Source organism: Gymnodraco acuticeps, unplaced genomic scaffold (assembly GCF_902827175.1).
Source record: "Gymnodraco acuticeps unplaced genomic scaffold, fGymAcu1.1, whole genome shotgun sequence".
Lineage (NCBI taxonomy): Eukaryota > Metazoa > Chordata > Actinopteri > Perciformes > Bathydraconidae > Gymnodraco > Gymnodraco acuticeps.
The window spans coordinates 571,576-643,664 of record NW_022992284.1 but is presented as its reverse complement, the minus strand read 5'-3'; the positions used below and the strand labels follow the sequence as shown (position 1 = coordinate 643,664).

At 40.3% G+C, this 72,089-nt stretch overlaps 3 protein-coding genes across 5 annotated transcripts; all 3 read right to left on the bottom strand.

Moving 5' to 3' along the window:
• Positions 1-19,843: 19,843 nt before the first annotated feature.
• LOC117540696 (deoxynucleoside triphosphate triphosphohydrolase SAMHD1-like) lies at positions 19,844-28,348 on the bottom strand. Of its 3 annotated transcripts, XM_034207479.1 has the most exons (17): positions 28,131-28,348; positions 27,888-27,948; positions 27,646-27,709; positions 27,391-27,551; positions 27,082-27,197; positions 26,749-26,843; positions 25,271-25,417; positions 25,075-25,169; positions 24,789-24,876; positions 24,738-24,758; positions 24,552-24,643; positions 24,329-24,444; positions 23,287-23,420; positions 21,836-21,937; positions 21,606-21,710; positions 21,348-21,462; positions 19,844-20,578 (listed from the first exon to the last, which is right to left on the bottom strand). In XM_034207479.1, exons 1-17 carry the CDS (start codon positions 28,222-28,224, stop codon positions 20,547-20,549), a joined length of 1,638 nt encoding a protein of 545 aa, XP_034063370.1. In that variant the 5' UTR covers positions 28,225-28,348; the 3' UTR covers positions 19,844-20,546. The 3 variants fall into 3 exon arrangements, 2 of the variants coding, with proteins under 2 accessions (XP_034063370.1, XP_034063369.1); XR_004568200.1 differs by having other exon boundaries at positions 21,563-21,710; positions 24,738-24,876; XM_034207478.1 differs by having other exon boundaries at positions 24,738-24,876.
• Positions 28,349-49,156: 20,808 nt separating this feature from the next.
• Positions 49,157-64,046, bottom strand: LOC117540675 (NUAK family SNF1-like kinase 1). Its single transcript, XM_034207447.1, has 7 exons — positions 63,492-64,046; positions 59,916-60,036; positions 59,435-59,586; positions 58,107-58,172; positions 52,476-52,595; positions 51,940-52,072; positions 49,157-51,790 (listed from the first exon to the last, which is right to left on the bottom strand). The coding sequence occupies exons 1-7, from the start codon at positions 63,822-63,824 to the stop codon at positions 50,640-50,642; spliced, it is 2,076 nt and encodes a 691-aa protein (XP_034063338.1). The 5' UTR covers positions 63,825-64,046; the 3' UTR covers positions 49,157-50,639.
• A 328-nt stretch (positions 64,047-64,374) lies between these two features.
• LOC117540718 (kelch repeat and BTB domain-containing protein 12-like) lies at positions 64,375-69,723 on the bottom strand. Its single transcript, XM_034207512.1, has 10 exons — positions 69,617-69,723; positions 68,982-69,204; positions 68,668-68,849; positions 67,408-67,540; positions 66,959-67,192; positions 66,481-66,839; positions 66,128-66,401; positions 65,321-65,468; positions 65,037-65,234; positions 64,375-64,837 (listed from the first exon to the last, which is right to left on the bottom strand). Exons 2-10 carry the CDS (start codon positions 69,150-69,152, stop codon positions 64,689-64,691), a joined length of 1,848 nt encoding a protein of 615 aa, XP_034063403.1. The 5' UTR covers positions 69,153-69,204; positions 69,617-69,723; the 3' UTR covers positions 64,375-64,688.
• Between the last annotated feature and the right edge of the window lie 2,366 nt (positions 69,724-72,089).

Genomic DNA, 72,089 nt, shown 5'->3' with positions numbered 1-72,089 from the left:
GGACATCTTTGAGGGCACAGCGGCGGCGTGCGGGTGGCCGGAGGAGGAGTGGGCAGCGCGGCTATTGCCTCTGCTATCTGGGGGTGCGCAGCTATCCGCCCCCAGCCTGCCAGCAGCCTCTCGGCATGTGTACCGGCATCTGAGGAAGGCCATACTGGACCGGCTTGGCAGCACGCCAGAGGGACATCGCCGCCGGTTCCGGGCCCTCCCCTTCGAGGACGCTGACCGGCCCTTCTCCTACGCGCAGCGGTTCCTGCATATTCATACACACTGTTCATACTGCTCACAGGCTGATATCTAGTGTATTCCTACCCCTCACTGTTTATTCATCATTCAATTCATTCTATATTTTATTCTGTCTATTGTGTACATTACTTTTCACTTTACTGCTTGTTGCACCTGGTGAGAAGCTAAACTGCATTTCGTTGTCTCAGTACCTGTAATATGTACAATAAGAATAAAGTTGAATCTAATCTTGAGCAGGAACAAATGTGTTTACATAGTACATATCTGACATTAACGATTAAACACATTTGTGCATTCTTTATAAATGCAAACCGAGTCAAGCCGACTCCGGAGGTGGCGGTATGCACCTTAAAGTTGTTTGCAATCCGCCAAAAAACCGAGAGAAGAAGAAGAAGAAGACGAAGCCGACTCCGAGGTTGCGTTCCAATAGTCCATTTAGCTTAGGAACCTTCCTAACCAAGTGAAATGACCCGGAAGTCCCTCAGTGGCAGCCATGATAAGTGCCGTTCCAATTCTCTAAATGAAAGGAAAGGAGGCTTCAAACTTCCTTTATAACCTCCTTTAGCTTAGGAACCACTAGACCTCCCTTACCGAAAGGAGAGGAGAAAATGCTGCCCCACAATGCATTGTAGCCGCAGCATTTCGCGTCACTCAACAGTCGGCCGTTCACGGAAACAACCGATTATGACCGAGAAATTATATCATGAAAGTTACGGTGCTTATTAAGCATTTTAAAACGTATTTGGTAAGTTGCCAAAGTGCTTTGTTTTGAACGTTCATCAGTATTATAGTCAAAAAGAGAAATATGAACGTTAGTTTTTACTGAAATGATCAAATAAAGTCAACATTTCACAGTCTTTACTGAGCTATGTGGAGTTTGTTCAACTTTTAAAAGATGTTTGAATGGTGATGTACATAGTGATAGATGTTAAGGACTAACGTTTATAATAAATACATTTGTATTGATTTTAAGATATTTTCATAGTTCATACAATCATACGTATTGGGATCATTTGTATTAATGTGGACCGGAGGGAGAGGGTGACGAGCATAAGTTTCACTTTCCTTTTTTATTTCAATTCCAACTTTGGTCATGAAGAATATGTTTCTCTGTTGTCCACGTTCATAAAGCATAAAACAACAGCATCAGAGCACGGTGCAGAGTCTCTAGATGAGTCCGTCGTTCTTATTAAACATCCATGTTGTAGTCCGCTGTATAGAAAACTGTAGTTTCCATAGTTTCCCCACAGCAGCAGACGCACATTCATGACGTCCGCTGGCGCATCATAAACACGTCGGATAGTGAAAGTGCATTCGGATTCTCTAAAGTACCGCAGTCTCTTCTCCTAAGTCCTTTTGAATTCTCCTATCTGTAGAGGAAACTTCTGTGTAGCAATGCTGTGGGAGTCACCGACTCAGGAAGGAGACTCGGTAGGAGCAGTTGCTTTGATGTCAAACACTGATGGTTTATTTGGAGTTAACGGCCGGAGGATTCACATCACAAGTCCAAGAGCCAGAGGTTCTGACTTCACGGTAGAGTTGCCACGTCAATTCTCAAGAACAGTTTCTTCCTTTTTATCAATTTTGATAATCTAAAGTTTCTTTCTTTTTATCAAGTTTGATAATCTAAAACCCTTAGTCTAATAATATTTAGTTCAATACTTAAATCAATGGGAATCTTCAGATTTGAGTGTGGACTTACACAACATCAATTACATCAATAACAATCACATTAAGATTGAAACATTCAATCACAATGATTGATACAGCCAATCATAATAGAAAAATCATCTCTCATCAGTGTTTGATCATCCTTTGTCAAAAGCCTAATAATGAACACACATAAAACACAGGTGCACAATAGCAAAAATATTTGTTTTAAACTTATATATTTTATCATTTACCATTAGTTAATTTCATTCATCAAACTATAAAATCAAAACCAGCTTGCCGCTTTTCAAGGCAATCACTAGTCAAAAGCATTTTAAAACTCAGGATCGTAAGAGATCCAGCTAAAAATTCACAGTTAGAGTATATAATTCACACTGGTGATTTGATCAATCTGTAATCTGCAAAAGTGCAGTGTCCTCAATTTTAGGATTACTTTTACGTTTACTTAAATACGCTTTAGTCAAGAGTAAGGCACTTAGTGAAATCAATACATTCATTTTAGTCAAGTACATTGTTCAAAATCTGAAAAGGAAAAGTTAGGCAAATATTCAAAGACTTTTGTAAAAACCTGGAAAGGAAGGATTAAACATTCTTAAAACTTGAATTATTACATTTGTAAATGCTACCACTGATCTGTACCAAATTAAGTCTATCAATTATTCCTATTAGCCATACTTACCTGAGCATCTACTTATGGTACTTGGAAAGGATTCTTCTGTGTTTATCTAATGTTGAATGTATAATATTAATTTCTTTAAATTATACTTCTCTAATTTGAGGATCAAATATGCTACATAATTGTTATATGAAATATTATAAATATTAGTTTTGAGCCAAAACTGAAATTAATCCAGTACTTGAAACATCATTGTAGGTCTTTCCGTGCATGGATAACACATTAAAGAGTAGTGTTGTTAAGCCTGATTGCTGGACGATTAAGGATATTAACATTATCTGTGATAATAGTAGAAATATCTTATGATTCAATACCTTATAATCTGAATTAATTTTGTTTAGTGCGAAAGTGTAATCTGATCCGGCAAAAAATATATTAATCACCACTATTCAACACATGTCTGGTCATTGGAAATATAAAGACAGTCATTAATTGTACATATGTAACCATCCAAGATATAAAATCAATTCAAAGTTCATCTTTGTACGAGAGCTGGAAAAACGTGTCCTTCAGTCTTTCTGACTCGTTCTCCTCCTCTCTTTATGACAAAGAGTGTCTGGTGTGTAAAGGCATCCTGATACTGTAGATTAGCACTGAGGTGCTGATTGGCTCAAACTCTTCTTCATCAGAGCGCCATATTTAAACCCCCCAATTGCTCTGCTTTTGTGTGGCTCATTCAGTGAGCACTGTAGTTGATCCCCCAGTGAAACGGAGGCTCATCCGCCTGCATTCCTTCTGCTATCTGCTTGAGAGCAGTGCCAGACAAAACTGCGTATTCCAAGTGGCGCATCCAGGTCTCCCCCCATGATGGGAGAGGTTAGGAAGATATCTGCCCCCCCCAAGAAACAAGGAACCTTGTATGAAGCCTCTGAAGTCCTCGCTCGTCCCGCAGGGTTGTCTGCCTGAGCCCACCGAGCAGAATGGTGAAGACGCATCCCATCTCCTCAGATAGTTGAAGATTAGAATCCTCTCATCTCGAACGACCTCGTGCCTCCTTGCCCGTGGCTGGGGGTGCCCTCTGCAGCCGGAGAGTGTGACCCTCTCCCTCTGACCCTTGGCCTTCAGAGCTGTCCTAGTTATTGGGTTCACACTTGATAGGGATGTTTTCCTGAGTGCAGACAACTCAAAGTAATGGATTAGCACATTATCATTTAAATACAAAAATAGGATAGGCCCCTCAGAATTATTTGGGAGCCTTCCTGACCCATGCACATGCATACATGTAAGGTTTGTGTTAGTCATTTAACATGCAAGAATCATATACTCATCAGTCCAAAGCAGAGAAATGTTATTGTAATTTAAAGGTGAGCTAGTCCCTGTGCATATCACCCCTTCTCAATGATTCTAAATGTTATATTAATTCACCATTTACCATTTGATAAAAGATTAGTTTATCAGAAATATTTTCCTCTTCCATAAAACAGGTTTGAGAAATAAATGTTCCAATATAAAATCAATTACTCAATATAATTGACTCTTCCCTCCCCTTTCTTACATATGTCTCATATGAAATAATAACTTAGGAGTCTATTTAAGCATGGTGTAATCTATTACTCGAGAAAACTCAGTATCACCTGTGTGCAGCTTACAAAAAAAAAACAATTGTGAGAAACATATATTATGCAGGAACTGTATACCTTTGTTGAAAAACAAAGCATATCTGATTTGGGAGGAAAAGCTTCATCCCCCTTAACATCTGAGTTACCACTGAAGGCATAGCATGAATGATAGTGGGTGTCTGAGGGTGTTATTACTGATAAATGTCAAACACATTCAAAACCTTACATTTGAAAACAGGTTTGCATTCCTTCTCTTAAAATGACGTTATCATTGGAAACAATAAAAGCTAATTGTTTTGATGTAGAATCTATCAATTGAATTGTTAGAGCAGAACAGAATGGTCGTATTGTAGCCTGAGTACCGTGCAGCCTTTAGTTTCACCAGGTGGAAACATTGTCCATATAATGTGAATACATGTAGAACTAGACATTAAGAGGGCCCTGACATTAGGCCTATTTTTAAAAATAGTAGGGGCTTTTAACAGCTTGCCAACCTACAGGCATCCTCTGCATAGCAGTATGAATAGCCTTAAAAAAACAACCCACTCTGCGGTAACAAGAGTCATATTTCTGAACCAAATGCCCTAAGTTAAGCCGTTAGTCCCATCTGACTGACCCAAGGGTTGGTGCTGGTGTGACCGGGAGGCTTCCAGGTGTTCAAAGCTTTCAGTTCATGGCTTGGTGGGGGGAGTGGCCCACGTGAGACAGTATTGTTCAGTTTGAGGAGCGTCATTGTCTCTGGGAATGTCATTTCATGTAGAGCAGCCATAGCATCTCTGTGACTGCACTCAGCCAGACTGTCAGAACTGGGTGACTCTTAGTGAAATCGTCCAAGGCCATAGATAGAATGGAACCACGTACCAACAAAAGGGACACAAGGTCATCAATGTCTCTCTTTACCATTGGCCTAATTGCACAACAAATTAGTGGGAAAAATGTGGAGCACTAATCCATCATGTGAAATGTTGAGTTAATCTAAATAATTACTTATGGGTTGAAATCAAATTAACATTAGAACTAAAGTCAGTAAAAATTGGACTTGCACGGATCAGAATCTAATCAATACACCATTTTCCCAGCTCTGTAATGAAAAGGATAACAAGATTAGGTACATTACAGAAGTGTTAAAATACCCAAACATGCACACTTATCTTATTCTAGTAGAGATTAGAGGACAAGGTCTAATGTTGTGAACAAAATGATCAAGTCAAAGTTATTTTGTTTATTATATGTTATGTACCACATTTCATTTAATAATTAATCTTGAATTACTAATAACTTTAAAGAAGGCAACAATTTACAATTTGGATAAAGTGATTACTCATCCAAAGTGTGTGTGTGTGTGTGTGTGTGTGTGTGTGTGTGTGTGTGTGTGTGTGTGTGTGTGTGTGTGTGTGTGTGTGTGTGTGTGTGTGTGTGTGTGTGTGTGTGTGTGTGTGTGTGTGTGTGTGTGTGTGTGTGTGTGTGTGTGTGTGTGTGTGTGTGTGTGTGTGTCTGCCCAAGGTTTAAAACATTTGGGACAGCACAGCAGTGAGAATGTTATGAGAACCAATATGTTGTTTACACTAAACTCGAAGGAAGCTAGACTGGAACATTTTAAATAAATCAAAACACTTGCACATTAATTAAATACATTTCACATTTAGCTCGAGCTGGGTTCAATACTTTTCTTTATGGTATTTAAAATTGGGCTCGAGTAGAACCCCTGGATTTGGCTTGCAACTCAAAATGATACTGAGTTTCTGTAGGACTTGGACGTGTTATGATTCAAAGTGTGGGCCTGTGAAAGAGAGGCCCTTGGAAAACAACATCTATTTTTTAACTGTGATTACTTATTTTAAAGAAATTGCAACATTATACTTTTAAAGAATTGCTCAATTAATTTAACACATTTATTATGCACACAATAAAAACTTCAACAAATATATTGATCCTGGCTTAACCAGCAACCTTTACTCTGTTGTTCATAAGCAGTTTAATAAAGAATGTTAAATTATTTTTAAAACTGTAATTGAACTTCAACTTATATTAATTCTCTGATTCCAGTGGCCAGTTGGAACAGACAATCAACACAGTTTCCATTTTGCAACAACAGCGCAAAAGGTTTCAACAACAATTAGTATTATGTCTGAGTCTAGCTTGTCTTATCTGCTTTGTTTCGGAATGTGTTCAATACATTACGTTTTTATTCATTATTACCATACAATACATAGATTAAGAATAAATGAAACAAATAATACAACATTGACCTAAAACCAGATTTTGCAACCCTGATCTCCTCAGGCAGGTCTCTGAGGGTCTCGGGGCGCAAGGCGGGCATAGGGTTTATACAAGGTCACAAAGATATCTTAACATACCAGCAATACCATTTAAGAATGGATTCTTAAAGCAATATAATCTTCTTTTCTTCTTACACCTAGCGCTCACCCTGAGCAGTGTGCTTCTTGTTTACATTTTCCCTGCACTCAGAGGCAGGACATAAAAACACTCTTTTGCTATTTATTTTCATTTGGCAGCACATTTATACGACCAGAATTTTGCTTTACATCTTTATATTATTTATTTTTCTCAAGTCATTTACTTTCGGTGAGATATCTTTAGTTCATTTTACCCTGTCTATGGACTGATTCATTATTAGTTGTTACAAAACATACACAAGAAGGCGGGTAGACAAACCAATATAGACCCCCCATACAAACAATCAGACAAACAAAACATGAACTCGCAATAAACACCAGCGCGACAGCAAAGCTCTTCAGCTCAAAATTAGTCCGGATTTAAGAGAGATCTTAGAGGAGGTGGGGAATTATCTCCAGTGGGGCGTCTTCTCACGCCTCACCCTTGTATACAAGTGATTTATCGGTGCCTGAAAGCCGTCCAAGAGCGATAACTAGCTTATCCTCTTGCGACAACCACTAGGCTATTTGTTTCTAGTGGCGCTGTGCCCCCCCGATCGGAGCCCACAGACTTTTTCCCTGCCCTTTCTATCCAAACAACAGCTCAGTTGACTGTAGTCCGTACGACCAGCCTATATATACTTGCCATCGAGTTCACCTCAAGGTGAAACACAGCTTGCCTATGCTTGCTTGCCACTACACACCTCTGATCAATTAGCCTATAATTGTATGTATGCACCCCTGACCGCCACTTGCTCCTCAATGTCTAGGGAACTGTGGCGCATCTGGCGATGCACGCACCTCGTGCTGGCCCGTCTAACCATGAGAAAGCGGTCCTAAACAACGGGTGCTTTTAGACCGTCCCGTTGCAATAGAGACGGCGGTGTAGTGAGTTAAAGCCTATAGGCAATAAGCTGTGACTTTCTCCCTCTCAGCCTGCACTGCTCCAGCCCCACACACACGGGGAGGTTTTACACACACACACAATCCTCAGAATCCGGCGATTTGTCCAATACAAATCTTTTACATTGCTTTCAATTCACACAGAAGCTCCACTTCACTGATGCCTTTCTTTAAGGTATCTCTAAACATGAGCTGTGTATGCTTGTATGGCACTTCCGTCCCGAGCAGCACACACAGAGGAAATCAGCCACTGAGTCCCCAGACACTGATTCCCTGGGTTTATTATCCCCAAATGTTCATTAACCAAAACGAAACACAGCTGCTGAGTTTCACAGGTAATTTTAGGATACCGTCAATCACAGATTCTGGTAAGGCAATGTCCAAATGTAGATTTGAAAATCACACTTACCAGCCCTGTAGATTTATTGGCATCCTTCCGACAACGCCAATTTGTAGAGGAAACTTCTGTGTAGCAATGCTGTGGGAGTCACCGACTCAGGAAGGAGACACGGGAAGAGCAGTAGCTTTGATGTCAAACACTGATGGTTTATTTGGAGTTAACGGCCGGAGGATTCACATCACAAGTCCAAGAGCCAGAGGTTCTGACTTCACGGTAGAGTTGCCACGTCAATTCTCAAGAACTCTACCTCAGACCCATGTATTTAACTAGTTCTGAGAGCATCATCAAACTGCTGCATAACAAGATAAAATCATAAGACCTCTATCAGCTGACGCCAACAGGCAGGAACAGGGAGACAGAACACTGAGAGCACAGCGTAAGCACGTTACGAGGTGCGTGTGCTCAGTCAGGACAGTTTGAACTGATAAACTGGGTCAAAGTTATGGGCCTTGGAAAATATTTCCACAACACTATCCACTATCACTTAACCCTGTGACGTTTCACTCAGAGGTCAAGGAATAGGAGATAGGGTTAGAATTTAGGAGCTGATTTTTGGATTATCGGAACTTAACCCGAGCTGTCCGACTTCAGGCGAGCTTTTTGAGACCTCCCCCGGCTGCGATCGGTTATTCTCGTCTACTTTCGAGGCGAGCCGCAACGCGTCTCAAACAAGCCTACTGACTCTCATTTGTTTGCGAAAGACCTACACCCATTTGAGCTTAGGTGTCCCACATTAGGGTGTGTCCCACATTAGGGCAACTCACCCTACCTATGAGGATGAGAGAGAGGGTCCTCAAAGTCAGGTGAATGAAAAACCTTGCCATTCCTTGGCTGTAGTCACTTCAGCATCGGTGACCTTTGTTTCACTGCAAGCTAAAGTTTGACAGGTACATCGAATGAAAAACTGAATCAGCCCTCTCAGTAGGTGTGTCAAACTAAGGTGTGTTAGGCATTTGTTGAGCAAACTATATGGTAACCAACCTCTTACGCCCTGAGCCTGTTTTTCAGGTTTCAGGCTCGAAAATGCTATGCCCAAAACAAATGACTATTGTGGCAGCGGGGTGTGGTTAGGGCGCCGGTGTTGCCGTTTAACTGGTTACACCGGGGAACTCGTGACGTTACGTTAACGGTAGGAATGGGGCGTGTACTTTGAGGAGCCATTGTCGAATAACCAGGAAATACACATTTCGATCGCTTCTTCTGTTGTTTACATTGATATTTTGGTATATTTGGCTCCATAGGAACACTTTGATGCACATTCAGTACCAGTCTGTGAGGTTGTGGTTGCGATGCCGATACCCGGACGCGTACAACGAGGACTACAAATTGACAATGAGGTGACTGGGGATGTCTGTTCAAAACATTGCAAACGTGAATAAATCATTTCAAATATGTATTTGTCTCCGACTTTCATTTGTACATCGTTGTTAATGTGATGTTTAGTAGCTTTGATAGCTGTCCATACCTCCAGACAGCCTAAAAATAAGACACAAGTTGTTTACTCACAGCACGAATGCAGCATCGAGATCCGTGGCCAGCTGTGATCCTCTCCAATCCTCTCCGATTAACTTGTGACAGGACTTCTGTAGCTATTCTCCAGCGAGCAAGGTTTTTATTAAATACCTCCATCCCTCTCATCACAACAAGACTCTACACTGTGCAGAAAAAAAACAACATAAATGAAAATAACCTTGCTGGATAGCTTAGAATTAAACAAACAAACTATCTTCCATGGCTGATACTGATGTCACAGTAACGGCTAAACCACAGACAAGTCCAGCGGGGCACAAGTTGAATCCATATAATGGGTTGGGAGGGTTACTTTGTAAATGTCAGTTGCTGATTACTGAATACATGGCTCTGAAAGTAATCCGAATAGTTACAGTTACGTGTCTTAAAAAAAGTGATGTAATCAGATTACTTTTAGATTACTTTCTTTTTCCTTCACAGATGGGTATGTTTTGGTGAACAGGAGACACAAAAAGCAAAAGGAAACTGAACGTGTTTTTACTGTTTAAATACCTTATCAAGAGTACAACTGAAACATAACATATTTAACAATGTAACAACATAATACACTTTTTGGGGATGCAGCTTGGGATGTGAGGAGTGAGGGACACGGCTTTGAACGGGCGTGTCGCCTTCTGTCCTGCCAGTGTTAGCAGGACATGAATTCAAATGTCCAACTCGGACTTCATTTTAAGGACATTTCGGCCAGGGGTGTAGAGCTATATTTGTTCAAGCACCGGATTGGCAAAACAGGAGAGTGTGTGCACCAGTCTGCCTTGATCTATGAATTCATGTCCGTGACACTCACAGTATCTGCTGCCCACAGCTGTTTTGTAGAAGGAAAACCTCCTTCACTTCATGAAATCTCTGCAGCACCAGGAGGCAGCGGGAGGGTTAACTCAGCCGCTGAGAAGAGGAGCGCGCAGCCTTCACTGTGTTTACCTTCAGAATCATTAGGAATACTAAAGAGCGACCGCAGGCAGGCTGATGTGTTTTAACCGCACCTCTACAAACACACACACACACACACACACACATCACATTCAATACTCACTTACGCACAGCCGATCTTTCTCTATGTCTGTCTATCACTATCTCTACAGTATGTCTCTGTCTCGCTATCTATCTCTCTTTATAATCACAAACCAAGAAAGTTGTGACACTTCCGCCGGTTTATATAGCCTAGACAATGTAGGATAGACATACATATTGTAAAGGAATATTTTAGTCTGATGCTTAGCTGACATGAGAAACTTCACGAGTGACTACTCTTTCTCTGTGTGGGGGAGGGGTACTGCCCGCTCAGACAGAGTTTCTTTGTCTGTTCATCTGTAATCGATTAGGGGAAAAGGCGGGCTGTTTGGACCCCTCCTTTAAAAGATATATAGAGATGTTTCTGTCTTTTGTGTTTAGAGTTAATTTTGGCAGCTTGCATTGAACAGTGCGAGTTGCTTTGTTAATCCTCCGGCCGTTTGTCTCTCAATAAATATCAGTGTATTGAATCCAGTTTCCCTCATTTGATGATTGGCTCAACATTGCTGCAAAGAAGTTTTTACTTCACACATGTAAATATATATAAAATAACAATTTCATTATATGGATTCAACTTGTGCCCCGCTGGACTTGTCTGTGGTTTAGCCTTACTTTACTGTGACATCAGTATTAGCCTTACTTTACTGTGACATCAGTATCAGCAGTTTTTGTGAAGGTGGCATTTTATGGCCTTAGGAACAAATACGTTTTTTTTTTTTTAAGGGACTCTTAAGGGTTAAGACTGCCAATTTTCATTTTTTTTCTGTGTTGATTTGGTGTTTTGATGAACAAAGACTGAGGTAGATTTTAGCCTAGCAAATTTTCCATCCAAATGAAGCACCATTTCTAACTACATTTTATACAAAGTTGACTACTTGTATTAGTCATGACTCAAAATCAACTAGGATGAATAAATGTCCAAAGTGTCAATTAGGTAAGTAGTAACAAACAAGAGGCAAAATCTAAACAGGAAAGTGTAAAAACATGTTGATTCATTAAACATCTGATAGAACAAGAACAAGATGCACCTAATTTTTGTTTATCTAAAAACATTACTGATCAGTGAACTAGATTTTTCTTCATTTCATACGCAATTTTCCTGGCAGTAGAGCTTTGATTTTATTTTTAGAAAGTGCACCAGAATGCTCGCTCATCATAAACAAATAAACTAATAAACTTTACTTGCTCCTTGTATGTTATTGTGTGTAGACACTAATACAAAGTTACATATATATGTGTGTGAGAGAGAGAGAGAGAGAGAGAGAGAGAGAGAGAGAAAAAAAAATAAAATAAAGAGAGAAATAAAAACAAAAAATTTGAAATGTATGTTGTTTGTGTATCATATTATACATATATATATATATATATATATATATATATATATATATATATATTGTATTGTGATGCTTTGGCAACATGGTTTCTTTCAACTTTCATGCCAATAAAGCCCCTTTGAATTGAATTGAGAACCGACAAAGTTTAGGCTGCCCGGGCATAAGGAAGTTGCTTTGCTTATGAAATCAAATTAAGTACATTTTTTCGAGGAAGTTCTTATGTCATTGATTTTTCTATTCTCTGTTACTTTAAACTCCCACTTCACTACTTTACATTCAAAACAAATAGCTTGTAAAATGTGAGACGGCACTATTGATAAAGCTACATATTAGTCTATAAAATAGTTACATCTTTACTTATCTCAAGCAGCAACACCAATAAAATACTGCTTCACATAAATGCATCGCAAATAATCATCAAAAATGTTATAAATAATAATATAAAAATCTTTTGCCATTTGTCTACAAATATGTGGCAGTTTGGTACTTTGAGTTCATATTGTGAATACTAAATAAGTGCCTTCACTTTGCTGTTTAGTAACTTTAACTTAGGTAAAACATTTGAATACTTCTTCCAGCTCTGTATCACAGTAGATTCAAGGTGCTCCCAGGTAACACATTTCCATTAGAGGAGAATTTAATATCAAACTCAATAGTTTTTATTCAATGCATATAGAGGCAACTGAACCACAGATCAACATTTCATCCATGCATTTCTTCACTTGTCAGTTGTTGTTCAAGCTCTCAAACAAGCAAGCAGTACATCACATTGGCTCTTTTTTCCGCGACCTTGACTTCTAAACAATGACCTGTGTGTGTCGTTGCTATTTGATTCAGGGCACGGTCACAAATATGCATAATTCAAATTTGCTTCCACCTTTCCATCCTATGCGTGCAAAAGGGTGAGCGATAGGATGGCCTGTTTTTTTTATATGCTGATGATGCAAATATTTCCTCTTTCCTCTGTGTCTTTGGTGTTCTGATGAACTAAGAGTGAGGACAATGTTTGCCTTTCTGAAGAATTATTAGATCCATTTGACTACTCGTGTTATGTTATGTTAATCAACTAGGATGAGTAAATGTCCAAAGTGTCTATTATGTTAGTAGTAAATGATCAATTTAGCATAAGAAATTTAAAATGTTGTTTCATAAGGACCAATGAGAACAAACATGAGGCCGAATCTAATCAGGAAAGTGTAAAAACATTATTAAACAATCATTAAACATCCAATAGAACAAGAACAAGACACACCTAGTTGTTTTATATCTAAAAACCAAACCAGGAGAAACACCGGTTCTCTTGCATGATCTGTGAAGTAGTTTGTCTTCGTTTCATAAGAAATCTTCCCGGCAGTAAAGCTTTTTTTAATTTTAGAAAGTGCACCAGAATGCTCACTTATAAACAATGACAAAATAAACTTTACTTCCTCCTTTTATGTTATTGTTTGTACTTACTAATGCAAAGTTACAGATACTTCTATTCTATTTCATTGTATTTAACTGCACTATTTTATCTGTTTTATTGTGTTGCACTGTTGGAGGAGCCTGAGACATAAGATTTTCATCGACATAACTACACTGTCTGTAGCTATGTATGAATGACAATAAAAGCCTTGAATCTTGAATCTAAAGCAACAGTCAGGTAGTTCCCACACTGTTTATATAATGTGCTGCTGATTGCTGGAATGCATTGGTTTTATTTTAAAGGTCTCCTATTATACTATTTTTAGGAATATATTATAGGTCTCAGATATATAAAAAACATGTCTATAAAGTGTTTTGTGCAAAATACCAAACAGATCACCCATTCTAGCCATGCCTCATCCCCCTCTATTTCAGCACTGTTAGAGAAGTGCTGATTCTGGGTCCTTAGCTTTAGAAAAAATAAATAAAAAAGAGCAGAGACGGGAGCTCATGCAGGAGAATTCTACCCAGATACTCAGTTAAAGCTGCCGTGATTAAACGCCAGATCATGTTCCAAACCACATCAAAGATTATTTCTGAAACAGTAAGGAGCTCAAATGCTTTTTCTCTTGTGGGTTTACCACAAGGAGAGTTCCTTTTTATATCCAGCTTCTTTACACATACTCTCTCCAGTACATGCTTTCTAATGTGAACACAGACCATATTACTTTCAAAACGTTGCACATTGTTTCTGATACAGCAACGTTTCTGATAGGGCCGTAGGCATAAAGCCGGCACACATTTCCGATATTATGTCATATCGGACGCAAATCTGGATCAGCTCCGTGGTCCCCCTGTTTTTAGAGATTTGGGTACGGAGGAAAAGAGAGAGGGTTTTATTTTCTGACACTTTGTGAGTTCCCTGACACACCGGGGACACAGATGTATGTATAAATTACATTAAAAAGTGCATTTTGCAAGATAGGAGACCTTTAACCTGTTAAAACCTGAGCCTGTTTTTCAGGTTTCAGGCTCGAAAATGACATGCACAGAACAAATGACTATAACTTAACTTCTAAAAGGTTTATATGAATAATTGTTGTTATCAAAGCAAGGTTACATCTGTGAGTTGGATGTAGAAGTGTCAGAATCAATATAGATGTTTCTGTGTCAGAATAAATTCAGATGGAACATAGCAAAAAAAATGTAAATTCCTATCTCCGCCTAAAGAAAACCCATTACTTATAGTGAAGAGCAACCTTGAATGATGGGTTAGTAGCCTAAAAGATTTAGGAATCCTAAGTATAACATATAATAAGTACCCTGTATCAAGATTGAGGCAAAACAAGTGAAATGTGACCTTTTTAGAGAGGTTTATGTAAATAAAGTCCAGGCAGAATAAGCTTTGGGCACATTTGGGTGCATCTGGTTCCATCAGTGCCATTTGACCTTTTTCCAGGTACCAGACTATAAAAATCATTGGATTACATTGAATCATCACTATAGGTATTCATTCCACCCAAAAAAAATCCAACTTAAAAAAAATATATATATTTGATTTGTTTTGTGTGCGAGTGTGTGTAAGTGTAGGTGTGTGTAGCTGTGTAGGTGTGTGTGTGGGTATGTGTAAGTGTAGCTGTGTGTGTGTGTAGGTGTGTGGGTATGTGTAGGTGTGTAAGTGTAGCTGTGTGGGTATGTGTAGTTGTGTATGTGTAAGTGTAGCTGTGTGTGTATGTAACTGTACCAATGCACTATACAATAAAACCACACTGTAGGTCAGTGTGTGTAGGTGTACTTGCACAATAAAAAAAACTGAAACATAGGTAACATTTGACTCCAACTGGGGCAGATTTATTTCAAACATTTTACCAACACACTATAGGCATGTAAAAACAAACATTTTACCAATGTACTATACAATAAAACCACACTGTAGGTTTGTAAAAACAACAAATATTTTACCAACACACTATACAATAAAATCACACTAGGTATGTAAAAACAGTATATATTTTTTAAATAAACACTCGCAAAACGTTATACCTACCTGAACTTTATACCTACCTGAACTTTATACCTACCTAAATGTTCCAGTATTTAGGTCGTGCCACTCCCTGAAACAGTTCTTTTTGACAGTGAAGCACAGAGGGACCTGGCACTTCCTGCAGTACACAGGTGTCTTCACCCTTTTGAGTCCAGCATCTAGGCACCTGCTGCAGTTCTTCCTGACCTTGGTGGCATCTTCCCCATAATACTCGGACATGCATGTGAGTGGTGGAGGAGGGGGTGGGGGTGGTGGAGGTGCAGGGCCTTCAGCAGGGCCTTCAGCAAACTCCAACAATTCTGCAGCAAGCTGCTCCCTGAAAGTCTTCTGGGTGTGTGGCTTTGTCCTGCTGGGGTCACTCCTCATCTTGAACAGCTCCTTGTGGAGAAGGAAGCTGTTCACCACTGCAATGTCCATGAAATGGAAAAAAAAAGTCTTGTACCATTTCATGGTTTTGTGGAGAACGCTGTAGTACCCGATCAAAGCGTCGGACACATCCACGCCGCCGATGCTTTGGTTGTAGTCCACCACAGCGTCAGGAACGGGAACGTTCTTGGCTTGCCACACGCCAGCCTGTTTCACTTTCCGCTGGACCGTCTGACCGCTGAAGGCCTCGTGCACGGTGGAACACATGGACACTTCACGGGTGTCCATCCACTTCACGAACAGGAGTTTGCCTTTCCTTATCCACCGCAAATCTCCCCTTTTAGCCTTCTTTGGAAGGGCGTTCAACTGAGTTTGTGGAAAACCAACTCGATTTTTCCGAATGGTCCCACAACAGCCAATGTTTTTAGTGGAAAAATCCCCAAAGAGGGTGGGGCTGGCGTAAAAGTTGTCCACAAAGAGTGTGTAGCCCCCACCGAGCAGACGGAGTGGCAGGAGGTCCATCACGGAGGAGTAGCAGAGTCCCTTGCCTTCGGTGAACTCACTCTTCCCTGTGTACACAAAAAAAAGGTGTATGCCGTTGAGGAATCCGCCAGCACAAACAGTTTGTATCCCCACTTTGTTGGCTTGTCTTTCCTGTACTGCTTCATGCTGATGCGGGCCTTGGAAACAACCATCCTTTCATCTATGGAAATCTTCTGATAGGGCTGGAAATGTGATTTGCAGGCAGCAATGATGTCAGTGTACAGGGGCTTGATTTTGAAAAGTCTGTCGTACTCTGCGGTGTTCCTTTTGCGATCGTTTTCCTCGTCTTCTTCAGGGTTGCTCAGGTGCAAAGACCACATGATGGCTTCAAAGCGTTGCCGGGACATCCTATCAGATGGGAATGAGAAGTAGTACGGCCATTTCTTCCTCCAGTAGTCCGATCGTTGGTGAACGTAGACGAGGCCTGTGAAAATGATAATGGCCAGGAAAGTGTAAAAATCCCTCGCAGTCAGCACTCACTTTCCAAAGATATTTCTTTCCTGCCTGTAATCTCCTCAGGGCGTGGGCGTTCGTGTTCGCAATGATTATATTAACCACGGCAGTGCTAAAGAAAAGCCTGAAAATGGAGAGGGGAGACCATGCTGCAGTGCTGTCAACGGTTGGGCCTGGGATCCTGGCTGGTATGAACCTCAATGGCTCTGGTCTTCGGTCTTTCTCCTCTCTGTTGTGCCACCTGAGTTCTTCCTCGATTGTTCTGGAAGAGGAAGACCCACCTCGGCCACGCTTCCTGGGTTTTAGAGATGTTTTTCCTTTCCTTTTGTATGGCAGCTCTTTGGGTGTCTCAGAATCAGAAGATGATGGCTGAGGAGGGGGAGCAGAAACCCTTCGAGTGGAACGGCCTAGCTGAGTGGAAGCAGACGTTGATGGATGTGAGGGTGGGGATGGCTGAGTGGATGGTCGTAGCTTTGTTGAGGCAGGCTGAGTGGAAGTAGACGGCTGTGGATGTGAGGGTGGGGATGGCTGGGTGGATGGTCGTGGATTTCTTGAGGCAGGCTGAGTGGAAGTAGACGGCTGTGGATGTGAGGGTGGGGATGGCTGGGTGGATGGTCGTGGCATTGTTGAGACAGGCTGAGTGGCAGATGGGGGTCCAGAAGCCATTTCAAACTCCACTGCATCACTGAAAACAAATGTGGAAAAACAAAGAGATTAGATTAATTCACTGGCATATACTTATAGGATAATATTGGACTATAAATGAATAATATTACACCAAATAAATAAGTAAACACATGTATATTCATTCACTGGCCATTCATTTAGAAAATGTAACACCAAAAAGATAAGTAACCAGGGTTGCCAACTTTGGGTACCTGGCTGGAGTGAGATTTTGATATCATGGGTTTAATTACACATATGCAAGGCAAGGCAAGTTTATTTATATAGCACCTTTCAACACAAGGCAATTCAAAGTGCTTTACAAAAAACGAAAGACATTAAGAAAATGGCATTTAAAATCAGTCATTAAAAAGAAAAGATAATAAAATAAACATTAAAAGAAAAAATACATGGATAAAAGTTACAGTGCAGTCTAAGATATGAATAGTTCAATTAAAAGCAGCGGCAAAAAAAAAAGAAAAGTCTTTAGCCTGGATTTAAAAGTAGTCAGAGTTGCAGCGGACCTGCAGTTTTCAGGGAGTTTGTTCCAGATATTTGGAGCATAATAACTGAACGCTGCTTTACCATGTTTAGTTCTGACTCTGGGGACAGAAAGCTGACCAGTCCCTGAAGACCTGAGAGATCTGGATGGTTCATAATTTAGCAGTAGGTCAGAAATGTATTTTGGGCCTAAACCATTCAGTGCTTTATAAACCAGCAGCAGTATTTTGAAATCTATTCTTTGACACACAGGAAGCCAGTGTAAAGACTTCAGAACAGGAGTGATGTGATCCACTTTCTTAGTGTTAGTGAGGACTCGAGCAGCGGCGTTCTGAATTAGCTGCAGCTTCCTAATAGATTTTTTAGTGAGACCTGTGAAGACACCATTGCAGTAGTCGAGTCTACTGAAGATAAAAGCATGGACAAGTTTTTCCAAATCCTGCTGTGACATTAGTCTTTTAATCCTAGATATATTCTTTAGGTGATAGTAGGCTGATTTAGTAACAGTTTTAATGTGACTGTTGAAACTCAGGTCAGAGTCCATGACTACACCTAGATTTCTGGCTTTATCTGTTGTTTTGAACATTGCACACTGAAGCTCAGCGCTAATTTTGATACGTTCTGCCTTGGCTCCAAAAACCATTACCTCAGTTTTATCTTTGTTTAATTGGAGAAAGTTCTGACACATCCAGTCATTGATTTGTTCAATGCACTTACTCAGTGTTTGAATTGGAGCATAGTCTCCTGGTGAAATTGTTACGTAAATTTGTGTGTCATCTGCATAGCTATGGTAACTTATTTTGTTGTTCTTCATTATCTGAGCCAGTGGTAGCATGTAGATGTTAAAGAGAAGAAGCCCCAAGATGGAGCCTTGAGGTACCCCACATGTCATATTTGTCAACTCAGATGTGTATTTACCTATAGAAACAAAGTTGTTTCTGTCCTTTAAGTAGGATTCAAACCAATTCAGAACTGTTTCCGAAAGTCCCACCCAGTTTTCCAGTCGGTCTAGTAATATGTTGTGGTCAACAGTGTCAAACGCAGCACTGAGATCTAATAATACTAACACTGAAGTTCTGCCACTGTCTGTGTTTAAGTGGATGTCATTGAAGACCTTTACAAGAGCAACTTCAGAGACATTTTTTGTATATATCTGAGATCCATAATATATTGATGAAAAACAGTATAATAGGGGACCTTTAAGTACAAAGTGAAATTACTTATTGTGCAGAATAGCTCTTTACAGAATAAATCATATTACAGTATATCTGCTGATAGTCTTTAATGATTAATGTTGCAGCTGGAAGCTGTGCTTTATGTATTGCCAGCTGACGTAATCCATTATCATGTACTAGTTTATTTTATATATTTTATTTAATTGTCTGAATCTGCAAAGTTACTAGCAACTAAAGCTGTCGAAAAATGTCGATGAGTAAAAAATGTTGTGAAGTATAAAGTAACGTGACATTGAAATACACTGCTCATACTGTATAACCTGGTTTGAAGGTAGAAAAATCACAACATGCATAATACTCCCTTATTGTCCCTTATTAGGCCTTTATTTTGTATGAGGGAAAACTCCAAACTAACAACAAAACAGTAGAAGTAAGTAATATATGATATATATTCTATAAAATGTTTATTGATAAAATAGTTAGGATCATCTGTTTTGACACATCCAGTGAAATGAATAATTGACACCGTAAGGTTTAAATCCAGGGTTATCACCCTGAATGATGGTCCGATTATATGAAGGGAACATTTTACATATATTGTCATATAGCCCAAACCTGCAATGAGCATCCTATATAGAAATAAGTTTTGCAATATAGACACAATGAGGAAGCAAACTAAGTGCAATAAATGAAAAGGGCTTCCGGGAAATTGTAAAGGCATACCTACACTTTGGTTAATAGTTGCAGCTCTAATAGAGTGAGTTATGTATCAGTAGATTGTTGGTATTAAATGGATATTGAAGTGTGTGACTGTGTGAGATACGCTTCTTCAAATATTCCCTTAGATGAATTACCGATAATTGTTGAGGAATTGAATAAGCAACACTATATCTAACTGAATTCAAATCTCTGCTGAATTATTATGTTGGATCAGTAAAATGGCACAATGACACACAATAAACACAACATTTAATTGATTTCAAATTAAGAAGAAACACTTTTTTATTAACCCAACCTCAACAGCAACAAAGTTGAAACATTGTTGTAGGTTTTCCTCAAAAGTCACATGATGACAAATCACAACATTTTCACACCATGACCATAAACAGAAATATAACCTAAGTTACCCACATTCATACAGATGGTTACATTGAAGGAAGAAAGCTATATTGTATAACCACAGTATGAATAGTAATATATAATGGTAATAGTAATTATATTGATTTAGTATTGATAGATTAAAAACAAAGACATACACCCAAAACAATCTTTAATCAAACATGAATACAATTAAAAAGAATATCTAATCAGGTTACCACATTAATTCACACGATGGATATCCTAAACAAACACCACTAAATATTTAAAATCCCTAAATCACACCTAAAATTACATTTCAATTAGCCATAATATGGTATTAAACAGTGATTCTTAATTAAAGCTGATTTAAAATGATCACATTTGCACTTAGATTAGTGTATAATATTAAACAGGGCTCTAAAAATTGCATATATGGCCCAATTGTGCATAATGCATCCTCATTCACTTTTAAGTCGTTAAGTCACATACTCACTTGATCACATTTCTCATCACCTTCAATCAGTGGAGTGCCAGGAAGTGTTTTCTTTATTTTTTCAGGTTTAACTTCCATTTTCCAAAACTTCAGATTCATCAAGGTTCTGTGACGTGAGAGTCGCTCCACACTGCATGTAAATAAAGAAAGACAAGTGTATCAGCATTATCAAGAGCAGAGCTGCAACTATCTTTACTGAAGCATGGTGCTAGTCTACAGTGGAGCTACATTATTAGTAGCTCCACAGAAAAATAGATCCAGCTTCTCACTTCTCACTTTACTTAAAGACGTAACCTTTGTCTTTACTACATATTACAGGCATTTTCCCCCATTTTCTTACATGTACAGACCAAATTATAATAGTAAACTAATTGAGGAAGTAATCGCTACTTAATCAATGATTCAAATAATCATCAAGCAGCAGGCAGGCATAGATGGTTTTAACTCCAGAGGCAAGATTGAAGTGCAATTGAACTGAAATGTTATCCTTGAGCTCTGACGAGATGTAACGAAAGTAATTATTCATCCTTACCTGCTCATGTCCATATACTAATACTCAAACTGTACATATTTTATACTGTACTACTATGATATAATATCACTGCCATTTAATAAAACCTCCTGCCCTATTTAACATTTTTTATTTATTTGACAGTTGTAGTGGAGACAGATATGTTTGTAAAGAGAGTACGGGAATGACTTGCAGTAGGCGGGCCATCTGCTCTTCCAGACTTTCAAATGAAACTAGAGGGTTTTTCTTACCCCCCAAGTGGTCCAGCCAATTAGGAAGCAAACTAAGATTTGTTGTTCAGGACATTTTACTTCGATTTGACAACTAACTACTCGGCTATAGGCAGTTCGATACATTCTATTTTTAATATCTTAGATATACATATTACCTGGATTCAACTGTTCAAAGTGTCCCCTGGCAGCATCCAGACTTTTAGAATCCATTTTTTTGCCGTAAACCCTGAAGAGCGTCTCAGAGAACTGCACTGGGAGAAGCTTGGACACCTGACAAGAATGATAGCAGCATAAATATAATTAAAAAATATATATTATTAATTATATACATAACAGCGGTTTCCCTAAAAAGAAATACACAAAAGCTCACACAAAAAAAGATTAAGATTGTGATTTCCGTCGTCATTGTTGACCTCTTTTCTGGTGATTTTGAATGTTTGGTTAGGGTTTTTCTTGCTGTAGAAGTCCACACTATTGATGGGGTCCTCCGCCCCACTCCCATAGTCCATGGTAGCAGACTAGAAGAGAAGGTTGAGACAGAAGCCTCTTCTTTATTCAAAAGTAAATCAATGGAGATGGCAGTATCTAAAAAAAACACAATTTGAAGATTAGCGAAGCAAAAGTAAGTACACGAAAAACTTACCAAAACGACAAAGTCCTCCTTTGTCAGCCCGTCAGCCTGAACTCCCTGTCGTGGGAATGGGAGAGCTGCAGCCAGTTCCTCTTTCAACTGAGGTATCTCATCCTTAAGTAGGAAGGACAAAGGTTTAGAAGTGAGAGATTACATTTACATTTGCAGATCTTTCCATCGTGATAAAACACAGTAAGAGGAGGTCCACATTAGTTAGGCAGGTAAATACAAATCAAACATAATTGTTTCTCGGTTTTGGCTGTCTATCCAAACTCAAACAAAAAATATGCTCTCACCGGACAACAGGCCTTTTAAAAACAATGTATTAGAATGTATTCTTGATGCAAACCTTTTCCAGTCTATTGGAAACAGAGTGTTTGCAAAAGGATAATGTAAGCTTGCCCAGTTGCTGTCAGGGGTCTGTGTGGCAGTTTATTAAACGTTTATATTGCTTCATAATTTCTGTGTAATCTCTCATTTTAAATGTCAGTTCAGCAGGTCATATCACACAGCAACCGTTTTAATCAGTATTAAAGATTGGTTTGTCACACCCCACACAATGATAAGTTAATGATTTTATCATTGATTATGTCATACTGTTGACATAATTATTAGTCAGGCACCTGACTCACACCTCACCAGATGTTGGCTTTGAGGCGCAGATTTGTTCATTTCCAGATACAATGATGCCATCTCTTTTATTGTTCACTGCGTAGGTCTCTATAAAAACCACCCGGAATAGCTACTGTGAACGCAAGGCTTTTTTTACGCAGTGGATTACTGTGGATGTAGTCTAAGTGTTATGTGACCTCGTACTATGATCTTTCTTGCTCATCTGGCATAGTTTCTCTAAACAACAATTCTAGGATAGTCTGCTTAAAAGCCAGGTATACGAAAAGAGGCAATGTAAAGTGGTAGAGACAACAGAAACAAACAATGTGTTCTTCAACCACAATAGTTGCATTACATTCAGCTCTGTTTTAACAAACTTCACTTTTGTAATAATCAGGGACAAATTCAAAAGGGGACTGAACTGATTTTGCTAAACCTTTGCAAATGAGACAAAAAATATGGACTGTAATCAATCACCAGCAAAGGTTGCCAAGCAAAAAGCGTTACTCAACTTCTGATATTTGTATGTAAAGAAATAAGGTAACATACATACATACATTTGAAGTAAAATAATTAGTGGTAACCGAAGGCGTGTCTGCTCAAACTGAGATAGGATGTAATGAGAGTTGTGTCATGAAACATAAATTAATTAAGGTTTTTTTAAATACATTTTTTAAATACATTAAGAAAATAACTGTCTTTTAAGCAAAAATGAGGTTACGCTTTTGCCCCCTCCTGCCTTAATCTCTTTTGATGAAGAGATGACTCATCTTTTTTCCTGCTGTGCGATCCCTTGAGATTATTGATTACAAATATGTGATGTAATACAGGAACAATACATTACTGCACACCTTGGTTGGGGTTCCTTTATGCTTGATTTCACCCAGAAACCTGTAGTGTTTACGATCGACGATGTTTTTTAGAATCTCCCTTGCCTTTTGGAGAGTATCCTCTGTGGAGTTGAGTATTTTGTAAAATACACAATCTAAAGGACAAACAGGACAGAAGAGCAAGTTAGAAAAAAGAAGGTAAAAACTAAGTCACTGACACTGTAAACTGAGAAGCATAACTCACAACATCTAAGCAGTATACCTTTGTGATAACATTTGTTCTACTTTAATTTGTTCTTAAAAATATGAAAAACACTCCATGACCACATTGCATTTGCTAAACCAAATAGTCTGTTAATATCATCTGTAACCAGAATGGCAAGTTTTTGTTTCTCCGTGAGCTGAAGAGCATTACTTGAATCTAAATTGCCAATGGTTGTGTTTTAACTTAACCTTTACAAAACCAAAAACATAAGTGTAAAGGTGAAGGAAAATATTAAATGGTGAGTTAACCCTATCTGCTCTAATGTGCCTGTTGTCATTAGCATGTCCTTGTTGCATGCCCTGGCCAAACTCGTTACCCTAGTAAGAGCATAAGGTTTTCAGGTGAGTTTATTTTGTTGTTAAACATACTAACAAGATAAAAGGAATACGGTACCACCAAAATGATCATTTCTGCATTAACAGTACTCGCACAGACGAGTAGTTCCCCAGTGCACCTGATTATGCAGTAGTGTTTTAAATAGTACGTTTCCCCCCCCAAAGAAGTGTTGGATAAACGAGACATGGAGTATAGTGCATACATTTGTAAACAAATGTTAGATATTGTTATGCTATTTTTACTTAAATTCATCAAGACTTTTCTCGTTTTTTTTAATACTTCATTCACCGTGAGGACCTGCTTGAAAAACAACGTTTTCTACACCATCTTCTTGGATCATAGTGAGGAATTATGTGTGAGAGCCTGTATCTCTAATGGATCAAAAATACATAGTAAGTTTATGAATAATGCTTTTTTTATTGTTAAAAGACAAGCTCACAGCACAAAGTGGTTTCTGCTGACCTGTCAGCTTGGTGTAGGCCTCCATGTCAGCTATGGCTGTGGAGAGGGTGAACATCTCCCCTCCTGAGCCTTTAATCTGGATGTGCTGGTCTGCCTTTAAAAAGGCCTCTGTGATCCTGTATGAAAGTAATATGTTATTACTTTGTGCATATACCATACACAATATTTGATTAAATTAAATTATTAAAATCAGAGTACCAACGTGAGAAGGGAAGATACTCACATATGCTCTATGATCTTAACCACGTTGTGCTGGTAGGCTCTTCTGTGGAGAGAGTACCTCGTGTGGAACAAGTCATAGAGATTGTTCCCCTCCTGTTAACAGAATTATCTATAAGTTACCACAAATAATTTCAATTGATTGCTGTTATAAAATCTGATCAAAAAGCAGATGTTACAAAGTCAGCACCTTGTCTCTAGTGCAGATGTGCTTCTGCCCTTTCACCTTCTGCCCGTCCCCCTTCTGCTCGTCCACGTCACACACCCTGGCAAACTTTATGAAGCGGCCATGGTCAAAGTTGTTCTTGATGCCCAGGTGGTGGCAGTCCCTGATAGGACACAAAGGCAAGACAAGTAAAGAAAATGTGCTTATTACAAAAACTCATGTAAGACACCAGGAGAATGCTACATGTTCTTTAATAACCAGGACTATGTTTCTAAATGTGAATAATTTATTGGTAAAATAATACACATTTGTTTTATTGCATTAGAAAGTGAACTGTTCTAGCTGTTGAACCAAGCCCCACCTGGCAAAGTAGTCAAACTTGTCCACATCAATGCCGTTTCTTTTGTTGGCCACAATCTCATAGAGGAAGGACTTCTCCTCTGGACGGCCTTTATACTGTGGAGGTGACAGCACAGAGTGACTGGCCTTAGACATTGGCTATTGTAGCAATAACAAAGATAATGCTGATATCATTCAATTCAAATTGCATGACTAACTTTCTTTTTTGCTTCCGGGAGTTTAATCATCTCCTTGATGAAGTCCAAGTCTTCGGACAGCTTCAGGCCATATGCCTCCATCATCCCCGGCAGATAGCCATTGGATTCCACCAGGTGGTCGAACATTTCTTCAGAGGCGTCCTCATGCTGCAAGGTACACAAATTCATTGATATATTAGTATGAGAATTCAAAGTGATAAAAATGAACAATGACTCACTGTATAAATAGAAAGGGCCTGGCTTTGCTGAAAACGTGACAGTTTACATTTACCAAATGACAGGTCTGTTGCCAAAACTTGCATAATGACAGGGATCTCTGTAAAGCACACAGACTGGTTTGCACCGCTCCCCCTATACCAGATGTTTAACCACTCTCACTCTTCTCATACATGTTTAAGTTATTGCTGATATGTAACACAGCTGTAATGGTTATTGAAACTGAATAAGTCAGAATGACATCCATTAATATCCAATAAATGTGAGGCGTGTCATTATTCGTAAGCCAATACATTGTGCAATCAATATGTGTATATATATTTCATGTTGATAAGATAAATTGATTATGTTGTCTATTTTTACTTTTATTAAACTGAAACATCTGAATTAAGAGTATATGAATATATATATATGAACCTTTCAAGAAGTTCCTGGAAGAAAGCAGACAAAGGTAGTTATAATATCCTTTGAGAGAGTACCCTGCATGTGTCTCATAATACCATGAATGCCACAACTAATTGTGCTTAAAGGAATAGTGCATCATTTTGGAAAGGATTATGCTTTATTGCTTTTGACTGAAAAAAGCAACAAAATACAACTAATTAATTAAAGGCAATGCCGCATTGAATGTCAAATATTGCATGTGTAATAAGATACGATAATTCTTTATTGTCAGATCAAATCTGAAATTTTTCCTGCATCATAGCAGCTCCATTTGCAACATCAAACAGGGACAAATATTAAGACACAATACAAGGAAACAAACATTTAACATAACAATCACTGAAGAGAAAACATGCTTAAGACCCTCAAGCGCACATTTGTCCTGGGATTGAGCTCTGTATTTAATTAGAGGATGGACTGGTGCACAAAGGAGTGCTTCAGTCTAACTTTATTAAATCGTGGGACCCTGTACCTCCGACTTGATGGTAACAATTCATATTTACTGTTCAGGACATGTTGGGGATCAGAGAAGTTGATGGACAGCCTCACTACGGTATTATGGTTGATTGATAGAATTCCTCACTGGGGTGACCTACAATCTTTGAGAAGATTTTCAACTGGTGGAGCAGTTTTGACTTTAAGGCAGAAGACAAACACTTGTACCATGTAGTATTGCAATACGGTAGAACAGTCAAAATCACAGATTGAAAAAACATGATCAGATCATGACATGCTGGCTGTGTTTTATAAATGTGTTTTATTTCTGTTGTTGGGTATAAAGTCACACAATACAGACAATAGGAAAAATAACTGCTCACCTTCCAGGTTCTCATTTTTTCACCTAGTGAACCAGATGGGCGTGTTGCTTTGGGGATGAACATTTGATCAAACAGATGGGAAAAGGGTCCATGTCCTATATACGGAGAAATATAAATATTTTTAAGCAAATGGTGCTGGCTATAAAACAAACTGAAGTGAGCCGTTTTAACATTCTATAAATATATATTGCATTTTAGATTTTAGATTATTCTCTGTTCACAGTGTATGTGAGAAAAACTTAAATAACTAAACAGGTAATACAGGGTAAGAAATTGTTATATATGAATATGAATGAATTATTCATATTAAAGAGTAAGGTGTGTATCACTCACCCAGGTCATGGCATAGCCCAGCGATCTGAACACAAAGGATGTCTCTGTCATTGATGTTGAGATCTGGCTGCTTTTCCTTCAGAGCTTTCACAAGCTCACCTGCTAAGTGCCCCACCCTTCACCAAAGCATAGAGCACACAACAATACAAAGTCATCACACAATTACCACTTGAGTGTCCTTCTGCAAAACAGGATATTCAATTTGTTTTAAACTGTTTATTAGGTGCTGCCATAAATACAGTCCATTTACAGCAAACAAGTCTTCACTTAATATTGATTTTGGATAACATTAACACACATTGGACATACCCAATTGAGTGTTCAAAGCGGTTGTGGGAGGCTCCAGGATAAACAAAATAGCCCGCCCCCAGCTGCTTGATGTATCTTAATCTCTGGAACTGAGGCATGTCAATGATTTTGACAAGAACAGGGTGCAACTCCATATGTCCGTGGATTGGATCATTAAACACCTAACAGAATACGTACAACAAAAAAAGCTCAATTTCTTCTGAAGGCCCTGAACATGTAATGTGAAGCAATAAATAAAACAAAATATGATATCACCTTGTGAGCTGCTGGCCAGATCTTCAAGATACTGTCCAAGATTTTCTGACGATCCTCAAGTGGACTAAAGAAATCGTGAAAAAAGAGCATAGTAGATTATAAATTAAAAGTCAAGCCAGGGGGAAGTTGTTGCACCAAATGAGTGCCACTGCTTCAGGAACATTCGCAACACACTTCCTTCTTTTCAGGATGTTATATATTTGTTTTAATTGCAACCTGGTTTGACAAGGAATGATACTCACTCTATGCCCATCTCAGTCAGAACACCATCATTGAGCTCCCGCAGCTTGATAACAGACATTTCTGGGTAAAAGAAGATGCAGTGAATTACAGTCCTGTATCACATTTTAGTTTTTTATGACAAGTTTATAAACTAAGTTGAATTTAAAAAAACAAAAGCATTTATTTATCATCAGCTTATTCAATTAGGCCAACGATGATATAAAACCTAACCATCAATTTAAATGACCAAACCAGAAACTTACTTCTAAATGTTTCGTCCCACTTTCCAAGTCCTTCTTCTTTCAGTATCTTACACATAGAGTCCCCGCTCATTTCCCCATCGTTTTCTGACGCCATTGACAATGTTTTCTGTGTCTAACTAACGATAGAAGACACAAATGATGTCGCTCCCTAAAACAGCTGATCATGAAACGTCTGGACAAATATGCTCAGGCTTTGAGAAGTATCTGGCTTTTATGTCTCTACCACACCCATCCGATTGGTCACTGCCAATAAGGAGGAAGTATTTTGTGATAACTATACAACCAACAGGACTGTGTGTGTGTGTGTGTGTGTGTGTGTGTGTGTGTGTGTGTGTGTGTGTGTGTGTGTGTGTGTGTGTGTGTGTGTGTGTGTGTGTGTGTGTGTGTGTGTGTGTGTGTGTGTGTGTGTGTGTGTGTGTGTGTGTGTGTGTGTGTGTGTGTGTGTGTGTGTGTGTGTGTGTGTGTGTGTGTGTGTGTGTGTGTGTGTGTGTGTGTGTGTGTGTGTGTGTGTGTGTGTGTGTGTGTGTGTGTGTAGAAATGTTTGAACATTTAAAGTAAAATGCTTCAATCTGGTGCACTTTAAGCACACAATTACTAGAGACTAGACTCTAAACACCCATATGAAAAAGATCGGTTTACATTTTAATAACCAAATATGTGAACATAACCAATAACCTACTACAGCCAATAACAAATAAATGTAACTTATTTTATTTGTGTTGTTCATTCATATCTTATTTGACCTATAGTTAAAATGTATTTATGCATATTTTTATATTTCTCAAGTTTTAAATGATATTTTTGGTTTACTGTCCTATAGTATACATTGAAATGATTTTAAACCTGTTTATCCACATAATTATAAAGGAGTGCCTTGGAAATATTTGTTTACATAAATTGCATTTATCTCTCTTGCTCGTTCCCACGCCCACTTTGGCTGTGAGCTGCGGGCGCCTGATAAGCCAACACCCCCCACTTTCATCACTTACAGCAACCATCGTACAGGGCAAATGAAAAGTGTAACCGGGGTGAAAAGGGTGTTACCTTTACTTAATTATGAATGTTGTTACATCAAGGCTAAAAATTGGGATGAGCGCAAACAGTCAAAAATAACACAGAATTTGGTGATGATTAAATAGTTTACAGTGAGATTTACTCCCATACTTTTGGCCATACTCAAGCAGCCCTACAAATGAATTGAGATTTCCAGACAAATGTTCTTTAGCAAGTGGGCAGAGCAGTGTTGATTTAAAAAAGCAATTTGAAGGTTGGATATTTGTAAATCTTTTTTTGTGTATATATATTAATAATTTAAGATGTAAATTAATTCCAGTTTATTTGTAGTACTTTCTATTTTTATTGTGACATTTGGTGGCATCAATGTGTGCATTTGATCCAGATAATGGAGCAGTTCCTTTAGGGCCACAGTGTATGCCTATATCCCATCAGGTCAAATAATGAGATCCTCGACCTACGCCCCCCTCTCGCACCTCCACACAGAGCCCCCCCACATATCAAATCCCAACTTAACCCCTGGGCATACCTCCGGACCCCCCTAGAGGATGTGACGTCCACCCCCCAATTAAAACATGTTCATACAATAATGAATACATTTAAAACCTTCTTTATGTATAACCAACATGTCAATACGTTTAAGTTTTTGTAGTGTATTGGTCTTTTGTAGAGATTTTTCATTTATTCTTTTGCAGGTCTCCCTTGAAAAATAGATCTATGATCTCAATGGGACCATCTGGTTAAATAAAGGTTTGATATATTCTATTGTGTATTGCTTGGAGGGGGGGGGGGCACCAAATCATAATCTCACCTAGGGCACCAAAATGTATAGGGCCGGCCCTGGACAGCTTAATAATAACAGCAAAACCAAAGCAAGTTTTTCAATAAGACGTGCCAATAGGATGCCGGATCTATTTCATGGACAAACAAAGGTGTCACAAGCGGGCCGTACATCACATTGGCTCTTTTTGCTGCTACTTTGACAACATGGTTGCTACCGGTTTTGATTTTGTGCTGTTTTTTTTCTTTGTGTTGATTTGGTGTTTTTGATGAACAAAGACTGATGTAGATTTTTGGCTAGCAAATTTTCCATCCAAATGAAGCAACATTTCTAAATACATTTTAGACAAAGTTGACTAAAATGTATTAGTGATGACTCAAAATCAACTAGGATTAATACATGTCCAAAGTATCTATTAGGTAAGTAGTACATTATCAATTTAGCATAAGAAATGGAAAATGTTGTTTCATAAGGCCCAATGAGAACAAACAAGAGGCAGAATCTAAACAGGAAAGTGTAAAAACATGTTGAATCATTAAACATCTGATAGAACAAAAACAAGATGCACCTAGTTTTTGTTTATCTAAAAACATCGCTGATCAGTGAACTAGATTTTCTTCATTTCATACGCAATCTTCCTGGCAGTAGAGCTTTGATTTTATTCTAGAAAGTGCACCAGAAGGCTCGCTCATCATAAACAATGAAAAAATAAACTTTACTTGCTTGTATGTTATTGTGTGTAGACACTAATAAAAAGTTACAGATACAACCGAAAGCAAGATAGAGAGAGAGAGAGAGAACACACGTGTGTTGAAGTGTAATTGTATCACTGTGTATATATATATATATCATTAATATGTAACAATTTGAAATGTATGTTAATGTTGTTTGTATATCATATTATTGTGTAATTATGTTTGTATTGTGATGCTTTGGCAACATTGTTTCTTTCAACTTTCATGACAATAAAGCCTCTTTGAATTGAATTGAATTGAGAACCGACAAAGTTTAGGCTGCCCGGGCATAAGGAAGTTGCTTTGCTTATGAAATCAAATTAAGTAAATTTTTTCGAGGAAGTTGTTCTGTCATTTATTTTTCTATTCTCTGTTACTTTAAACTCCCACTTCACTACTTTACATTCAAAACAAATAGCTTGTAAAATGTGAGACGGCACTATTGATAAAGCTACATATTAGTCTATAAAATAGTTACATCTTTACTTATCTCAAGCAGCAACACCAATAAAATACTGCTTCACATAAACGCATCGCAAATAATCATCAAAAATGTTATAAATAATAATATAAAAATCTGTGGCCATTTGTCTACAAATATGTGGCAGTTTGGTACTTTGAGTTCATATTGCAAATACTAAATAAGTGCTTTCACTTTGCTGTTTAGTAACTTTAACTTAGGTAAAACATCTGAATACTTCTTCCAGCTCTGTGTCACAGTAGATTCAAGGTGCTCCCAGGTAACACATTTCCATTAGAGGAGAATTTAATATCAAACTCAATTGTTTTTATTCAATGCATATAGAGGCAACTGAACCACAGATCAACATTTCATCCATGCATTTCTTCACTTGTCAGTTGTTGTTCAAGCTCTCAAGCAAGCAAGCAAGCAGTACATCACATTGGCTCTTTTTTCCGCGACCTTGACTTCTAAACAATGACCTGTGTGTGTCGTTGCTATTTCATTCAGAGAGCGGTCACAAATATGCATAATTCAAATTTGCTTCCACCTTTCCATGCTATGCGTGCAAAAGGGTGAGCGATAGGATGGCCTGTTTTTTTTTTATGCTGATGATGCAAATATTTCCTCTTTCCTCTGTGTCTTTGGTGTTCTGATGAACTAAGAGTGAGGACAATGTTTGCCTTTCTGAAGAATTATTAGATCCATTTGACTACTCGTGTTATGTTATGTTAATCAACTAGGATGAGTAAATGTCCAAAGTGTCTATTATGTTAGTAGTAAATGATCAATTTAGCATAAGAAATTAAAAATGTTGTTTCATAAGGACCAATGAGAACAAACATGAGGCAGAATCTAATCAGGAAAGTGTAAAAAACATTATTAAACAATCATTAAACATCCAATAGAACAAGAACAAGACACACCTAGTTGTTTTATATCTAAAAACCAAACCAGGAGAAACACCGGTTCTCTTGCATGATCTGTGAAGTAGTTTTTTCTTCGTTTCATAAGAAATCTTCCCGGCAGTAAAGCTTTTTTTTATTTTAGAAAGTGCACCAGAATGCTCACTTATAAACAATGACAAAATAAACTTTACTTCCTCCTTTTATGTTATTGTTTGTACTTACTAATGCAAAGTTACAGATACTTCTATTCTATTTCATTGTATTTAACTGCACTATTTTATCTGTTTTATTGTGTTGCACTGTTGGAGGAGCCTGAGACCTAAGATTTTCATCGACATAACTACACTGTCTGTAGCTATGTAGGAATGACAATAAAAGCCTTGAATCTTGAATCTAAAGCAACAGTCAGGTAGTTCCCACACTGTTTATATAATGTGCTGCTGATTGCTGGAATGCATTGGTTTTATTTTAAAGGTCTCCTATTATACTATTTTTAGGAATATATTATAGGTCTCAGATATATAAAAAACATGTCTATAAAGTGTTTTGTGCAAAATACCAAACAGATCACCCATTCTAGCCATGCCTCATCCCCCTCTATTTCAGCACTGTTAGAGAAGTGCTGATTCTGGGTCCTTAGCTTTAGAAAAAATAAATAAAAAAGAGCAGAGACGGGAGCTCATGCAGGAGAATTCTACCCAGATACTCAGTTAAAGCTGCCGTGATTAAACGCCAGATCATGTTCCAAACCACATCAAAGATTATTTCTGAAACAGTAAGGAGCTCAAATGCTTTTTCTCTTGTGGGTTTACCACAAGGAGAGTTCCTTTTTATATCCAGCTTCTTTACACATACTCTCTCCAGTACATGCTTTCTAATGTGAACACAGACCATATTACTTTCAAAACGTTGCACATTGTTTCTGATACAGCAACGTTTCTGATAGGGCCGTAGGCATAAAGCCCGGCACACATTTCCGATATTATGTCATATCGGACGCAAATCTGGATCAGCTCGTGGTCCCCCTGTTTTTAGAGATTTGGGTACGGAGGAAAAGAGAGAAGGTTTTATTTTCTGACACTTTGTGAGTTCCCTGACACACCGGGGGACACAGATGTATGTATAAATTACATCAAAAAAGTGCCATTTTGCATGATAGGAGACCTTTTAAAGTGCACCTATCATGCTATTTTTAGGCATATATTATGGGTCTGAGATATTTTTTCAAATCCTCCCAAAAAAAATCATGTGGCCCTAATCCTCTTCCATAGATTGGTCACTGCCCATAAAGGGGAACTATTTTGTGATAACTATACAACCAATAGGACAGTTGTGTGTGTGTGTGTGTGTGTGTGTGTGTGTGTGTGTGTTGTGGTGTGTGTGTGTGTGTGTGTGTGTGTGTGTGTGTGTGTGTGGTGTGGTGTGTGTGTGTGTGTGTGTGTGTGTGTGTGTGGATGTGTGTGTGTGTGTGTGTGTGTGTGTGTGTGGTGTGTGTGGTGTGGTGTGTGTGTGTGTGTGTGTGTGTGAATAAATGTTTGAAAATGTAAAGTAAAATGGTTCAATTTGGTGCACTTTAAGCACACAATTACTAGAGACTAGATCTAGGGGGTACAACTCGAAACACCCATATGAAAAAGATCGGTTTACATTTTAATAACCAAATATGTGAACATAACCAATAACATACCATAGCCAATAACAAATAAATGTAACTTATTTTATTTTTGTTGTTCATTCATATCTTATTTTACCTAGTTACAATTTATTTATGCATATTTGTATATCTCTCTTTGTATATATTTTTGCTTTACTGTCCTATAGTATACATTGAAATGATTTTAAACCTGTTTATCCACATAATTATAAAGGAGTGCCTTGGAAATATTTGTTTACATAAATTGCATTTATCTCTCTCGCTCGCTCCCACGCCCACTTTGGCTGTGAGCTGCGGACGCCTGATAAGCCAACACCCCCCACTTTAATCACTTACAGCACCCATCGTACAGGGCAAATGAAAAGTGTAACCGGGGTGAAAAGGGTGTTACCTTTACTTAATTATGAATGTTGTTACATCAAGGCTGAAAATTAGGATGAGTGCAAACAGTCAAAAATAACACAGAATTTGGTGATGATTAAATAGTTTACAGTGAGATTTTGTCACGATCTGTCCGTGTTGTGTTTTGTCTTTTTCTGTCTTTGGTTTCCTGTTTTATTTTGTAAAGTGTTCACCCCCCGTTCCTGCCTGTTGCTTTCTGTCTGTTTTCCCTCCCTGATTACCCGATTGTGTTCACCTGGTGCCCCTGTGTGTTCTCCTCCCTCCTCACCTGTCTCTTGTTTGTTTGATTAGTCCTGTGTGTATTTAGGTTCTGTGTTTTCTGTTAGTCTTTGTGAGTTCCTTGTCGTATTTGGACGTTGTTCACGGGGTGAGAGTATATGTTTTGTCCAAGTTTGTTTCAGTAGCCTTGAAATAAAGGTATTTTTTCTGTTCATCTGCATTTGGGTCCTCCTTGCCTCACTCAGCCCTGACAGAAGGAACTCACCAAATATGGGCCCAGCAGATCCTTTTGAGCAGGAATTGTTGGATTTTACTTTTTCTTTGGCTACCTGCTCTGATCGATGGATGGGAGCGTCCGGGGTTCAGCAGCGAGAGGCTGCTCTGGCAGAGGCGCGCCAGATAACTATGGAGAAACCAGGCTTGGTGAGATTCTTACCGGGCGGGATTTTGGATTTCCTCATGGTGTGTTATCCCCTGCCTGACAGCCCCAGGCTTCCCAACTCCCGTTATGACACCACACACATCGGTGTGGTCAGTTTGGAGTCAACCCTGGCTTCTGCCCCATTGCCTGCTCCTGTCCAGGAGCCGTTCTCTGGAACTCGTCTGGCCTTTGGAGGTCCACGGAGCCTCCAAACGGCTCCTAAAGAAAGGAGTCGCAAGGCCAGGTTAGCAGCCCGAGCCCAAAGATCCATGGTTCCGGCCCCAGTTCCGGCCCCAGCAGCCATGGTTCCAGACCCAGTTCTGGCCCCAGCAGCCATGGTTCCAGACCCAGTTCTGGCCCCAGCAGCCATGGTTCCAGACCTAGTTCTGGCCCCAGCAGCCATGGTCCCGGTCCCAGTTCCGGCCCCAGCGGACATGGTTCCAGACCCAGCTCTGGCCCCAGCTGCCATAGTCCCATCTCTAGTCCCTTCCCAAGTCCCTTCTCTAGTCCCTTCCCTAGTCCCTCCTCAGGTCACTTCTCTAGTCCCTTCTCCAGTCCCACCTCTAGTCACTTCTCAGGTACAAACTCTAGTCCCTACTCAAGTCCATCCTCTAGTCCCATCTCTAGTCCCATCTCCAGTCCTTCCTTTAGTCACATCTCTAGTCCCTTCTCAAATCCCAACTCTAGTCCCATCTCAAGTTCCCTCTCGAGTCCCCTCTCCAGTTTCTTCTCAAGTCCCCTCTCCAGTGTCCTCTCCAGTCCCAACTCAAGTCCCTACTGAAGTCCCGCTGGAGGTCCCGCCGACTACTCTCCTGCCGGGGGTCCTGCCAACCCTATGTCCTGTCCCGTTGGGGGTCCCGCCGGTGGTCCTGCCAACCCTGTGTCCTGTCCTGTTGGAGGTCCCGCCGACTGCTCTCCTTCCGGGGGTCCTGCCAATCCCGTGTCCTGTCCCGTTGGGGGTCCCGCCGACTGCTCTCCTGCCGGGGGTCCTGCCAACTCCTGGTCCTCTTCCGTGGGGGATCCTGCCCGGCCTCCAGAGCTGTCTGGTCTTCGCCCTCTAGCCCGGACCCCTGAGAGCCGCAGTCTTCGCCCTCGAACCCGGCCCCTGAGTGCCGCGGTCCTCGCCCTCGGGCCCGACCCCCTGACTCTTCCTGCCGCTGCCTTCGCCCTCGGGCCCGGCTCCCTAACTCTTCCTGCCACTGCCTTCGCCCTCATGCTCGGCCCCCTGAGTTCGCCCGCTGTGGCCTTCGCCCCACTTTGGACTCTGCCTTGCCCCCGGGCCGTCCGCCCGAGACTCCATCCTTGAACTCCGCTGTGCCCCTGGGCTGTCAGCCCAAGCCCGTCCTCCAGACCCCCTCCACCCACCCTGTTGGCCCCGGGCCCTGGACAGCTTAATAATAACAGCAAAACCAAAGCAAGTTTTTCAATACGACGTGCCAACAGGATGCCGGATCTATTTCATGGACAAACAAAGGTGTCGCAAGTGGGCAGTACATCCCATTGGCTCTTTTTGCTGCTACTTTGACAACATGGTTGCTACCGGTTTTGATTTTGTGCTGTTGATGCCAATATATTTTTTTAGAAAGTGCACCAGAAGGCTCGCTCATCATAAACAATGAAAAGATAAACTTTACTTGCTCCTTGTATGTACTAATAAAAAGTTACAGATACAAGCTAAAGCGAGAGACAGAGTAAGAGAGAGAGAGACACACGTGTGTTGAAGTGTAATTGTGTATATATATATATATATATCATTAATATGTAACAATTTGAAATGTATGTTAATGTTGTTTGTATATTATATTATTGTGTATTGTGATGCTTTGGCAACATTGTTTCTTTCAACTTTCATGCCAATAAAGTCCCTTTGAATTGAGAACCGACAAAGTTTAGGCTGCCCTGGCATAAGGAAGTTGCTTTGCTTATGAAATCAAATTAAGTACATTTTTTCGAGGAAGTTGGTCTGTCATTTATTTTTCTATTCACTGTTACTTTAAACTCCCACTTCACTACTTTATATTAAAAACAAATAGCTTGTAAAATGTGAGAAGGCATTATTGATAAAGCTACATATTAGTCTATAAAATAGTTACATCTTTACTTATCTCAAGCAGCAACACCAATAAAATACTGCTTCACATAAATGCATCGCAAATAATCATCAGAAATGTTATAAATAATAATATAAAAATCTGTGGCCATTTGTCTACAAATATGTGGCAGTTTGGTACTTTGAGTTCATATTGCAAATACTAAATTAGTGCTTTCACTTTGCTGTTTAGTAACTTTAACTTAGGTAAAACATCTGAATACTTCTTCCAGCTCTGTGTCACAGTAGATTCAAGGTGCTCCCAGGTAACACATTTCCATTAGAAGAGAATTTAATATCAAACTCAATAGTTTTTATTCAATGCATATAGAGGCAACTGAACCACATTTCATCCATGCATTTTTTCACTTGTCAGTTGTTGTTCAAGCTCTCAAACAAGCAAGCAAGCAGTACATCACATTGGCTCTTTTTGCTGCGACCTTGACTTCTAAACAATGACCTGTGTGTGTCGTTGCTATTTCATTCAGGGCACGGTCACAAATATGCATAATTCAAATTTGCTTCCAGCTTTCCATCCTATGCGTGCAAAAGGGTGAGCGATAGGATGGCCTGTTTTTTTTATATGCTGATGATATTATAATATTCTTCCTCTGTGTCTTTGGTGTTCTGATGAACTAAGAGTGAGGACAATGTTTGCCTTTCTGAAGAATTATTAGATCCATTTGACTACTCGTGTTATGTTATGTTAATCAACTAGGATGAGTAAATGTCCAAAGTGTCTATTATGTTAGTAGTAAATGATCAATTTAGCATAAGAAATTAAAAATGTTGTTTCATAAGGACCAATGAGAACAAACATGAGGCAGAATCTAATCAGGAAAGTGTAAAAACATTATTAAACAATCATTAAACATCCAATAGAACAAGAACAAGACGCACCTAGTTGTTTTATATCTAAAAACCAAACCAGGAGAAACACCGGTTCTCTTGCATGATCTGTGAAGTAGTTTTTCTTCGTTTCATAAGAAATCTTCCCGGCAGTAAAGCTTTTTTTTATTTTAGAAAGTGCACCAGAATGCTCACTTATAAACAATGACAAAATAAACTTTACTTCCTCCTTTTATGTTATTGTTTGTACTTACTAATGCAAAGTTACAGATACTTCTATTCTATTTCATTGTATTTAACTGCACTATTTTATCTGTTTTATTGTGTTGCACTGTTGGAGGAGCCTGAGACCTAAGATTTTCATCGACATAACTACACTGTCTGTAGCTATGTAGGAATGACAATAAAAGCCTTGAATCTTGAATCTAAAGCAACAGTCAGGTAGTTCCCACACTGTTTATATAATGTGCTGCTGATTGCTGGAATGCATTGGTTTTATTTTAAAGGTCTCCTATTATACTATTTTTAGGCATATATTATAGGTCTCAGATATATAAAAAACATGTCTATAAAGTGTTTTGTGCAAAATACCAAACAGATCACCCATTCTAGCCATGCCTCATCCCCCTCTATTTCAGCACTGTTAGAGAAGTGCTGATTCTGGGTCCTTAGCTTTAGAAAAAATAAATAAAAAAGAGCAGAGACGGGAGCTCACGCAGGAGAATTCTACCCAGATACTCAGTTAAAGCTGCCGTGATTAAACGCCAGATCATGTTCCAAACCACATCAAAGATTATTTCTGAAACAGTAAGGAGCTCAAATGCTTTTTCTCTTGTGGGTTTACCACAAGGAGAGTTCCTTTTTATATCCAGCTTCTTTACACATACTCTCTCCAGTACATGCTTTCTAATGTGAACACAGACCATATTACTTTCAAAACGTTGCACATTGTTTCTGATACAGCAACGTTTCTGATAGGGCCGTAGGCATAAAGCCGGCACACATTTCCGATATTATGTCATATCGGACGCAAATCTGGATCAGCTCCGTGGTCCCCCTGTTTTTAGAGATTTGGGTACGGAGGAAAAGAGAGAAGGTTTTATTTTCTGACACTTTGTGAGTTCCCTGACACACCGGGGACACAGATGTATGTATAAATTACATCAAAAAGTGCATTTTGCATGATAGGAGACCTTTAAAGTGCACCTATCATGCTATTTTTAGGCATATATTATGGGTCTGAGATATTTTTTCAAATCCTCCCAAAAAAAAATCATGTGGCCCTAATCCTCTTCCGTAGATTGGTCACTGCCCATAAAGGGGAACTATTTTGTGATAACTATACAACCAATAGGACAGTGTGTGTGTGTGTGTGTGTGTGTGTGTGTGTGTGTGTGTGTGTGTGTGTGTGTGTGTGTGTGTGTGTGTGTGTGTGTGTGTGTGTGTGTGTGTGTGTGTGTGTGTGTGTGTGTGTGTGTGTGTGTGTGTGTGTGTGTGTGTGTGTGTGTGTGTGTGTGTGTGTGTGTGTGTGTGTGTGTGTGTGTGTGTGTGTGTGTGTGTGTGAATAAATGTTTGAAAATGTAAAGTAAAATGGTTCAATCTGGTGCACTTTAAGCACACAATTACTAGAGACTAGATCTAGGGGGTACAACTCGAAACACCCATATAAAAAAGATCGGTTTACATTTTAATAACCAAATATGTGAACATAACCAATAACATACCATAGCCAATAACAAATAAATGTAACTTATTTTATTTTTGTTGTTCATTCATATCTTATTTTACCTAGTTACAATTTATTTATGCATATTTTGATATCTCTCTTTGTATATATTTTTGCTTTACTGTCCTATAGTATACATTGAAATGATTTTAAACCTGTTTATCCACATAATTATAAAGGAGTGCCTTGGAAATATTTGTTTACATAAATTGCATTTATCTCTCTTGCTCGCTCCCACGCCCACTTTGGCTGTGAGCTGCGCACGCCTGATAAGCCAACACCCCCCACTTTAATCACTTACAGCACCCATCGTACAGGGCAAATGAAAAGTGTAACCGGGGTGAAAAGGGTGTTACCTTTACTTAATTATGAATGTTGTTACATCAAGGCTGAAAATTAGGATGAGTGCAAACAGTCAAAAATAACACAGAATTTGGTGATGATTAAATAGTTTACAGTGAGATTTTGTCACGATCTGTCCGTGTTGTGTTTTGTCTTTTTCTGTCTTTGGTTTCCTGTTTTATTTTGTAAAGTGTTCACCCCCCGTTCCTGCCTGTTGCTTTCTGTCTGTTTTCCCTCCCTGATTACCCGATTGTGTTCACCTGGTGCCCCTGTGTGTTCTCCTCCCTCCTCACCTGTCTCTTGTTTGTTTGATTAGTCCTGTGTGTATTTAGGTTCTGTGTTTTCTGTTAGTCTTTGTGAGTTCCTTGTCGTATTTGGACGTTGTTCACGGGGTGAGAGTATATGTTTTGTCCAAGTTTGTTTCAGTAGCCTTGAAATAAAGGTATTTTTTCTGTTCATCTGCATTTGGGTCCTCCTTGCCTCACTCAGCCCTGACAGAAGGAACTCACCAAATATGGGCCCAGCAGATCCTTTTGAGCAGGAATTGTTGGATTTTACTTTTTCTTTGGCTACCTGCTCTGATCGATGGATGGGAGCGTCCGGGGTTCAGCAGCGAGAGGCTGCTCTGGCAGAGGCGCGCCAGATAACTATGGAGAAACCAGGCTTGGTGAGATTCTTACCGGGCGGGATTTTGGATTTCCTCATGGTGTGTTATCCCCTGCCTGACAGCCCCAGGCTTCCCAACTCCCGTTATGACACCACACACATCGGTGTGGTCAGTTTGGAGTCAACCCTGGCTTCTGCCCCATTGCCTGCTCCTGTCCAGGAGCCGTTCTCTGGAACTCGTCTGGCCTTTGGAGGTCCACGGAGCCTCCAAACGGCTCCTAAAGAAAGGAGTCGCAAGGCCAGGTTAGCAGCCCGAGCCCAAAGATCCATGGTTCCGGCCCCAGTTCCGGCCCCAGCAGCCATGGTTCCAGACCCAGTTCTGGCCCCAGCAGCCATGGTTCCAGACCCAGTTCTGATCCCAGCAGCCATGGTTCCAGACCTAGTTCTGGCCCCAGCAGCCATGGTCCCGGTCCCAGTTCCGGCCCCAGCGGACATGGTTCCAGACCCAGCTCTGGCCCCAGCTGCCATAGTCCCATCTCTAGTCCCTTCCCAAGTCCCTTCTCTAGTCCCTTCCCTAGTCCCTCCTCAGGTCACTTCTCTAGTCCCTTCTCCAGTCCCACCTCTAGTCACTTCTCAGGTACAAACTCTAGTCCCTACTCAAGTCCATCCTCTAGTCCCATCTCTAGTCCCATCTCCAGTCCTTCCTTTAGTCACATCTCTAGTCCCTTCTCAAATCCCAACTCTAGTCCCATCTCAAGTTCCCTCTCGAGTCCCCTCTCCAGTTTCTTCTCAAGTCCCCTCTCCAGTGTCCTCTCCAGTTCCCTCTCCAGTCCCAACTCAAGTCCCTACTGAAGTCCCGCTGGAGGTCCCGCCGACTACTCTCCTGCCGGGGGTCCTGCCAACCCTATGTCCTGTCCCGTTGGGGGTCCCGCCGACTGCGCTTCTGCCGGGGGTCCTGCCAACCCTGTGTCCTGTCCTGTTGGAGTTCCCGCCGACTGCTCTCCTTCCGGGGGTCCTGCCAATCCCGTGTCCTGTCCCGTTGGGGGTCCCGCCGACTGCTCTCCTGCCGGGGGTCCTGCCAACTCCTGGTCCTCTTCCGTGGGGGATCCTGCCCGGCCTCCGGAGCTGTCTGGTCTTCGCCCTCTAGCCCGGACCCCTGAGAGCCGCAGTCTTCGCCCTCGAACCCGGCCCCTGAGTGCCGCGGTCCTCGCCCTCGGGCCCGACCCCCTGACTCTTCCTGCCGCTGCCTTCGCCCTCGGGCCCGGCTCCCTAACTCTTCCTGCCACTGCCTTCGCCCTCATGCTCGGCCCCCTGAGTTCGCCCGCTGTGGCCTTCGCCCCACTTTGGACTCTGCCTTGCCCCCGGGCCGTCCGCCCGAGACCCCATCCTTGAACTCCGCTGTGCCCCTGGGCTGTCAGCCCAAGCCCGTCCTCCAGACCCCCTCCACCCACCCTGTTGGCCCCGGGCCCTGGACAGCTTAATAATAACAGCAAAACCAAAGCAAGTTTTTCAATACGACGTGCCAACAGGATGCCGGATCTATTTCATGGACAAACAAAGGTGTCGCAAGTGGGCAGTACATCACATTGGCTCTTTTTGCTGCTACTTTGACAACATGGTTGCTACCGGTTTTGATTTTGTGCTGTTGATGCCAATATATTTTTTTAGAAAGTGCACCAGAAGGCTCGCTCATCATAAACAATGAAAAGATAAACTTTACTTGCTCCTTGTATGTACTAATAAAAAGTTACAGATACAAGCTAAAGCGAGAGACAGAGTAAGAGAGAGACACACGTGTGTTGAAGTGTAATTGTGTGTGTATATATATATATATATATATCATTAATATGTAACAATTTGAAATGTATGTTAATGTTGTTTGTATATTATATTATTGTGTATTGTGATGCTTTGGCAACATTGTTTCTTTCAACTTTCATGCCAATAAAGTCCCTTTGAATTGAGAACCGACAAAGTTTAGGCTGCCCGGGCATAAGGAAGTTGCTTTGCTTATGAAATCAAATTAAGTACATTTTTTCGAGGAAGTTGTTCTGTCATTTATTTTTCTATTCTCTGTTACTTTAAACTCCCACTTCACTACTTTACATTCAAAACAAATAGCTTGTAAAATGTGAGACGGCACTATTGATAAAGCTACATATTAGTCTATAAAATAGTTACATCTTTACTTATCTCAAGCAGCAACACCAATAAAATACTGCTTCACATAAATGCATCGCAAATAATCATCAGAAATGTTATAAATAATAATATAAAAATCTGTGGCCATTTGTCTACAAATATGTGGCAGTTTGGTACTTTGAGTTCATATTGCAAATACTAAATTAGTGCTTTCACTTTGCTGTTTAGTAACTTTAACTTAGGTAAAACATCTGAATACTTCTTCCAGCTCTGTGTCACAGTAGATTCAAGGTGCTCCCAGGTAACACATTTCCATTAGAGGAGAATTTAATATCAAACTCAATAGTTGTTATTCAATGCATATAGAGGCAACTGAACCACAGATCAACATTTCATCCATGCATTTTTTCACTTGTCAGTTGTTGTTCAAGCTCTCAAACAAGCAAGCAAGCAGTACATCACATTGGCTCTTTTTGCTGCGACCTTGACTTCTAAACAATGACCTGTGTGTGTCGTTGCTATTTCATTCAGGGCACGGTCACAAATATGCATAATTCAAATTTGCTTCCAGCTTTCCATCCTATGCGTGCAAAAGGGTGAGCGATAGGATGGCCTGTTTTTTTTATATGCTGATGATATTATAATATTATTCCTCTGTGTCTTTGGTGTTCTGATGAACTAAGAGTGAGGACAATGTTTGCCTTTCTGAAGAATTATTAGATCCATTTGACTACTCGTATTATGTTATGTTAATCAACTAGGATGAGTAAATGTCCAAAGTGTCTATTATGTTAGTAGTAAATGATCAATTTAGCATAAGAAATTTAAAATGTTGTTTCATAAGGACCAATGAGAACAAACATGAGGCAGAATCTAATCAGGAAAGTGTAAAAACATTATTAAACAATCATTAAACATCCAATAGAACAAGAACAAGACGCACCTAGTTGTTTTATATCTAAAAACCAAACCAGGAGAAACACCGGTTCTCTTGCATGATCTGTGAAGTAGTTTTTCTTCGTTTCATAAGAAATCTTCCCGGCAGTAAAGCTTTTTTTTATTTTAGAAAGTGCACCAGAATGCTCACTTATAAACAATGACAAAATAAACTTTACTTCCTCCTTTTATGTTATTGTTTGTACTTACTAATGCAAAGTTACAGATACTTCTATTCTATTACATTGTATTTAACTGCACTATTTTATCTGTTTTATTGTGTTGCACTGTTGGAGGAGCCTGAGACCTAAGATTTTCATCGACATAACTACACTGTCTGTAGCTATGTAGGAATGACAATAAAAGCCTTGAATCTTGAATCTAAAGCAACAGTCAGGTAGTTCCCAGACTGTTTATATAATGTGCTGCTGATTGCTGGAATGCATTGGTTTTATTTTAAAGGTCTCCTATTATACTATTTTTAGGCATATATTATAGGTCTCAGATATATAAAAAACATGTCTATAAAGTGTTTTGTGCAAAATACCAAACAGATCACCCATTCTAGCCATGCCTCATCCCCCTCTATTTCAGCACTGTTAGAGAAGTGCTGATTCTGGGTCCTTAGCTTTAGAAAAAATAAATAAAAAAGAGCAGAGACGGGAGCTCACGCAGGAGAATTCTACCCAGATACTCAGTTAAAGCTGCCGTGATTAAACGCCAGATCATGTTCCAAACCACATCAAAGATTATTTCTGAAACAGTATGGAGCTTAAATGCTTTTTCTCTCGCGGGTTTACCACAAGGAGAGTTCCTTTTTATATCCAGCTTCTTTACACATACTCTCTCCAGTACATGCTTTCTAATGTGAACACAGACCATATTACTTTCAAAACGTTGCACATTGTTTCTGATACAGCAACGTTTCTGATAGGACCGTGGGCATAAAGCCAGCACACATTTCCGATATTACGTCATATCGGACGCAAATCTGGATCAGCTCCGTGGTCCCCCTGTTTTTAGAGATTTGGGTACGGAGGAAAAGAGAGAGGGTTTTATTTTCTGACACTTTGTGAGTTCCCTGACACACCGGGGACACAGATGTGCATTTTGCAAGATAGGAGACCTTTAAAGTGCACCTATCATGCTATTTTTAGGCATATATTATGGGTCTGAGATATTTTTTCAAATCCTCCCAAAAAAAAAAATCATGTGGCCCTAATCCTCTTCCGTAGATTGGTCACTGCCCATAAAGGGGAACTCTTTTGTGATAACTATACAACCAACAGGACAGTGTGTGTGTGTGTGTGTGTGTGTGTGTGTGTGTGTGTGTGTGTGTGTGTGTGTGTGTGTGTGTGTGTGTGTGTGTGTGTGTGTGTGTGTGTGTGTGTGTGTGTGTGTGTGTGTGTGTGTGTGTGTGTGTGTGTGTGTGTGTGTGTGTGTGTGTGTGTGTGTGTGTGTGTGTGTGTGTGTGTGTGTGTGTGTGTGTGTGTGAATAAATGTTTGAAGTAAAATGGTTCAATCTGGTGCACTTTAAGCACACAATTACTAGAGACTAGATCTAGGGGGTACAACTTGAAACACCCATATGAAAAAGTTCGGTTTACATTTTAATAACCAAATATGTGAACATAACCAATAACCTACTACAGCCAATAACAAATAAATGTAACTTATTTTATTTTTGTTGTTCATTCATATCTTATTTTACCTATAGTTAAAATGTATTTATGCATATTTTGATATCTCTCAAGTTTTAAACGATATTTTTGCTTTACTGTCCTATAGTATACATTGAAATGATTTCAAACCTGTTTATCCACATAATTATAAAGGAGTGCCTTGGAAATATTTGTTTACATAAATTGCATTTATCTCTCTTGCTCGCTCCCACGCCCACTTTGGCTGTGAGCTGCGGACGCCTGATAAGCCAACACCCCCCACTTTAATCACTTACAGCGCCCATCGTACAGGGCAAATGAAAAGTGTAACCGGGGTGAAAAGGGTGTTACCTTTACTTAATTATGAATGTTGTTACATCAAGGCTGAAAATTAGGATGAGTGCAAACAGTCAAAAATAACACAGAATTTGGTGATGATTAAATAGTTTACAGTGAGATTTTGTCACGATCTGTCCGTGTTGTGTTTTGTCTTTTTCTGTCTTTGGTTTCCTGTTTTATTTTGTAAAGTGTTCACCCCCCATTCCTGCCTGTTGCTTTCTGTCTGTTTTCCCTCCCTGATTACCCGATTGTGTTCACCTGGTGCCCCTGTGTTTTCTCCTCCCTCCTCACCTGTCTCTTGTTTGTTTGATTAGTCCTGGGTGTATTTAGGTTCTGTGTTTTCTGTTAGTCTTTGTGAGTTCCTTGTCGTATTTGGACGTTGGTCACGGGGTGAGAGTACTGTTTTGTCCAAGTTTGTTTCAGTAGCCTTGAAATAAAGGTATTTTTTCTGTTCATCTGCATTTGGGTCCTCCTTGCCTCACTCAGCCCTGACAGAAGGAACTCACCAAATATGGGCCCAGCAGATCCTTTTGAGCAGGAATTGTTGGATTTTACTTTTTCTTTGGCTACCTGCTCTGATCGATGGATGGGAGCGTCCGGGGTTCAGCAGCGAGAGGCTGCTCTGGCAGAGGCGCGCCAGATAACTATGGAGAAACCAGACTTGGTGAGATTCTTACCGGGCGGGATTTTGGATTTCCTCATGGCGTGTTATCCCCTGCCTGACAGCCCCAGGCCTCCCAACTCCCGTTATGACACCACACGCATCGGTGTGGTCCGTTTGGAGTCAACCCTGGCTTCTGCCCCATTGCCTGCTCCTGTCCAGGAGCCGTTCTCTGGAACTCATCTGGCCTTTGGAGGTCCACGGAGCCTCCAAACGGCTCCTAAAGGAAGGAGTCGCAAGGCCTAGTTAGCAGCCCGAGCCCAAAGATCCATGGTTCCGGCCCCAGCAGCCATGGTTCATTTATTTATTTTTCTGACATGTATACAGTTCACCTCATCTGCACTACTTGTAGACTCGTCTAACAACATAACCTGCACCTTTATATTCTATGTTATCCTACTCATTTTGCACTATTTTTATTTTCTTATTTTGTCTCATGTCCTTTATATAATATGTTACATTGTTAATTATTACGTTTATTCTGGTTTGTTTTGTGCTTGTATCTTTTATTTTAAATGTATTTATTGTATGTTTTGTGAGCTTATCTCTCTGTACAGCACTTTGGTCTGAAGGTGTTACAGTGCTATATAAATAAAGTTGGATTGGATTGTTGGAGGGGTTCAGGACCTAAGATGTTCATTGCAGAACTACACTGTACTGTGCACATGATAATAAAACCCTTGAATCTTGAATCTGTGCATTGGTGCTTTTGGCCAACTACACCAAAAGGCCACAAGATGACACTGTTGCTCAATTATTTAGAGGTCTGTTTGATTTAGTGATCAGATTAGAACTACAAGTCTACATTTGTTTTCTAAACACAATCACCTTTTTTCTCAGAATGTTTTGTATCCCAACAAAGAAGATTAAACATATTACAATCGGTACTTGCATGCTGTTGGGTTTTTTCTAAGATGTGACAATACATTTGTCTAAAAGTTTCAGAGAAAGATAATTCTATCTCTAGGCATCATGTCTGACATTCTCCTTCACGTATACAATGTACACAATGGGATCATGATCAATACAAAATAAATCAACTCCTAATTTGTATTATTAGCAAATATTTTCTGGTTTGGAGATCATCGATGGAGGTTTGAATAGGCTCTGTGCAGATATCACTTTGTAACACTGTAGTTGTTGATAGCCTCAGAAGCCTCGATAAAAGAGGACATAAATGGTATCTTACTGGTGGCTGGTTATCTTAGCGTCATCAAGATGATATAACTGCATTTATTTTTCCACTATCTGAGTATGAGGGGACAGGGGTTAGGACCCATATCCAGAGCTAAAAGGAAAAAGGTTGTGTTTGTGTGTGTGACAGCACAGGTGGAGAAATGGGTGGGTCAGTCAGGTAAGGGGAAAGGAGAGTTCGAGGGCATCTGGTGGATGCAATGAGAACTACAATGGTTTGTTGATTTTGCCTCTGTTAAATCTGCATTGGGAAAGCTACTGTAAAATATATTGCTGAGTGGTTGTCAGTCATACACCCTATTGTCAAGGACTTTTATTGTGAAATGGAGAACACAGGTGATAACAAGGCTAATACAAAGTACATTATTATTCTCAAAATTGATTGATTAACTCTATGTTTACTTGTTTATATATTAACTCTGCTTAATAGGCCTACTGTCCATTTACATTACATGTCACTTACAAGCGACTTACATACATTCAGGACACAACGACATGCTGACTGCAGTGGGACTCGAACCTGTTACCCCCTGATTCGAGCTCCAGCACACTACCCACTGAGCCACAGCCTCCCTAAACCACTAAAAGTAATGTACACCCTCATGTTAATTAGCTAGAAGCTAAGTGTGGTCTAGTACTGGGTGTCGTCATGGTTTTACTTGAATATAATTTCCTCTGTAGTTTGGCTCCCACTCTATGAGCCATGAGTATAAATAAAACTCCAAAATGATTAAATATGACCATATGAGCACAAAATAGTTGTAGTTGTTAATCTAAAAAAATACTATTTCCTTTGTAGGGAACTAATATATATTTAATCTAGATCTTATCTAAACAAATAGATGGCAGCTGTTATATAACAGGATGGTCGCTGTGTGACTGACAGGAGATAACGACCGTTTGGGGGTGACATCATTGGACCTCTGCTCAAGACTTATGGCCACAACACGAAGGACACTTAGATGAGTTAAAACCATGCAAGTGGATAGTATAAAGCCCTATGTATATCTCAGCCATACCAGACTCCTCCACATCTAAACAAGACCTGCTGGTGAGCTTGCTTGTTTCATCTTAACACTGTGAATACATTCACGTCCAAAAGGGCAGCTTTTCAGCATGTAAGGCATGTATGGATTTTTGACTATTTATCATGTGCCTAAGAGGCGGAGGAATGTTGTCATTGGAGAAAAATGTTAATCTTAAATACGTAATATAGCATGTAAAACCTTGAGTTATGGGTTTTTACCTTCCTGTGATGATGTGTTCTCTTCATTAGACAGAGGAGAGGTCTGTAAAACATGTGTTTCTTGTCTAGAAAATCATTTTGTGAAACCCAGCAAAGCAAGCAAATATAAAAGCATGTATGCATCTTGCTCAATGCCTCACTTCAAATGTTTATATATACAGTTGTGAACAGTTGATGTATTAATGCCTTTATTGCATAATGATTTGATAAAAGGTAAACCTTACTTACTTACTCGAAAACATTTATTCTTAAACCACCAATTTATGTACTTGAGCCTTATTTGATTTCTAGGTGTTTTCTTCTTTAAATGCATTTTGTTTAAGAAGTTGAATCATAAGGAAAACAGTGAAGTAGATTGAGCTCTGTGTTTATGGAGACAAAGGAATATGGAATTTCATTAAATGGGTAGCTCTTGGTCTTTCATAAACAATGTCGTTTGATTTCTCCGTGTTGTGTCTTGCTCAGGGCCAAAAGGAGAAAATGCCATTTGGAATAAAAGGGTGATTTCTCTAAAGACAGGCACACCATTTGCGTATCCAAATATTTATCTCAACCTTTTTTGAAGTTGTTTTATGTGCACATTTAATCTTTTATCTCCTGCTACTTTTCTTTTTCTCCCACCGGAAAAACAACAGGAAAGTCTTTAGGTTCACATCATTTATTTGACCCCCAGCCATGCAAAAAATATGAAATGCTTGAACAAAATTAACAATCCTTTTAGAAAATTACAGTCTTAAAATTGCATACGTCTATACGTCTACTGCATACCCATTTATTTTAAATGTCCGCAGCAGCACTTGGGGTGTCATAGAAAAATAAATGTGATCCCTCTTGTATTCACACTGTGTCTGTTTGTGCAAAGGAGCAAAATATTACAATACTGTGTACAAATATAGTCATGAAATAGTTAACGCTTTATTTTAACTCCCCTTACTTAGGGAATATAGGGGGTGAATACACATTTAATTAATGTGTGACGACACACAAATGGTAAATGTAAACATAATCTTTTTTTATAGCATCACTGTGGGCAATTGTGGATGCTGGTGTCGAAATAGATAATAATAATCTAGTAAAACACATTTAAAAAACATGTCTCTATAGAAGCTAAAATGGTTTACAAATACTGCACATGTATTAACACTTAAAAATTCCTTCATAATAACTTTTTTCTGTGAATCAATGATAAAATATTGTAAAGGAAGGTGTTGCCATAGTGTCAGTCCAAATAGTAGAATGCATCCTAATAATAAACCACCTTTATATACAGGTTTCAAATGTAGCCAAACTTAATTCCCAAAGTGCAAGTCAATGTGCATTCCCATTCACTGCCTTTTTTATTTTAAAATTATAATTATTAGAGTCAAACCTTAAACTTTGGAAAACAATATTTTCAATCTGGCATTTATGTTTGTATATTTCTTTGTATGAAGAACATTAAAAGTTTCCACACAGATCTGTTGTTTCCGTCTAACATTATTCACTAATGCTGTTATCATTACACTTTGTTGCATTTTGCTTTTGTTGATACACCAACTTTAACAGCTCAGCTAAACATTTCAAGTGTATTTTATTACTTCTCAACATAACCTCTCAGGGTTTTATGCATAAAATGGCCATAAAAAGAAGTTGGATGGAAAATTGCTGTACATAGCTTGTTGATTAATCGTCACAGTTGACATACTGATTCACAGATGCACATACTCTCTGTTTTACTTCGCATCAGTTCAGAAAACATGCAGTGCTTTACAGATCCAGACTCAGATTTTTCAAGGCTTATCAGAAGAGAAATCTCCTGTTAAATCTATAAAGTGGATTTATTGCAGATGAGTTCAGAGTGAGTAGATTGAACCGTCCATTCGGCCACATTTACTCAGACATGTGATCCCATTTAGTTGTCACTTTGTGTCTAATCACTTTCTGCATTGCCTTGCATTCAAATTACAATTCAAATGTCATTGATAGTTCCATTCATCATTAATACAAAATTATTGTTCGTGATAAGCAACATTTCCAGGGTCTTTGCAAGATGGCAGACACTGAATGGCACAGAAAAGTGAACTGAAGAACTGGTGTTTAACCCTGTTTTCAGCACACTTGTGTCTACCTTATTCTTGGGTTTATGTTAGCAGCCTTCTCCACTAACTCTGTGTGACTCAACCCTCATCTGCTCCAGGTCCTCCTCAGAGCTGCACGCGCTTTGCTGCGTCGCACGAGAGAAAAACCTGCGACGTGATTGAGCGCTGAGGTCTAGGAGGTCAAAGGAATCGGAAGAGAAGAGGCTATCCTCGCTCACCACACTTGAGGGGCGGCTACGGCGACCCTGGGCACCCCCTGTGTCCTGGAGAAGCTGCTGGAGAGCTTCAGGGAATATCATGGATGCCGGGTGCTGGTCATCGTGAAGATCCAGACTGCGAGAGAACTTGCCGTTGCGTTTCAGAATCCCCTTCCTTCTTCTTACCGCTTCAGTGCGCATGGTGGGGCTGTCTTCTGCCGCTGGGAGCCCAGTGTGCTGGTTGTGGTAGCAGAAATCACCTGCTCCTTCTCCATCTTTAACTTCTGCTCCAGATATCCTTCTTTGTGAGGATGAGCCATAACTCGATTCCCCCCCATACAAGTTCTTCAGTATCCCCTTCTTGGGCATCTTGGTTGAGGGCTGACAGAAAGTAGAGGGAGGTGGCAGGCTGGTGGAAAGGACATCAGCATGTGTGCGGGGAAGTGAATGTGATTGAAAAGGCTGGGGAGCAGTGCTACACAGTTGGGAGAATATTTCTTTAGGAGGGCTGTGAAAGATTGAGTCAAAACTTCTGTGGGGTTTTAGAATACCTTTGGGCTTCTTTCTTTCAATGGTGGGAGTGGAGGAAATCGCAGCAGAGGAGGCAGCTGTTTCGCTAACACCATCACAAGCTCCAAGTGCAGTCTGGGGAATTGTATTCTCCTTGCGTGACTTCCTCAGGCTTGACATTCTTCTGCATAATCTTCCTCCTCCTCGATCACTCGTCAGAGGGAAGCTGAAGTAAAAGGGATGAGGTGAGAGTTGAGGTGGACAGGAAGAGTCTGAGGATAGGCTCATGTTGCTGGTAACGGCGACACGATTCTGCCAGTCGATGTAGCGTGCCAGTAGGGGGGAGGGGCATTCTTGGTGTGGGGGTGAAGGGCAGTCACACACACTCTCTTCAAAACCCCAGTTCACCCACCAGTGGTTGGCAACGTCCTCTATCGTAGCCCTCTCATCCACACGCACTGTCAACAACCAGTCGATAAGAGCGCAGGCGTCTGGAGGGAACACCGTCAACATTTATTTATAGCAGCCAAACTGACAACAACATTGTACATTAACAGGTTTCTAGTAAGAACAACACACAAAGCCATTATATCAGAGTAGAAATTTAAATATAATGTTAATGAACATTGTAAAGGGTTACCTGATGGGGGGTTGGGTCTGCTGTAGCGACCTTGGCTGATTTGGTCTGTAAGTGTGCAGTGGCTAGCCCCATTGAATGGCATGCTGCTGTACACCAGGGCATAAAGCAGCACCCCCAGCGCCCAGCAGTCCACCTAGCATATCAAAACATAATGAAGTACATGCCTTGCCACCTCAGAAAATTCAGGCTATAATTTAACACAATGAGATGGTGCATGATAAAAAGCACAATCAAAGGATCTACATTCATGTGACTAAACTGAACTATATTTGACATTTCGCATTTTTGTCGGACCCATTTAATGTGGTTCAAACTCAGCATTTGAAAGCTGCACTAAAAACTATTTGTTTATTAGAAATGGATCAATAACAATGGTTAACATGAAAAGTATGTTTTCACCGGCTGTGAGTTCCCCCAGCTCTACAGAAAGCCTTACTATCTTTCAGTTCATTGTTTGGATTTAACAGACCAGAGCTTTACTGTTTTGGTTATATTTTGTCTGAGGAAACCAGTGAGGGCCGTGTGTGTTGACCAACCTCTGGCCCCTGGTAGGGCAGTCCGTTCACTATCTCCGGGGCAGCATAAAGTGGACTTCCACAGTAGGTCTGCAGCAGAGTCCCCCTCTGGAAGTGATTGGAAAGGCCAAAGTCAGCCAGCTGCAGAGTCAGAGAGAGAGAGAGAAAACATAAAATACATCTTAAGAGTCAAGTATTATTTTGGGCGTGAGTAAATATATTACTTAATAACTTTACGTTGCAATAAGACAAATAACAAAAAAATAAACAAGTCAAGTTACAGCTGACCATTTAGGACATAACTATTATTAGATATTATAATTACTTTAACATATACAATACTTAATATTACACACTTAAAGAAGCCGCCTAGCCACTAAATTGAAACACATCGTTTTCATGAATATTGATCTATTGCTTAATAGAAGGCAGATCTTGAATGATGCCAGAAACCTTAAGAATTGTAATGCTAATACATATGAAGCCTAACCTTGAAACATTTTAAATAATACAACTCATATCTCAAAACAAGTAAGTTGTCATTCAAAAAAGTATTTAAAAAATCCAGTCAATCATATCTGTGTTTGTGTGAAATAAACAATAAACAGATGATATAACTAAATCAGCTGAAAACACATTACCTTATGACATACTGGACCAATCAGTTTACACTAAACCCTTTATAAATGCATTAGTTAATTCACCTCAACACACACATGCTTCTCATTTAATCCAGATTCCTTCTGAGTGAGTGTGCACTGCAAAACCCTTAACCAAAAACACAGTCACTAAAAACAATTCCTTTTAGAAGAGCTAAAATTAGTAAGGCTGAGCTTTTGCCAATGTAAGTGTGAGTGAGGGAAGAGGAGAGTGCCAAAAACATCAGGCTGCTTACACTCACGTAACGGAACAATCACTCACTCGAGGCCGCAAGAGCCATATGCAGACATACCGAGGCTCCTCTCTATCTGAAGAGATTAATACCATGAGCACCAAGCCACTATCAGCCCCTGTGGTGTTAAAATGCTCAGCCCGTCAGCTTTATTTCCGTGAAACAGAGACCTCACAGGTGGCGGAGTACACTGTGTATACAAGCCAGCTCACAGTTGATATTATACATACAGTGACAATAATGGGGTGTAGTATGAGCATGTGAGTTGTGTAAAGCTCTACTACCTTGTGTGTGTCTGTGTGTGTATGCATTCTGCAGTATAACTCATGTTTACATCCACCAGAGAACTTATTACAGTCCTTTGCGGGAAACATTCCTCAGTGTCCAATGATTGTGTAAGATGCATTTTCTTTACTAGACATATACATGTCTCCTGTACATATGTCTGGGAATTAAATTGATGTTGTGAGAAGCCACCGTCTCTCATACCAACACATCCTCACTCCCAGGTCGGCCTATGTTGACGTTATGTCAAGTCCCCTGTCGGCTTTTTCCAACGCAAGGGGGGGGGGCCTTAGCGTCCATTTTCAACGCAAGGGGGGGGGCCTTAGCGTCCATGTTCAGCTTTCCGGGATGTCCATATGCTTCTATAGACGCTCATGGAAGCACGGCATTCGTTTTTGTCGGCTGCCCTTAAAGGCAATGTGAGCGTCCATTCTCATTGGATAACGGAGAATTGTACACCCGGAAGTAAGTATTCCCCTTACTGTCGATTGATTTTACAGTGATATCTGCACTACTCATCGACTAAAAAACACCAGATTATCCTTGTTAATTACACAACATTGATGTTTAAATTGTGTGCAATGCTTTTGTATTTTTCCCCTTCGATTCTGAGAAACAAATATGTTTTCGGAGTAAAGGATGGCAGAAGACACTACACTACCCAGAATCCCCAGCTATCGTTTGGACTACACCATGTGCTCTGTTTGACGTCACGTGATCTTCAAATTTCTCCCTGAAGAAAAAAAAAACATGGCCGAACTTCGTTTTATTCTCGATGGAAAATGCCTATTTTAAAGTTAGTTTGGCCATTAAAATGCGTTTTGCTGTCATTTGATGCGAGAAATATGAGTTGTTATTTCAGATTATGTGTGCAGTGGATGTACATGATCTTTAGTTTGCTAGTTATTACGAAGATTACTTCAGGAAATTGCGTCCATAACGTTTTCATTGTTACCAAGGTGGTTGCTAGGGACGCTGCTATCGATATGATTTATGTTATGTTGTGTAACTGTTTAATGGTGTTATCTTTATTGCTACCCCCTTCCCCGTCAATGTATAGTGTTGGTCCACAGCGAAAACATATTAGTTTAACAAAATCCGCATCTAAAGATAGCCTACGTTATTTTCCCCTGTGCAATTCCAGTCTCACATCTCAGAGCACATCGTCATTAACAAATAACGGAAACAGACCGAAAACATTTAAAAAAAATACAATAATACTTTATTCCGAGTGTGCTTGCTTTTCTCTTTGGAAGTCATCACATAACGGCATTGTAATACACGGTTCGGCTGCATTAAATATTACATATCTGCCGTAGTTCTGTATTTATAGAGCCCTGATGAGAAGACTTCTAGACAAACATGAGGAACTGAAAACGTGACGTGGATCATAAATATATCAGCCATTAAACAACATCTTACATTTCTTTTCACACAATACGTCTCCTTGCAGTATCAACACTAATTCGGCTGACTTTTATATTTGATCCAATTGGTAGATAGGCTGTATTTACACCATAAAGGTGCACACCTGATATAAAGGGACACCTAGTGGTTAAAGCATGTTATTGAATTTCATTATTTTTATCATTAGATATTAATAGGATCCCTATAAAGTATATTAATTACTCGTTATTCTCTACTAATAGTTCATTAAAGACTGTATATAATGACTATTTTGCACATTCCTTTCAAGATTTTCTAAGGTTTATTGACATATCATATAGGCCTACACAACTATGGTGTAGTTATGCATTGAATGAAAAACTTGGGTCACAGGTTCCTCAATAGTGCATTACAAGACATCTATCAATATTTGTGCGTACCTCCAGCAATGTTAACTATGTTGAAGCACTTATTTTAACTGATATTATACATAATGTATTATACTCTTATAAGATATATGTAGATATTTAATCTCCGACCTTGTCAGGTATTGAACAATCAATAAATAAAGAACACAGAATTGTTGAATATAAAACACAGAATTTGTGTGATTATACTAAATGATTTACAAATAAACACCACTGCATATTTAACTGTTACACATGCTGATGTAACGCAAATGTTCCAACTTGAGATCAATAAATTATATCTTATCTTAAGCTGATCGATGGCTATACTGCCATATTTGCAAAATGTGCCTCTGAACCTTAACAAGTGCATGTTTCAGGCTTATCAATTAATGTAATGTTATCAATTAACAACAGGGGTCACAAACATAAGACCAGCTGTTAAATAAAGCTCTTCTGACCTTAGCTGGCATGTGTGTATATATATATATATATTAATGCTGCCCATTATGGGCACAAGCAATTTTCACCCATTTATTAATTATATGTTTTAAATGTGAGTGTTTCCTATCCCCTAAACCTCCAGGGATGTACACAGTTTAATACTGGCAACTTCTTATTATGGGAAATACGAAAACGTCTTTTAAAACTACAACTCCCAGTAGAGACGTGCCATAGATACAGAACATGTTGCGAAACAGAATAGCCAGCATTTGTAGTTCTGGGGACAGGGTGGGGGAGGGGGGACGCGGTGGACCCGTTCAAATCCAGTTTTGGACAGTCTGCGTGGTTCCATCCCATTTCAAGTGCTGTTCGAGGCTCGGCGTAACCCTCGGAGCACACTCTCCAATCACAGAGCTTGAGGACTATCACGGGGTTTGTCAAACAGAGCACATGGTGTAGTCCAAACGATAGCTGGGGATTCTGGGTAGTGTAGTGTCTTCTGCCATCCTTTACTCCGAAAAAACATTTGTTTCTCCGAATCGAAGGGGAAAAATACAAAAGCATTGCACACAATTTAAACCAATCAATGTTGTGTAATTAACAAGGATAATCTGGTGTTTTTTAGTCGATGAGTAGTGCAGATATCACTGTAAAATCAATCGACAGTAAGGGGAATACTTACTTCCGGGTGTACAATTCTCCGTTATCCAATGAGAATGGACGCTCACATTGCCTTTAAGGGCAGTCGACACAAACGAACGCCGTGCTTCCATGAGCGTCCATAGAAGCATATGGACATCCCGGAAAGCTGAAAATGGACGCTAAGGGCCCCCCCCCTTGCGTTGAAAATGGACGCTAAGGCCCCCCCCCTTGCGTTGGAAAAAGCCGACAGGGGACTTGACATAACGTCAACATAGGCCGACTTGGGAGTGAGGATGTGTTGCTCATACACATGCTGGACTGAAACAGGTCGCTGGTCATTTTCTACGGTGCTTTGGATCTACCATTGAATGCAGACTTCTGCTACTAAGAAGTGTATAGTTCAATTTAACCACTTAAGGGCAATCTATTATTAGTATAGAGCAACATTTTCCCTGTCACGTCTGACGATGCATCGCACAGAGGCTGTGTTATTTCCTGCAACGGATGCTGTGAGAGGCCGATGTGGTGAACATGAGGTTTGTGACGAACGAAGAGCCGCTGAGAGGTCTGCACATAGTGTTTTCTTTTGATGGACAGACAGAGCATACTTATATTAAAACCCTTCGATTGGCTCGATTGCCACTGGATTCCCAGCATTCCCCTTTGGCCGTGCTCAGCTCCCATATAAGGAGAGGGATACCCAAATAAGGCAACAAATTACCCCTGTGTTCTTTTATAAGACCTGGCAGTATGTTTGTGCTGGTTCAGTGTGCATACCTTAACAACACATACAAATGACTGTGGGTTGAGAGGGCTCCAATACTATATGCTCTGAAAGTGCACTGTGTTGCATTTTAGTTAAAGCTTCCTTCCAGGATGCTAAAAACAGCAGCAGTGGAAAGCTTCCTGATATAGATGCCAGTGTCTTATGAAGATGTGCCTTTGTGCTTCAAAACAAAAGCAACTGTGGCTATTTGGATGGTCTATTATTATAACACAAGACACACATTCATCATGTTGTTGGAAAGTGTGGAAAGGCTCAGTGTGTATGTTCTGTCAAATTCAGTATGCCGTACCTCACCTCCTCTTAGACAGTTTATTAGCATACGCACAACTGCAACTAGGATAACAAGAGGTGCAGCGAGAGGAGATTGCATAACTCCACTCAGAAAAAGTTATTTCAGTCAGTCTTCATTTTCTGTTAAAGCTGCTCAGTAATGGAACTCAATCCCATCTACAATCAGAGACCAGACTACATTCAGTTTATTTAAATCCAAACTCAAAACATGGTTAGTGAGGAATCAGCTCTGCCAACACTGACACAATCTTCTGCTCCTTAAAACCCACTGCCTGTGTTTTAACATGTTCTTTTGTTTTATTTGTTTTGTTTTATTGTTCTGTCTTTTAAAACATTTGTATTTAAGTATTCCAGTAATTTATGTTGCATGTTTTAAATTGATTGTATTTACTTGTTTAAAATGAAATGTGTGATGAAAAATAGCCTCTTGACTAACACTGGCACATTTACAGCAATGTTAATTAATGTGCACTGTCCCTGTTAAATAAATGAATAAATACAAAAATAAAAATTCTTACCTTTACGTTCAAATCTTGATCCAAAAGGATGTTCTCCAGCTTGAGGTCTCGATGCACAACGCCGTTCTGAAGAGAGCAGGAACATAATGAGAGCCTGCACTGTCCCCCGTTTAATCTCAGATGTTTTCTCATTGCATGCAGACATTAAGACTGAAGCATCTAAAGTGTATAACATAAAGCCAGCATGTGCTGAAAGGGTCCTTTTATAACCATTAACATTCCACTCAGGCCTTGTGTTGCAGGGTTGTGTGTCTTCAGAAAAGCTCACAACAGCCATGAGGAATTCTTTTGTTTGAGTTAATTCATCTGATGAGATGCGCTTTGATCCCATGATGGCATTAAGCACCTGCCAGCCAACATGATGCCACAGTATATGCAGTTGTGGCGTATGGAGAGAGACCACACTAGAGGATTGATGGGAGGAAAACCTTTATTCCCTGACATTGAATAGGTGTTAAATCATATAAAGAGACAATGCTGTTATGGATACTGAACTGTGGCCACCCAGGAAGCAGGGAAAATGTAAACGTTGCTTATGTGCCAGGAAAGCCTACTTTCTTTTGTTAATGACAACCTCTTCAGAGAATTAAAGGAAATGACCCTTGGCATTAGACAATGGTTTGTCCACACTACGTACATCATAAAAAACATGTGTGTGTATTCAAGGCAGAGGAAGAAAAGTAGAAGAAATACATATATGTGGTTAACCAGGTTATTATTCTTGCTATTTTTAAATGACTATGAACCAATTTAGAATAACAAAAACAATACTGAAGTATTTTCATTCAAGCCTCATGTGCCTCCATGTGCCCTGCATACCTCAGAGGCACCTTTAATAATTCATTCGTGGTGGAGCACTCATGTCTATTTTGGGACAATGTTTGAGTGCATGAGGAGCTAGATATCCAGCTGCCTGTCTGCTACAAAGCCACAGGAGCTGAGTGATAATCTCTGAGTTTAATGTGGGACTCATGAAGAAGCCAAACTTCCAAAATAAGATGATATGAAAACACTTTTCTTTTTTTTAACTCAAATCAGCTCACTGCGAGACACATATCCTCACATTGACTGCACGCACTAAAAAAATAAAAATGTGTTCCTTTTCCAGGGCTTACATTATTTTGGAGGGAGAACAGTCAATGCGCTCTTTACTCGGCGATCTGAAAACGCAAGTCAAGTTTGTATGCAGTATTTAAGATAAGATAAGATTTTGTGGATTTAGCTGTTCTGTGTTTGCTTGCAACATGCAATTCAGCACATGCCCACATGTGGTTCCCAAATGTATACTGAATTCCAGAGGTGTATTTGCAAAAAGTGAGTGTGCAAACCTTGTGGCAGTAGTGGACAGCAGATGTGATTTGTCTGAAGATGCCTCTGGCTTCTGTTTCAGGCAGTCTCCTTCTCTCCTGAATGTAATCGTACAGCTCTCCCCTGCTGGCGAACTCCATCACTATCACAATCTTATCCCGGCTCTCAAACACTGCGCAGGACACATGAAACATTGACAGGTCAGAGTTATGCAGACGTGTTGACATGAACATCAGGGAATGCCTCAAACCATCACTATACTAAAAGAAAATGTGTTGTTTCTGCATTTGTTTTCATCTAAATATGAACCAGAATTAAACAGGACAATGTGTTACACCTCCTCTGTGTTTGTGTTGTGTTTGCAGACTAATGCAAACCAAAGAAGAAGCTTTCACAATGCGAGATATATGTTTATTAGTTTTTAATTCTCTGGTCATTTTTAGCACCTGCCCCATTAGGTTTGGATGTGAGTGTACAGTCCTTTTGTGTTTGTAGAATTACCCTCATGGAAGCGTATAATGTTGGCGTGCCTGAGCGAGGAGGTGATCTCAATCTCTCTCTGGATGTGAATTCTGTCCAGATCATCTGTGATACGCTCCTTGCGTATTGACTTAATCGCCACCTGAGAAAAGAGATACACTGTCTGAGAGTCTGTGCATGTATTTCAAATTATTGTATTCAAAACACATTTATCTGGATTGGTGCAGGTTGACAACAGAGCACTAGAACAATCTTCCACAGCAGGAAAACAGCTGTTAGGGGATTGCTAATACTTTATACAACCATTTGTTGGTGTATTATTTTCAAAAGCTCTTGTTCCATCCAATATAGATTCCTCGTCAATTTCTTTTTTTTCCACGACCCGGTTAACTCATTTCACCCCTAACCTCCTCACAACAATTTGAATTATTCAAACTGTGAACAAACACTGATAGATGGACAGTTCATGTATAACTTGCACATGCATGGAAACAAAGACATGTTATATACTCACACACAGAATACTCAAATATGTGGGTATTAGAGGTGATTATGTGGGTTTTAAGGGCTTGATGTGTAAGAGCAGGTCTCCTGTGATCTGAGCATGCTCAGAGGCAGAAGGTTGACAGCTGCCTTGTTCACACTGTTTCCTTAATCCTGGGCACTCATTGTACCCCAATGTAACCCCAACCCCAACCACTGAACACAACATAACACACACAATCTGGATAGAGTATAAAATGGCACCAAACAAGGACAGAACAGAGGCAGTAAAGTAAACAGGATCAGGTTCTCCTATTTGAAAATACTATAAGCTTGAAAAACATACAACAGAAAGAGTGAGAGTTTTGATATAATGTGAAGATGAGACTGCAGGATTAATTTGTGAGGTTGAAATCCTATCAAAAGCCCTCATTAAACCCCTGTACTATTCTGTCAACCCTTACAATGTCCCAATAGGAGAGCAGGTCTCCACCCGGGGTCGCAACATTCTCAGCTGCCGAAAAAACATCTACAAGACATTGGAAGACACAATTCACATGCTCCATCAACCACACTGGTTATGCAACACAGCACAAACTCACTCCAGGGAACACTCGGGACTGACCCGACCTTCTCTAACTGATGTCACGCGATCCAACAAGAATATTTTAATGCATTGGAATCTTTTCTTTAAACAAGTGCTAAAATATTAGGATTTTCTTTACACTTTGGACTGAAAATAGGAGACGTGAATGGAATGGATAAAGTATTTCAAAGTATGTTCCCTAATGGCAAAAAGCAAGTATTTTAATGTCTGTTTAAGCATTGACTTACCCCCCAGACTGGGAATTAAGGCCTGATCAGCAGAGCACAGAGAAGAGAGGCATGGGCATTGTTCAGACCTCAGGGAGCTAAGATCATTCTTAAAGGGGCACGTGTGCGCAGAGGAAGTGTGGGTATGTGAGTATATGATCTCACCATTGTTCATGCAAATGTGCTGTGTACGCGTCATGTCTAAGTATGACCTACAAAGTATCTAACTCACAATACCTCATTGTTCATCCAAATAATGTGCTGCACGTGTGATATCAGCTGAAAATGCCAAACTGTAATAGGATGCATGTTTGGAAGCCATGTGTGTGAGTCATGAAAATGTTCTCGGATAAGGTTTTGCACTATTTGATAATGTTTGAACAAGAGGAGCACACTGTAGATGTTGTAATGAGAGATGCATGATGTTCTGCACAGCCATATAAGACTTAATATAAACAATACATTTCCTTTAATATGGTTATTAATATGATCTAATACATACTTTTCACAAGTTGCAAATATCTGCTTAAGCATCTTATAAGCATCATTCAGTTTTATACTAAACGTTTTTTATTCTAGCTAATGTCAATGTAAGGGACATACAGTGCACTACATATCCAAGAAAGTATTTATCATCCTTTCCTTCCTCTTCATTTCACCATTAGTCCCCCTCCTGCAGCAAAAACAACTCAGACATGCAGGGACAATCTCAGGCCAGCTCTTTACCTCCAACCCCCTCCTTCTTCTCCTCCTCCTCCTCCTCCTACTCCTTCTCAGTCTTGCTCTCTAACTGTCCTCCTCTGCTTCCTCAAACTACGGCCCCCTGGTCTTGTTTCTAAAAATAAGGTCCGTTTTGTTTCAAAGAATCTTTGGTATGTGCTGGCTACTGGCTCAAAGGATTCAGCATTTTCCCCTTGTCCTACCAACACACACACACACACACACACACACACACACACACACACACACACACACACACACACACACACACACACACACACACACACACACACACACCACACACACACACACACACACACACACACACACACACACACACACACACACACACACACACCACACACACACACACCACACACACACACACACACACACACACACACACACACACACACACACACACACACACACAGCACACACACACACACACACACACACACACACACACACACACACACACACACACAACACACACACACCTTTTTTTCTCCCTCTCTCAATATATTCATCTATCAGTCTCCCTCCAGTTCATTCTTTCTCATAGATGTAGGCCTCTCAGTTACACTGAATGCCGCCCAAATAATTATCCCACTTTTATAATCTGATTGCAAAAAAAATGATCACTATTACAGTGTGTTTGTTTACTTAAGAAACAGAAGGGGAATGTGAGACTGACATCTCTCTCTTTGTGTTTGGTCAGGCTGACTGTAGACAATAACACACAGTTACTCAAAGTAATCGGGCACCTCATTCTATTTTTAACCTATTCTGAATGTGAGGTTAAACAGAAATATATTATATTTTAATGTCTGCCTCAGAATGAGTGTGAGTTCTTTAAACATGTGTCGGACTCCTAGGAGACCTTCAGTCTTGTAGTAACATTATCCCCTTGTTCAAGTGCTGAGTGAGTCAGACCACAGGCATCTTAGCCTGGCAGCACAGGAAGCAAGAACTGTGTTCACCGGGAGACAGACACACACACACACACACACACACACACACACACACACACACACACACACACACACACACACACACACACACACACACACACACACACACACACACACACACACACACACACACACACACACACACACACACACACACACACACACACACACACACACACACACACACACACACACACACACACACACACACACACACACACACACACACACACACACACACACACACACACACACACACACACACACACACACACACACACACACACACACACACACACACACACACACACACACACACACACACACACACACACACACACACACACACACACACACACACACACACACACACACACACACACACAGCTGAGTACCTCCCAGGAAGACAAAAGCATGAGCAACATACCACATCATCTCAATAAGCTTGTAGTTTCTCTTGGCATGAAACAGATGTAGGCCTAGGCTTTGACCAATCACATTCATAATCATAATTATCATAAATGATACTTCATACTGCATGTATACTATTTAAGATTATAAAATAAACCTCCTTCACATAGCTGTGCCTAAAGTAATGTAAACTCACCGTTTTCAGGCTTGCTCTCTCCACTGCCTTCTTCACTTTGCCGTAGGTGCCCTTCCCCAGAGTCTCCATCACCTCGTAGCGGTGTTTCAAGTTGTGTTTGTGCTGGTGTTTCTTTACTTCAGTCGGCTCTGTGACATTTGGAGCCGGGCTCGCCGCACCCACCATGTCTGGGTCTCTCTGCCTCTTGTCCGCGCTGCAGGCACGGTGGCTTCCCAGCGCCGCGGACTTCTCACCCGCACGGATGCCGCTGCATGTCACGTCCCGCGGGCAACCGAGCTCGGAGCAGTCGCTGGTGTTCATTGCGCCTCTGCTGTCAGCCTCACTCCTGCCCATCCTCTCTGCGCACCGTGCGCACCTGTCCGGAGGAGCAGCCCTCACTGGAACTGTATCCGAGCACTTGGAGCACAAAACGAAAGCAGCTCTAGTGACCAAGCAGTTGTTGATAAAGAGCGTTAACAGATCCACAAACTAGTCTATTGGCTTTAAAATGAGCATATGAAACCCATCCGATCCATTGGTCAGCAGCTGTGTTTTCCTCTTCAACCCTCCCCTCAGAAACACAGCAACAGGAGCGATGGGTGGAGCCTGCTCGTTCCTAAAGTAGCTCTCATATCAACATCCTGGCGCGTCACACTCCTTTGGGATCATTTTGGGTCTTCCGAGGGCTCATCGGCAGCAGGAGGGATGAAGGCATGTATGGAATGTATTGCGGGTCAGAAACTCACCCTAAATCCACCACTTCAGTCAGACATGTTTGTTAATGTTTTGCCATGTGGTGACCTGAGAAAAATAAATTCCTGAATAAACGTTGAAGAAACTTGGGATGAAGCAGATACTTTTAATATGGAGAGAAAGAGTAACTGTGTTTAGTAAAACGTCAGGATTTCATTTATTTGTTTTATTTAACTCAACTCAACATTATGACTATAGCCCCTAGCTATATCACATTTAAACGTGTAAAGCTGAAAAGATAGCTGACTGCTTAACTGGTATTGTTTTTTCTACTCAATAAACAACCTTATACACCCATGCAAAAGGTTATTATAGGGCTGCAACAAAAAACACCACCACTATTGTCTGCGGTTAGGAATTCCCAGCCAGGTTTCAATACAGCTGAATGAGGCTAAGAGGACAGAAGCTTCATTTCCCATACATCCTTGCTCCAAGCTTTGTTGCTCAGAGTCAGGAGGAGATGAATTATGGTGTGAAGAGGTCTCGAGGATTGAGGTTAGCCACCAGACAGACGTCATAGCTGTCATGCAAGGCTGCTCGTCTTTCCACTACAGTCCACACATTGTCTGCAGGGTCCATTTTTAAAATCTCCTTGGTGATGATCTCATGACGGCCTGCAGTAGTTAGAGAAAGTATGTAAATGACAGCTGACCAAAATCTAATTTATTCTAATCTAATCAGTTGGCTGGCATTCCCAGACCCAAAGTGTTCCTATAGTTTGTGTGCAAAGGCCATTTCATGAAGTTTACGTCTCTAAGAGATCATGCAAAAGAACCTGCATGAAAAAATATTGTCAGGCATTCACTTACTCACCAGCACCCTTGTAGTATCCACAGAGGTAAAGCTTGCCATGCACTGCTCCTACATTGGAGGCGTTAGTTTGAAGGCTGAGTAAAGACGTGGGCAGGGTTGGTCCTGCCCTCCAGGTGTCTGTGTCTGGGTTATAGATCTCTACAGAGCTAAGACAGTGTCGTAACTGTCCACAGTCTTCTCCATCACATCCTATACCACCTGAAAATCACACAAACACATCACCTGGCTACAATATCATAGAGAAGAAATACTTAGAAATTAACTTGCAGTCTTTCTTGTCTGACCTAGTATGTACATTTCTCCGTTGAGGACAGCCGTCCCGCAGCGGTACCTGGAGTACTTCATCCTGGCACATTCAGTCCACCTGTCTTTGCCGGGGTCAAACCGAAAGACACGGTTACTCAGCTTGTCAGGTTCATCATCTGGCTGGTGCTGATGGAGGAGACAAGAGTTGGACAGAGGGAGGAAGAACACATTGAGGTGAGAAATGAGAACCAGAGGAAACAGTGAAGGACAGAGAAGGTGAATGTTACACCTATTATTTCGTCATCTGACTGATAGACGATAAAAAGAGAGGGTATGCCAACAAACTCCAGTAGTGGCAGTAGTGGTCTGTGAACATGGCCTGGGCTGATGTAAGGTTCTCAGCCTGAATTATTATCCCAGTCCTGCCCAGCTAGAGGACAACAGAGTCTTTCAAATGTAAACCTGTAAACTAAATTTGATTTCCCCCTTAACAAGTGTTTCTCTAAAACATTAAATACGTAGCACTAAGCGTACATCAACCAAAGTTAAAGTTCACTAAAAACAGCAATGGCTAATATTTAAGAAGTTCAACACCTAAAAGGTCAGTCAATCTACTTAAGGTTTGTGCTGATTGTGGATCGATCACATTTGATTGACAGGGCTGTCAGTGTCAACATAAAATAATTGTTATGGGCCTTTGAAAAATGTAGCCCTATCGGTGGGGAAAGTCTGTTTTTGGTTGTCATCAGGCTAGCCTGAACCTGATAATAGACCAGTGTACTCTTGCTCAAGGTTACATCATTGCACCCATCTACAGCTGACGTTTTTTGAACATTTCTGTGTACCTGTGGTGTCCAGCCCCCCAGCACATAGAGACACTCCTTCAGACTGACGGTGCAGTGGCAGGCCAAGGGAAGAGGCAGAGGGGAAAAGCTGATCCAGCTGCCTCCTCTCTTCAGCGACCATCTAGAAACATTGTCTGTGATTATGTAGTGATTATGAACTTTCATCTGACCTCCCATCATATACAGGGCATCACCTAGAAGCCCTAAAGCATACATGTCCCTGTGTGCTGTGGAGCACAGCTTCATCCAGCTGTTCTTCTCTGATTGATCGTACCTGGCAAATAAAAAGGCATTTTAGATCTGGAAAGCAGTGGCCTTAAAAATGATTTGTATTCTTATGTGAACACACACACCTGTAGATATCTACCCTCTTGCTTCTGTGTTGGTCTTCTCCCTCTATAGCTACCACTATGTTGTTGTCTCGTGTCACTGCCCCAGCTGTGATCTGCCCCATACCCCCACAGACCCTCAGTGGAGAGGGGATAAAGTACGTTTTTCTGCCATGCGGGTCAAAGCAAAAACTGAGGTCAGCAAGTCCTCCACGGCGGGCAGGCACTCCCTCCTTATCCACCCCACCCAAGCAGAGCAGCAGGTCGGTGGTCTCCATGCCGTAACGAAGGGCTGGCCGAGGTGCAGCGGACGCCTCACAGAGACCTGGGGTCTGGAGAGCAGCGTCAATCATCCCAAAGCACTCAGCATCCCTCAGCAACTCCTGGAACATTGTATATACAGGCATGGTAGTCTGACAATCTACTAATCTTCTGATAAATGTTGATAAGGAATCTTGACTTGTATTGCTGTCTCTCCCCTTCCCTCCCTTTCTTCTCTCACCGGGTTTCGTCTCCTAGTTTTACGGAGGAATTGAGGGTCAACAAGTTCTAGCCGGACACGCCTGATTAACTCCACAGCCTGGGCTTCACTCTGCAAGTCTCCTCTTCGCCTCTCCACCCAACGCAGCACCAGCTCCAGCACAACCTCCTCCTGCGATATGTTGAGGTCATCTGAGCCCAGCAGGTCCCCAAGACTTTGAGCATCCAGCTCCAGCACTTCTTCCTCTTCACAAACCTGAGGCAAGAGGATAATGAAGGGGGAGTTATCAATGGCAAATACTGAATAAAGAAGAACAATGTTGATACAGTTAAGCAGGTGGTTCCACAAGGCCTGAATAGACATTGCACATACATCTACATTTGACCACATCATTTCTTACCCCAAGTAACAGTTTTGACATTTTCTCTAATTGAGAGAATATTTGTATGAACTAATAATGAATGCCTTACCTGTGCAAAGTGTTGGCAGAGGTATCTTAAGGCGCAGTTGGCCAGACCGGCGGCCCCCAGGTCTCTGGCCCAGTGGTACAGGCCAATACAGTTGGAAGGGTCCATGCAGGCCTCCATGTGGTTCTGACACAACCTGCAGCGATAACAAGGTGGCTATGGGAACTAAAATACTTCTCAAACTTACTTTCTATCCTGCCATATACCACATATAGAAAGGTATCTGGATGCTCCTGATGTTCCATATACACACACTGGGCTAATTGATATGCGTTTATTTGAATATAGACCTATTTCCTAGTGATGTTACGTATTGCGCCGAGGCTTCGGAGCGTGTGTCGAGTAATCCCCGAAGCTTTTTGTGAAGCATGTATCGAGGCTTGTATCGTTTTGGGCCAGTGACGTCATCGATGACAAACGAAGCCTCGCTGCCTGTCGATACCACGTGACTGCTTCAGGAAGCGATTCAGATCGGTTGAACCGTTGAACCACAACGCTCATAATACCCATGGATGTATAATAAGAACCATATTACCCCTCCTGTACCCGGGCCCGGTGACACGATGGAATCAAGAGAGCTCAGACCCTCACCTATATAGAGGTCGGAACATGTCATAAGTATAAATAGATACAAGCATAAATAAATGTAGGAAAAAAAACATGAATGAATAAATACAGGAATAAATATGTTACAGTATTTTCAGGGAGATTCAGCGTGTGTGCTGTGGCTCAGCTGGAAAGCAGTTGACTCACGATCGCAGGGTCTCTGGTTCAACGACTCGTCAATACGTCTTTTTTGTTGTTTATAAAAGCTACAGCTAAATGAGATAATGTAGTTAATAAATGTATTCTTTGATATGGTTTAGCCTTTCTCAGGCTACAACATGGTTACGTTTATGAATATTATTAAGGAATACAAATCCCTATTTGTAATGTTTACCAGCCTCCTTAGGCTTTTCAATCACAATCATTCAACTGGAATAAAAACAATATTGTTAACATGAAAATATGATTTAATGTTCGTTGTTTAGATGTATTCTAAGGCTTTACTCATTGGGAACTCGGTATGAGATAGAGCACACTGTTGAGATGTCCAATCTGCCTGTTTTACACACTTTGACCAACAGGGGGTTTGTGTTCAAATGAAGCCCATGATGAAGCCTCATGAGATGAACCCTTTTGCGAACCAATTGGCTGGAAAGCTTCAAAGCTTCATAAGGCTTCATCTCGCCATCACTACTATTTCCAGTTCTCCTCTCCCACCTGAAGGCTCCATCCACATGGAGCAGGAAGGCAGCTGCAGCCACTCCCTGGATGTTGTCGTCCGAAAGGCGGAGTTCAGCTCGGTACATGTAGTCCAGTAGCAGCTCCAGGCTCTGGGCAGGAGTGTCTCTAAGAAATACCTCTCCTCCCCGGGTCTCCTTCAGACCACATGTAAACATGGCCTGGACACAGTGATTAACAATTAATGTCTCATAGCATCCTCAACAGATTTACTCGTATCAGTTCTGCAAAACAAATCAGATTTTTCCTTTATCAGCACATTCACTCTCAGTAACTGTAGACAGCAACTTCACCTGGAAGTAAGGGCTGAATGCAGACAGCACCACCTTGTGGCAAGTAAAGGGAATCCCCTCTGCCAGCAGGACCACATCAGTTAGCTCCTCGGCTGCCCTCATCCTCTCAAGCTGCCTGAGCAGAAGTGATCCATGCTCTGCCTGAGCAGAGGCCAGGCCTGGATCACCCATGGACTCTTGCTTTGGATGTCTGTCCCACTTTTGTCAGCAGAGTGAGGAGGACCTTGTGGTAAAGTAGTGCCAAACACAAATAAAAAAAAGAGGAACTGAAAATAGGTAGTTTGTTTCGTAAACTCTAAATCTTTCAGAGTAAAGGTACAGTAGTTTTTATTAAAAATATATATCTAGGGATAAGTTAAATGAGAAGATAAATGGAGCAGAAAATAAGAACAAAGTTCTAAATGCATTTTTATTTAAGGCATTTCTTCTCCATGTTGACTAGTATCTTTAACTGGTTCTGCCCTTCAGCAGCAGCCCAACAACTGACACACAAATGGAGGCCATAGTGACACTGTCAGTGTGTGCTAAACATTCATGTTACCTAACTCCAGGCACACATGCACAGCAGTTCAAAGTGTGAGCACTAGCATGGTAGCATGACTTTAGCAAAGCACATGCAGAAAACAGCTTCATACCAGAGGTGACCAGAGGCTTTCCAGAGCAAACATTCATATGTTTCTGTTTTGATCTGACACCAGAATTTTTCAAAGATGGTTGTATTTCTACTTGCAGGCAGTTCCGATTCAAAGTCTGTGATAGCTGTTGCCTGTGAGTGAGGGTATAGCATGCTCACTGCTCAACAAGTTTAAAATAGAGCAGCAGGGTGCTGTTCAGGTTTCTACCAGTGGCAAGGCAAGAAGTATACAAGTCTGCTTTAATATAGAAAGTAATAGAATAAGAAGCATTACATTTACAGGTTGTTTACGTGTTGAAAGGAACAAGTATTCACTTTCAGAAAATAACAATACTATTTGTCACTTCAAAGTTACTAAACCCACCAAGTAGCCTACCACTTAAGATTGCAGCATGTAATCAACAATACACCACCTGAATCAATTATACTTATCCTGGTAATCATCCTACTTTCAAACACACCTTAAATCACAGTACACTTGAAAGCAGATTGTATGGTATTACTGTTGTTTGCTGCTGATTTGAACTAAGCAGCTTCATGCACCTTTGGTAAATAGGAAGTAGGCCTAACTGCTGCAAGCAAGCAGTTGGTGGTACATTTTACAGGGGTTGTTGTTGTACTTGCGATGAAGATGCACATACAGTTAAACATTTACACAAATGTATAAACACAAGGAGCATGATGGTCATTTAGAACAGTCTGTTGAAGGTCTAACACAGGGGTGCCCAACCAGTCGATCGCGAGATGTGTCTAAAAATAGAACAACAATATTCTGTTTTATCGTTAATGTCCTATAACATAATCTTCCTGTGCCAGAATAATGCACTTGAATGCATCAAAGCTTTGTGATTGGCCGGCGTGACCCCATGTGTCGGGGCGTGGCTAGTGGGCAGTGCACTAATTCGCTAACGTTGTCCGTGTCAACAGGAGTGACAGTCTGCACACAAACAAGACCGCAATTATGGCAGAAGCAAAACATATATATAATTTTAACTCCGAGTGGGAGGATGATTATTTTTGTATTTATTCCAATTCAAAGTCCATCTATCTCATCTGCAATGCGAGCGTGGCTTTATCGAAGAAGGGTAATTTCGGAGCGGCATTTCAAAACGCTACGAGACGGAATTCCCTCCTAATTCTGCCCTACGCTCCAAAAGGGGAGGGGCCTGAAAGGACAGCTAAATACACAGCAGTCCATTTTCACCAGGCCCAACAACAAGAGCAAGGCTGTACACTTACCTTTTTTTAATTAGGTTTTCTCGTTATCCGTCTTTTTATTCAGACAACAACAACGGAAAAACGGCTTTGGTTTCCCGTTTTTTCGTTTTAAAGAAAAAACGGAAAAAGGCTGGTATTTCCGTTTTTTGGCTTTTGTTTAAAACGAAAAATCAAACTGACAAAAAGTACACGGACCCTGGAGGCTGCCTATGCGCTTTTGGTGGACAGTAAAAATAACAGTAGCATTTCAACAGGTTTTTGATATAATATAAACTCAAGTTAGATACCGTTATTAATCAGCTGTAAGTTTTAGTTTGTTTGAACTTATTCATTATAATTATTGTACAAAATGGTATAAGAATGCAAACTTAAATTGATTATAGTCTATTATCAATTCAGGTTAAGAAACTAGTGTTGCTTGCATCCTATGTTAAAGGCATTTCTTTTTATAATCTACTAAAATGCAACAAAAAAAGGGTTTGATTCTATTAATTTTGTCTTTTTTATTGCACTGTTGCAGCATATTCCTGTGTAGCTTCAGATCTGAGTTGTCTTATTAGTAAGCCTAATTTATACTTTTGTAGCAACACTATTTTTATATAATGGCAAAGAAAGGGTTCAGAGTCTTTTCTTTTTTCCCTGTGTCATATGTGGCAGCACTGTTCAATGTTTCTTGAATACATAACCCACTGTAGTATGTGACGTGTGAATAAACTCTAACTCTGTATCAACAACACTGTTGTGTAACTTCAGTTAAATACTTGTATGTGTGTAGATTAGAAAGAGGTAAGATAAAGAATCTGCATTATTTTATGAAGTATTTGTCACGATCTGTCTTTATGTTGTTTTGTCTTGTCTTGGTTCATGTTTTATGTTGAAAGGTCTTCACTTCCTGTCTTGCCTGTTTCTGTCTGCGTTGTGTCTTGTTTAAATCTGTCTGTGGTTCCCGGTCGTTAGTTTCCCTGGTGTGTCTAATTTACCCGATTGTGTTCACCTGGTGTCCCTGTGTTTTCTCCTCCCTCCTCACCTGTGTCTTGTTTCTGTGATTAGTCTTGTGTGTATTTAAGTTCTGGTTTTTCTGTCTGTCTTTGTCGGTTCGTCTTGTGTCATGACTAGTTCGTCGGTGAGTGTTCGGTTTTGTCTTTGTTTAGCACCTAGCCTTGAAATAAAGTAATTCTCACTTTAATCTGCATTTGGGTCCTACCTGCTTCACACACCGTGACAGAACGAACCGACCACAAAATGGACCCAGCAGA

Coding starts and splice junctions, on each gene's coding strand:
- LOC117540696 (XM_034207478.1), bottom strand. CDS start 28,224: ATGGCGTCAGAAAACGATGGGGAAATGAGCGGGGACTCTATGTGTAAG. Junction 27,198..27,390: donor CGCTTTGAACACTCAATTGG/GTATGTCCAATG, acceptor GCTTTGGTGAAG/GGTGGGGCACTTAGCAGGTG. Junction 21,938..23,286: donor ATAAAGGAACCCCAACCAAG/GTGTGCAGTAAT, acceptor TTCCTACTTAAG/GATGAGATACCTCAGTTGAA.
- LOC117540675 (XM_034207447.1), bottom strand. CDS start 63,824: ATGGGCAGGAGTGAGGCTGACAGCAGAGGCGCAATGAACACCAGCGAC. Junction 60,037..63,491: donor AGAGAGCAAGCCTGAAAACG/GTGAGTTTACAT, acceptor CTCTTTTCTCAG/GTGGCGATTAAGTCAATACG. Junction 58,173..59,434: donor CTGTCCACTACTGCCACAAG/GTTTGCACACTC, acceptor TGCTCTCTTCAG/AACGGCGTTGTGCATCGAGA.
- LOC117540718 (XM_034207512.1), bottom strand. CDS start 69,152: ATGGGTGATCCAGGCCTGGCCTCTGCTCAGGCAGAGCATGGATCACTT. Junction 67,541..68,667: donor CATGTGGATGGAGCCTTCAG/GTGGGAGAGGAG, acceptor TTATCGCTGCAG/GTTGTGTCAGAACCACATGG. Junction 65,469..66,127: donor TGGGGGGCTGGACACCACAG/GTACACAGAAAT, acceptor CTCCTCCATCAG/CACCAGCCAGATGATGAACC.